Genomic DNA, 66,657 nt, shown 5'->3' on the forward strand with positions numbered 1-66,657 from the left:
TGTCAGTCAGTGTTACCGTGCCCAGCAGCAGGCACGCACATCACAAACGTTTTGTGCCCCTGTGGGGTGTTGCCACTGGCCTGCCTTGTCAAAGGATGCCTTGTCATCCTCACCTGAGGCGATGGCAGACTGATGGAAATAAAGATGGAAGAGTCCAGTTTGGATGCATGATGTAGATCTACTAATACTCAAAAGTACTAGCTTGGTTTTAATAGCGCTTTTCATAAAATGAGGCATCTGGAGATGCTGTTTAGAAGATTGAAGTAGACTTGACTCTCCTTGTTTTGCCACTGTTAAAGTTTTGAGAAAGAAGAACAGCTAGCAATTACAGTAGTCAATGGATAATGCTGCTGGCGAGCACATGGGGAAGTTGTCCCGCTCACCCGGCCAGGGGCTTTGCCCCACGGTAGCTTCCTTGAAATCAAGACTTTGCATACAGTAGTGAGAATTTATAAGGTACAAACCAAGTCTAGTTACACAAATGCGTGATGCAATCAATTTCTGTATTTTTCCTTGATGCCTTTCAAGGTGTATTCATCTTCCACAGATGTCCTGAAACCAAACTTTCAAAATAATAAGCATTAAAAAATCATTTTGTACCATTCATTGTTCAGAGGCAGTTCACTATTTTGTAACAGAAGTGCTGAACAGGGCTACTAGAAAGGCGAATGATGGAGATGTCCTCCACAGATGCTCGATCAGAGCACCAGATGCGGGCCAACATACCCCAACCCTGCTGCTGCTGTTACAAATGTGCTTCAGCTCTGTTAGTGGTGTCTGGAAGGAGCTTGGGATCACTCCGGCACAGGACAAAGTGTTTTGTTACAGCTTTCATACAGAGTGACAGTACTTCAGGTCTTACAGTCAATTTTCAGTTCAATTTCATTAACACAGAGAAGCAAGTTTCTCCACTGCTAAATTATAGATGGCAAAGTTGAAGGTCAAAATCATGCAGCATGCCATTACCATGGGAAAATCTTTAGTGTACTAACTCCCATGCAAAACGGATCATCTGCTGGGCTGACAGCATTGCTGAAGTTCTACCAGTATCCTTCAAAACTACTATTGATCAAAAAAGATCTACCTGCTCAGAGTAATTGTTTTGAGGTGTACCATACTGGTACTTAAAAACCCTCACTCATTAAATACTTGCATTTAGTAGTGATTTTTGTCTGAAACTTACACTTGAACCAAGGTGGGGGAACGAAAAAAAAAGTTGGGAAGTGTACATTACTGGACATCTCACAGATAGCTAAATAATCTAGAGAGTTGATTCTCCAAAAGAAGTTGAAAGATTGAGAGATGCAGACTGATACAGCTGATGTGAACGGTAACACAGGTAAATTAAACTCTGAAATAAGCTCTAAAAATTGTAGAGTTTTTCATTTGCTAGCAGAGAGGCTGAACTGACAAACAGAAGCAGCAAATCATGATATCTCTTGTGAAAATGTATAGCATTAATTAACATTTTTCTGCTAAGTTAAACCAAATAGTACTCAGTGCTAAGACCTGATAAGAATGCCTCAGATGAAGGGTCCCAAGCCTTCACTACAAACCAGTGAGATTCTAGCTGGCATGACTGCAGAGAGAAGCTGCACCTGAGTGCACGCTAAAGGCCTCAAAATCTTAAGAAACAAGCCAACCAACCCACCACCACCTTGAGTCTGGTTAAATGACGACAGCCAAATCTGTCAGAACTTTTGGAAGCCCAACTCAGATGTGAATGCCTAGGATTAGCAATACAACCAATCACAAATTAAAAAGGTGTCAAATAAGAAAATAAATGAATGGTCTGGAAATTAAGGAATTTTGAGGAAAAATACCAGTGAAGTTTTTAAACTGTGCTGATGTCCTAATATTTGAGTTGGAATGAATTCCCCTCGGGGATTCAAAAGTGGAAGAGAAACACTGTTGAGTGTGTCCTGCACTAAATTAGCTGTAACTCGATCAGACACGACAGTATGTTGGCTGTTGATCCTCATACAGTCGAAGTTTACTTGTTCTAAATGATGCCATATCCATGGCATTAAAACTCTACTCCTCAACTTAATTTGCAAGGGAAAAGTAAACAGGATCTTCATAGAAAGTAATTTCTTTGACAAGTACCAGGAAAAAAGTAAACCGAAACTACTTTATCATCCTATGAATAACGCTTTTGATTTATGAACAGGCAACTGCATTGATAATTGAGCTTTCAATTAAAAATATGACAACAAAATACCTAGGGTTAAATATTTTATTTTATAAGCAGCCTTACAGCAGGATCACTAAACATTTTGTGCATCACTCAAATAAGTTACATTCATTCTGAGCTTTCATGCAGTTTTAAAAAAGTTAAATTTCTCAAAAAATAATTTTCAAGTGAGCTGTAATAAACTCTGCATAACCAAGCCAGAATTCTTTCACGTCAAGTAAATATTCCAGTTTTACCTCCTGCTTTGACAGTACAGACCAATTACAAAAGCCCCTCCAAATTTGCACTAATTAAATGGAGACTCACTGAAATTACTGAGACTTGCTGAATACCCTGAATAACACTCCTAACGCTTCACAGCAGAGTTGCAAGAAGTGACATTTTGCCTGAGGAGAATACTGAAGTATCTTAAATGAAAACCTTGTTGCAAAGGGACAGACCACCACTAATGAGCATGCAGAACACAAGGGAGTGACAGCAAACCTCAAATTCACAAGCTTAACCACAACTTTTAAGGGGACACAGCATTTATGCAGTCTTCTACTATTTCAAAAAGGTAGTGATATATATCAGTCCTCCTAGCAATGTCAAGGGCTGTTTCATCCAAGTTGTTTTTCAGGTCTGGTTTCACGTAGCGATTCATCAGCAAGAGTTCAAGGGTTTCTCTACTGTTTTTGTTTCCTGCAGCGATATGCAATGGTGTCAGCAAACCATTTGTCTGGGCGTTGATGTCTGCACCCTGCTGAAGTAAGAATGCGGCCACTTTTGTATTGTTCCACTTACAGGCGCTGTGCAGAGGCGTCCAGCCGTCCACTGTCTGCGCATGAACATCTGCCCCTTGGGAAACCAGTTCATGTGCAATGTCCAAGTGCCCGCTGTAGGCGGCTCGATGGAGAGGAGTGTACTGATCTTCATCACAAGCATTAACTGGAGCCAGCTTTTCGGAAAGGAGCCTCTTCACTGTACTCAGCTGTTTAAAGAAAAAGGTAATTTAATATGAAACTCGGCAAACAAGATGTATGGCTTTTACTGTTCTGAAGTTTTATGGAAAGCAATTTCTGTTAGTCTCGAAAAGGCTTAAGTGCAACAAGGAATTTTAAAATGAAACCAGTTATTGTTACTGGGGTGGGGGGGGTTGTGGGTTTTTTGTTTGTTTGTTTGTTTGTTTTGGGTGGGATTTTTTGTTTTGTTTTTAAAGAGATACAACATGAACATTAGTTGCCATGCCTTAGGAGTACCTTTACCTTACACCTCCCCATTGACTGTGAAGATGTAAGTACCTCCACAGGGCTGTAGATGGAGCTTGTGTGCGTAAGAAAGGCAACTAATGAAAATAAATGTGCACAAGGGTGTAATAAGCTACGTAGCAGGAATCTTGGTCATCTCTCCCTCACTTCCAGGAATAAAAAGTTTGGTGGTTTTTTTCCCATAAAAAGATAGGAAAATAGTCACCCATTATCTGCACATGGAGCTTTTGAGAAAATAAAGTGTCAGAGACACCCTCTCCACCCCAGTTGCCATGAAGAAAGAGCCTGGCATGCTTGCAGTTTATAGAATTTTAAGGAGAGTGCTGTTACTTTAACTTTGAACTACAATCAAAGCTTTTGTTCTGAAAGCTAATGGATCCAGAGATATTTCAGGGTGTGTGGGTTACAAAGGGAGATGTTTTACATACAGTGGCTTGCAAAACTGGATCAAAATAGTTCAGAGATAAAGGAAAGTGTAGGTAAACTTTTGTTTGTGGATGAAACTAGATATCTGCTCAAAATAACATTCTTGTCAGCGATATGTATGAACAGAATAAATGCCTTACCCGATTGTTTTCAGCTGCCCAGAGCAGCAATTTCTCTGGATTTTTTTCCATTTTTTTTTCTTGCATTTCGTACCACTCCTCACTTCTTTCCTGTTCATCATCATCATCATCAGACTGTCCTGACCAGCAGCTCTGAGTTCCTACAGGAATCAAATGCCTGTGCGTCTCCAGCAGTTCGAGTTGGTTAAAATTCTCCGTAAAGTCTTCGAACAGCTCGCTGTCATCATCTTCTTCATCGATTTGTTTGTCTTTATTCATCTTCTGTTAGCATCTGTAAGTAGCAAATATACAACGATATTTGTGATAACTTTTACTGTTATCCCTGCGCTAACTGTCAATAAAAACATCTGACAGATGATGCAGACCTCAGCAACACCACGAACAGCAAAACTCAAGAGCAAACTCAATGTTCCTCCGCTAAACCGGGCTTTGCCAGCTCTCCCCGTTAATATCCGCGCAAGAAACGCACCGCGCTACCCCCGCCTAGAAGCGGCATCGCCTTCAGACCCGCAGAGCGAGGCCGGGCGGGTGCTCCGGCGAGCGCACTCGAGGCGGAGGGCTTGGAGCAGACACGACACCTCCGAGCAGCGTTCCCGCTCCTCCCCGCGGCGCCAGCCCCGCCCAGCGCTCCTCACCGCCCTCCCCTTCCCCTCACGCCCCGAGCGAGGGCCGGGCGGGCCGAGCCAGGCCCGGCCCGGGAGCACCGGCCTCGCTCCCCTCCGCGGGGGCCACGCCAACCCGGGAGGGCCTCAACGCCCACCCCCGCGCCGCCGGCGCCCGGCAGGAGCCCGCCCCGGAGGCTGGGGCCGGCCCCACCCCCGGCACCCCGCTTCCCCGGCCCTGCCTGCGGACGGCCGGCCCCAGCGCACGCCGTCCCTCCGGTCTCCCATCCACGCTCGCCACCCGCCCGGCCCCGCTTAGCTTCGCCCGCCACCCGCCGCACAGAGGACCGCACCTGCTGCCTCCCCCAGCGGCGCGCTCCAGGGGCGGGGCTACCTGCCGGGGCGGGGCCGCCCGCCGGCGGACGCACGCCCACCACCCGCCCGAGGAGCCCTTCCGGCCCGCCGCCGGACGTGACGGCAGCGGTCGCCGGACGTGACGGCAGCGGTCGCCGGGACCGGCCCTGGGCTGACCAACCGCGGCGCCCGCGCGGGAGAGGCGCTGAGCGAGCGCGCGCGCTTTGAGCGGAAATGGAAACGGCGCGCGGTGGCCGGTGGCCGCGCTAGGCCGCGGGGTGAGGGCCGGGCCGGGCCGGGCCGGGCCCCAGGCTCCGGGCGTCAGCTTCTACTCGGCCGCGGGCCCCCGGTGGAGGACTGCGGCCTCCCCCGTCGCCCTCCGTTCTGGGCGGGGCAGCGCCCCGGTGCGCTTCGGGAGGGGGAGCGGGCGGGTTGCCGCCGCCGTTACCCTGCGCCGATGCTGAACCCGATGGCGGTCGTGCTCGTGCCGGGGAGCCGGTGCCGCCGTGCCCATCCGCCCTGCCTCCTGCCCAGACACGTTTTGCGGTCGTTCCCGTCAAGCCGGGCGTTCCTTGCATGCTTGCGGGTGGCCTTGCCGGGGAGGGAGGCGTCGGGAGCAGCGCTCCGTCCCCGGGCGGCCGGTGTGAGCGGGCTGGCGGCGCCCGCGGGGTAGCCATGCGTCTTGTGCAGGAGTAAATGGTTAAACCAAGCACGGATCTTTCCTGCTCTTGAGTTTTTCTGCAAGCGATAATTACCAGTAAAAGCCTGGGTAACTGATGGTTCAGCTCGCTGCGCCCTTCGTTCCACCTGGTTTCTGGTTTTGTCTCTTAGGCTGTACGTAGCATCTGTGAAGACCGAAACTGACTTCCCGACCTTAGGAAGCTGTGCCAGAGCCTTTTTGTGAGGAGTCCTGGCGCGAAGATGAGTACCGCCAGCTCACAGTAAGCTCCTGTGGTCCACAGCTGTATGCGGTTCTCTCATGTCAGATAGCAAGTCTTTTCTATGTTTGGGATGAGTTAAGAAGAACTCGGATCATCATTTGTGTTTTCCCTCGGGTCCTTATGATCATCATACTGCTTTCGTACTAGATTACCAGTGCAAAAAGAGAAGCTGAATGTTTGTTCACCAAGTCTTTTTAAAGGCAGAAAACATACAAAGGATTCTTTAGTTTTTCAGTAGATCCTTCAGAGAGATGGTTGCAGCCCTTTACTAGAGTAGGCTGACTGGGATTAACCAGATCTTCAAACTGGGTGGTTTGGTGAAGTGCTATTTGCAATGAAAGTAGTGAAATGTTTTGGGATTATTACAGGAATGATATTTTCGTAGAGTTTTATAACAAATCTCCTGTGTATTTAATGACTTTGGACAGAACAGCTTACCTTAATGAAGTCTGTGTTGAAATTCTTAAGTATATTGCTCTCTAACACATATTTTCGTGTCTTATTCAGGGATGATGAAGATACTTTTAAAATACTTATTGCTACTGATATTCATCTTGGCTATTTGGAGAAGGATCCAGTGCGTGGAAATGATACGTTTGTAACTTTTAATGAAATTCTGGACCATGCACAAAAAAATGAAGTAAGTACTGCTTTTTGGAAAGTGAAGGAGTGAGACCGTGGAAAATACGTTCCAACCTGCCAGAAGCTATAAAGCTTAGTCCTGGTGCAATCTGTAGTAATATCAAATTAAATAACTAAACTAGCTATCGCAACCAGTTATGCTTCTGTTTTAGCACAAGGAATGCCTATTCCTTTGTGAGAGCTTTCTTATTAAATTATGACCCTGGTTGCATTAACGGTGTTTTCAGATCACCTGCACCAGTTCCAGTGATATTTTGAGACGGTTTGTCACTGCAAGAAGGGAAAATAATTAGGGAGAGTTATGGTAATGAGACAAAGTCTTCAGACAACCCAGAAAGTAGAAAAAAAAATTAGAAACTTTTAAAGTGGTGTTTCTGGTTTTAAGGATTGAATGTTTCTTAGTCAAATTATTTGTAATTTTCATGAAGATTTTTTTTTTCCTTAATGCTTTTTCAAAAGCTAAATATATACAGAAACTACAACTAGTACCTTCTCAAAGTTATGTGGCGATAGCTACTGATTTCTTCCCACTAGGTACCACGGCAGTGAAGAGATAATGTATCTCTTCATGCCTGCCAAAGAAAGTGTTCAGGAGCCACTCTGGAGACCCTTATTAAAACACTTTACTGGTATTTTTTTTCAACACTATCAGTTGTTTTCTCCTATAGCTCTTCACAAATGGGTCTTTTGGGGTTTGGTTTTGTTTTAATGAATAATTTAGTTAATGTTTGTTTCATGAGGAAATGAAATACTGTGTCTGCAACTACCAACTCATTTTACCTAGGAAGTCCAGATATGAGGAGTTATGTGGAACTCCTTAGAAGAAATAATTTAAAGAATTTGCTCAGAAGTCTTTCAAGGTAATACAAAATGTTGTATTAAAATAATAGAGCTTTTTGTTACATACAGGTGGACTTTGTTTTATTAGGTGGGGACCTTTTTCATGAAAACAAACCTTCCAGAAAAACAGTACACTCTTGTTTGGAGTCACTAAGAAACTACTGCATGGGTGATCGTCCTGTTCAGTTTGAAATTTTGAGTGATCAGGCAGTTAATTTTCCTTATGGCAAGTAAGTATGTTCCTGTAAATTATGGTGTAAGATTCGGTTTGCGTATTGGGTGAACGTGTTGTGATTGTTATGATTTTTATCCTCCGTGACTGAAACCTTGAAGTTTTAGGCTGGTTTGTGTGGGACAGTTTACAGGATGACTCCACCTATCATCTTTTATAATCTAACTCTGTAATGGAATGCACACAATTTTTTGAGAAATTTCTGAATGCGTTGTGACGTTTCATACGTTTATGCAATATATAGTTTCTTTCCTGCAAGTACAATGCAAGTAAACTAATTTACGTGAATTGCTGTGGTAAAATCATCAGAGTTCTTTGTGTGTAAAGAAAGGTTGCGCAGCCCAGTCCGCTGTGTCCAACTGTAACATGCTGTACAATTCTCTTCATAGGCTTACTCTAAAAAAAATAGGATCTTTTTGCTACCCTAAATAGCACAGTGGGAAGTGCCATTCCAGTCCATGAGTAAGAATCTTCTTATGCTGTGCAGCTTAAGCTTATTCATAGCCACTTAGTGCTCATTTGTGCTGCTCTCATGATGTATTTGTGATGACGTTAATTTGAAGAGAATATTGGGAATTATCCACAAATTTGCAGATATAGTTTAACTTTTTTTTTCCTCTTCTTGGTTCAGGTTTCCATGGGTGAATTATCAGGATCAAAATCTCAACATTTCTATTCCAATTTTTAGTATTCATGGCAATCATGATGATCCCACAGGGGTAATTATTATCATAATTGTATTATACTATTGTATGACAAAAATAATATTATAGAAATAGAGACTTGTATAGAAATACAGTTCTTGGAGAACAGGCTCGTTTTAGTTAGTTGCTCCACTCTTCATGTAAATATTTTGTGTATCTTTAGGAATTCTGTTAATTAGTGACAAGTGTGACATTAAAAAAGAGAATGCAAAGTAGTTAAGGGATCCATACGCACTATCTTTAAATTCTTAATTTACGTAGATTTCTGTCATGGAAAACAGAATCACTTTTCATGCCAAGAAATGTCAGCCTTTCAGAAAGTTTCTGAAACAAATTCTATCTGTAGAGACTGAAAGCTTTTTTCTTAAAGAAGGGGAATTTCAATACTTTGACTTGTGCATATGCAATTGATATGCATCTTATATTTTCAAGGACGATAATCTAATAATGATGAAATGTTAGTTTAAAAATTGACAACTAAAAGTAAGCAGAAAAGGACATTTAGAAAGCAGCAAAGCGCATGTGTTGAATTAATAATTTTGCATTTTATATCAAATAGTAGTGTATCATGGAGATGAGTGTTTTAACAACAGAAGTTTAACTTTGGACCTACTATGGAGTAGTTAACCAGATAATTTTCTGTAGTAGCTTAAAGACTTTGGTTGTTTGTTTTTTTTGTTTTGTTTTGTTTTTCTGAATGATTTAATGTTTAATTTCATGCTGTTCAAATGAAGCAAGACCTGTAAGGAAAAAGGATGAGTACTAAAAAAAGCTAATATATGTGGCGGGGTTTTTCAACTGCAGAAGTTACTTAAGGAAAGATATTCTCTTTCCCTTTTGAGACTGTTTCACTTAGACTTTAAAGACTAAATGTCATGTTCAAAGTTTTTGTATTTATTTCCTAATATTTTCTACAGGCAGATGCACTGTCTGCGTTGGATATTTTAAGCTGTGCAGGATTGTTGAATCACTTTGGACGTTCAACTTCTGTGGAGAAAATAGATATCAGTCCCATTTTATTGCGTAAGGGTAAAACAAAAATTGCTCTGTATGGCTTGGGTAAGTATTAGTCTGACAGACTGTGGCTAGACTGTTCACGTATTGCTGAAGCTCAATAGGTCTAAATTAAGTTGGAACAAACATATAGTGCTGCAACACACGAAGGTCTAAGTAATGCTAAATTAAAGCATATTGGTTCTGTGACAGTGGCAGGTTTCTCCTCCTGCTGCATTGTCACTGGCTGACAGTTTTTTTCTTTGCTTTTTTTAAATTTTAAAATAAATCCTTCAATAACTTTTATTTCTATACTTTTATTGGTTTTAAATGAACCCTGCTTAAGTTAGCCATAGCTAGTGCCTGTGTATCGAGTAAGGGCAATGACACTTAAATTCTCTCTGTTGTGTATTAAGCTTACTTCCTCCTGTTTAGGTAAAAGTTAAACACTGTACTTTCACGTGCCATTGTGGTTATATTTAAAACCATAAACTGTCTGAGCAGAAACCTAATGTCTGACATGTCTGTCTGAAGTGGTTCATAAGTGACATCTGTCACAGGTAACCTTGGTTTCTTTAAAGAAACTTATGAAGAGTTTCATATTTTAAAGGTGTTCTATGGTGGGTTTTCAACTTCAGTTTGTCCCTTTCTATTTTCTCCTCCATGTTCCCCTCTACCCTCACTTAGAATGGTTATGTTTGACTGCGTTCTGTCTAGAGAAGTTTACTATTAAGATCTTAATTTTTCCCCCTTATTTTATGTCCAGTCATGAGTGCTTAAACACTTAGTTCCAAGCGACATTTATGGCTATAAGTTAAGCCCTAGTTGGCCATGATTTCATGTGTTTAATGAGATACTTTAAAAGCTTAGTAGATGTTCTAAGGGTTAGTAGTGAGGGTTCTAATATCACAATATAAAAGTTTTCAAAAAGCATTTGAATTTTTAATATGCAAAATTGTTACTGGGAAATGCAACAACTTTCTAAAGTATGGGTGTTGCTGCATGAAAATGTTCATGTGGTGTTTCTTTGAGCTTGTGCCAGGATTATATACCCTCTTGACTTCCTCTGATTTAGAGAGCACTTGTTCTTATACAAAATATGTAAACTCCATATGGGATTTTATTGAAATGCATCATGAACCCTGGGTGTGGATGGCTTGGGTTTTTTTTTTCCTTGTTAAAAACATCAAGGAAATAATCAGTGACAAACAGTTCAGAAGTACTGCAGACTTTTTCCTGCTGTGTGGGAAAGCACAGACTTTGCAGAATTCATGGTTTATTTCTTGTTTTGTAGAGAATTTCAAAGTATATTTAAAAACTCCATCTCTACTCAGTAGTATCTGTTTTTAGACTCCACCTTAGAACAAAAATGTACTTCTTACTCTGTCAACAAGAAACAAAACACCTTTTCTCATATTTTTAATTCTGCCCATAGTTAGTTGTTTGGCACAGAAAACTGGCAAGAGGTCTCAAACCAGATGCAGTTAATGAAACTGCTTTTAGCAGTTGTTTAAAGGTAGATTTCATGTTAAAATGTCCTATTTTCAGAAGTCCATCTAGTAAAATAGCCCATTTATACTTTGATCTGTTCAAATTCATAATCATGCCTCAGACTTCTTAGGTCATGAAAATTAAGATCTGATCTTGCCACAAAGTTGTGTTCTTCATGCTCTTTTTAATAGAGTTGCTAATAAAAAAACTATAAAATAAAGAGTTGGTTTACCACACAAAAATGATTTAATGTTTTGTTTTGTCCACACCAGGAGCTATTCCAGATGAGAGGTTGTACCGTATGTTTGTCAATAAACAAGTAACCATGCTGAGACCAAAGGAAGATGGAGATAGTTGGTTTAACTTGTTTGTGATTCATCAAAATAGGTAACAGTATTGAATGAATTATGGCGAATTTTAAACTTATTGTGTTACTTCATTAAACTGCCTTGAAAAGGCTGGGTGATAAAGGAGCTATGCTAGTTGGTGCTTATTGTGAGTAGGCAGTTTCTTAAGATTTTCCCAAATGACCGCATTGTTTTACAGCTCTTCTTACAGAAGAATCATAAAGGAAAGGAGTTGAAATAAATTACTTAGGAATGTTGGGAAATTTCTTCCCAAACTCTTATAGTTAGGGGCAGTGGAGGTTTTGTAGTGTAATATGCATGTAATTAAGTCTTGTCTGCTTGTTAGAGCTGAAAGAGCATTAAACTTCATACTGTATTTTCTATCCTTGTTTGAACCATAATTTGACAAGTATCTTCACTGGCACTGCTATACTTTACAGTTTCTCTTGCATAGAGGATAGCTAGCATGTGTTCTTTCTGCCTACACGCTTCTCCCAGCAGTGCTAGTAGGAACAGGCAGAGTTCTCTTCCAAATCCTTTCTTATAATTTTTCCTGAATAAGAGTGCAATCCTCATGTGCAAGTAATGGTGAGGCAGAAGTAAACAAGTATTGCTCAGATAACCCTGTGTATTGATCTCTGTCCAGTAGGCTGAAGGAGCTCACTCCATCTCCTCTATCTTCTGGAAAGGGATAGGGGGTGGTGTGTCCCATGTCTGTTTAATTCAGTTGGTTTTACCCCACCATTTCAAAAAAAAAAAAAAAAGGCGATGAGGTGCTATAAAAGCATTCATATGGAAAAAAACCTAAAGTCTTGCCAGCCAACTAAGAAGAAAAGGGAGATCCAAATAAAAGGAGGGGAGCAGAAAAGAATGAGCTGTGTAAGTTGCCTTTTTGTTTAACCAAACACTTTGAACAATTGTGTAAGGAATACGTGTGAAGAGTACCTGGTATGAAATGTACGTCAGATATTATTGCTGGAGTTTCTGTATTGCTTTAGATCACACTGATGTTTTTCTCCTCCTTCACTCCCCCCTTGCCCACTCATGACTGTACACATTCTAATTATTTTTCTCTTTTCTTGAACAGGAGCAAACATGGAGCTACCAACTACATTCCAGAGCAGTTTTTAGATGACTTTATTAATCTTGTTGTGTGGGGTCATGAACATGAGTGCAAAATAGCTCCATCCCAAAATGTACAGCAACATTTCTATGTTTCTCAGCCAGGAAGTTCAGTGGTGACATCTCTGTCCCCCGGAGAAGCTGTGAAGAAGTGTGTGATCTTTTCTTTTTGTTCTTGTTTATGTCTTGCCTGATGTCTCTCGTGTGTTGTGTTGAGAAAGGAAAAATACTTCTATTAAGTATGAAAGGACTTGTATTATAGTGTGGATTAGCTTCAGAGTGTGACATAACAAATGAAGTAGATGGAATCAGTGCCTAGAATGACTTTTGCTTTACTTAGGATTAAACCTAACATTTGAAGCAAATGGAATTTACCTAAGAGGAGTTACATCCTGATAAATGGGATTACAAGGAACTGTGTACATGTGCCTATGTATGAAACAAGCACAATCTAAATATAATAGAACTGATGTTTGGCAGGGCCAACCCTGAAGTACAGATTCAAGAACTTCCTATAGCTTTTAAACTTTTGTCCCTGAAAAGTAAACATGAATTTAAAAGAAATCTTTATACCATAGTTCTCTTAAGTTTGTCTTCTGGTAAGTTACCTTTTGCCTTCTAGGCACATTGGTTTGCTGCATGTTAAAGGGAAGAAAATGAAAATGCAGAAGATTGCACTAGAGACAGTGCGAACTTTCCACATGGAGGATATTGTTCTAGCTGATCATCCGGATCTTTTTAATCCCGACAATCCTAACGTAACTCAGGCAATACAAGCATTCTGCATGGAGAAGGTAACTTGTAATGCTAACAGTATATGGATAACAGTGTATGGACAGGGAATGGGATCTGTGACTGGTTTTGAGACTGGAAGATGAGAAATCTTGTGTCTTGCCCCATATTATTTGAGACGGACTTAGGCAGTGTTTCCATAGGAAGCTAATTCCATGACATTCACTGCAGCCTTGGCTTCCAGATTCCTTGACTGGGATGACCTCTTAAAGTAGGCTGGAACTGGTTTATGGGGATCCGTATCATCTTTGTATAAAAACTCCCACCTAAGTGTGGGGCAGTGTTGGATGTGCACTTCGGAACCAGCATAAATATGTGCACCTAAACCCTGAGAACTGGGCTGTGCAGTGTGAAGTGACAGAAGTCACTAAGCAGGTTTATTAATTGCTCTTGGTTCTTAGGTCTGTGTAAGTCTCTTCCTGCTTTTCCCTGGAACTAGAAATTTAGCAAAGGATAATGGCTATAAAGTAAAATAGTGTGACTGATCAGTGATGTAGATACTGCTGGACTACGCTGTACCTACAAAGATAAGCCTTTCATTGTGACTTTTTTTCCTCATTCATTCTTATGGCTTTTGGCTGGATTCTGGTACATGTGTGTGTTCAGGAATGAGAGCACATCCTGTAATTATTTATTTTTATAGCTCCCCCGTGCAGCTGGATGTATTTTAAGTTATACTTGAAGGGTTCAGGCATCTGTAAGAGAACAAACTGGAACTGAATTTCTAATTCTGTTTCACAGGTTGAATTGATGCTGGACAACGCAGAAAGAGAACGCTTGGGAAATCCACGCCAGCCAGAGAAACCTCTCATAAGATTACGAGTAAGAAATGGTTCAGCTTGGATTGCTTTGTTTTGAAAGGTCACTGTGAAAAGTTTCAGAGCAAAGTCCTGCTTCTTGTATAAACACATGATATATAAAATTTCTTACTGTGTACAGGCAAATATAAATTGCGTTCATACCATGATTCTGTTTACCTGTGGTATAACTAGTCTTCTACGGTAAAGGATGAGATTGGTCATAAGTGTACTTCACTGCTGGTCTAATAAGGGCATCAAAAGTGGCTATTCACAGAGAAGTTTTTCTTAAGCCATATTATCCTGTGCTTGTTCCTAACCTAATTTATGGAAACTTTCCTGAAGACCAGTAAATAAAACAAGTTAGGAACAGGTTATGAATCTGGGTTGTTCTTAGCTATTCTGTTAATATTATCATTAACTATTATTATCCATTAACTGTTCTGCATAGTATGGTAAAGCCTTAATTTTAGGTTGACTTATTTTTTTACTTTAATTTTTCCTTTGAAGGGTAACAAACTCATCTTGATTTGTGTGCCTTCTCTATTTCTGTTTGTTTCATTTAAATTTTTCCTTTCTTCTTTTAGGTTGATTATACAGGTGGCTTCGAACCATTCAGTGTCCATCGTTTTAGCCAGAAGTACGTGGATAGGGTGGCTAACCCAAAAGACATCATATACTTTTTCAGGCATCGTGAACAAAAGGAGAAAAATGGTAATTATAAAGGAAGGAATCACTGGCTTGCCTTGGTTTTCATTCTTTGATCCTTCAAAATAAAGGATTATTTTGTTACCCAGCACTTGCGAGGGCTTGGTGTCTACCAATGCGTTATAGGAGGAGTAAAGATGCATAGTCTCATTTAAGTGTGTATATTGCACAAGTATTCCTGTTCTATTTCTGGGTTTGTCTAAAATTCTGATATTCAGCACAGTATCTTCTGACAGTTATTAATAAATAATTCTTTTTTCTTTGGCCTCAAACCTTATTGAGTTGCTTATAGTAATACATATTAGCCCCATACTAGACTCCATGAGTCTATGATAATTACCATGAAAGGCCTTAAACATCTCACTCCTGAGACTTCTAAGAATGAGGTGGTTGTTCTTGGGCACTCTGCAGGAAAAGAGATGGGTGTTGTGCTTTTTACCATTGTTTTTTAATTTTATTGCTGATAGTAATTCATTTGTTTATACCTAAAATAGTAATGGAGGGGATGGGCTTGAGAGGTGTTTGTATATTTAAAAAAAAAAAAAAGGTCCGAATGTACGACAGCATTTTGTTTGCCCTAATTAATCATGTGTATGAGGTGCTCTTGGCTTGTCTGTTCCAGGCATGTCTCTATTCAAGCATTTGTGCAAAACAAATAGCTGTTGCTATTGTAGCATTTCTCACTGTGCCTAGAATTTTTAATAAATGGTTAATAGATGTTGCCCAAATACTGGATTTGTAATAGTTGCTAATGGAGATACAGCTTGCACAAGAACATACTGTGCTAAAGAGCTGTTAATATTTCACATTAGTGCATTGCAAGTACTCCAATTCCATTGGCAGTTTTTACTTACACTGTCAGTTTTATAAAGTTCAAAACATCACATTTCGTGAATAAAAACTGCTTTTAGTGAGGTTTTTTTTAAATTATGCTGTATTGATCTTGTTTCATTTTGCTTTGTTGTTTTTTTTAATAGTTGTGTAATCTTATTAACATTTTCAGAATACAAGATAGCTACCGCATCTGTCACCATGTTTCATCAATAAATTTTAATTTTCCTGCTTAATGTGCATCTCAGCTGCAGGAAGGGAATGTAAAAAGAATACCATGGTTCTTTGCATTTCTTTATTAGATATCCTCTAATACAAGGGAGGTGGCTAATAAAGCAGTCAAAATTTTCAGTACATGTGCACATAATGCTGTAGTTCAGTACAGGTGATGTTGAGACTTCATGAGTTCAGAAGTTGTTATTGCTTTGTCATAGCTGCTATAATATAGCATAGCTGCTATATTTGTTAGCCTCTATAGCAAGGCTAACAAAACAATGTTTTGTGCTTGCATGTGGCAGATGTCTGGAAGCAGCCTGTAGTGACTTTGTATTACTTTGCGTGGTATGTGGTAACTTCAGTTGATTATCCCTTTCATTCTTCTGTCATTCCTATCTTGCTGCCCGAGAATGGGGGGCAGCCTTAATGAGTTATGAACATTTTCTACTGAAAATCAGCCAGCGTGCTTTGGAGGAAAATTTATTCTCTAGTAACAGAGTTACTTATAAAAAAACCCTTGTGCTTTGATGGGTCCTTTGATTTTTTCTTCCATTTGTGATCTTCTATTCAATTATAATAGTTCAATTATAATAGTTCAATTATAATAGTTCAATTATAATAGTTCAATTATAATAGTTCAATTATAATAGTTCAATTATAATAGTTCAATTATAATAGTTCAATTATAATAGTTCAATTATAATAGTTCAATTATAATAACCTTCAGGACATAGTGTTCAATTTATAATTCCAGACATGTGGTAGTTAGAAGAACACTTTGTATCTGCTAGAGGTGGAGGTGTCTTGTACAATTATTGCATCCGTTATGTTTACCTGTGTTTTCAGACAATAAACCCTACAGTTAGAACAAAACACCTTTACATATTAAAGGAACCACAATTCTTAAGAGGCCTATATTAACCTTTTTTCCTATTACCGTCAGTGGGATGATAATAATTAAAAGCTGCAAACGTGGGTGACAGTGCCACTGTGCTTTTCTGTTCTAGACAGTGATCTTAATTTTGGAAAACTGGTTAGCAGACCTGCTTCTGAGGGGATGACACTGAGGGTAGAAGACCTTGTAAAGCAGTATTTTCAGACAGCGGAGAAGGTACCTTTCTACCTTTTATGATTTTTTTTTTTAATGGAATATAATCTTTTTATCTTTTTTTGCTTCCTTAATGGAAGTAGTGTGCCCTGAAAAGAATCTGACATTCACCAAGAAGTGAATTTATTTCCTATATAACTGTATGTGAATTCCTGTATGAAGTATATGTCTTAGGTTAACAAGTAACTGTTGTATATAGGTTGTATAGGGTATGTGAACACATGCTGGTTTGAGAACGTGATAACTCTTCATGTGAACTGGCAGTGTCTGCCCTGTACTAAATGATGTGTCATGTTCTTACAGGAGGAAAATGTGAGGCAGCATGCTCTGAGTGAGAAGCTACCTCAATTTACTATAGGGTCAATGTGAGACTGTACCACTTACTATTACCACCTGACTTGGAGTAACTTGTTACTTCGCAGTATATTTGTGTCCCCAGACACAGTGCAATTCCAGATTATATTTAAAGCAGAGCAGGGAGAAGAAAGAGAGCCCCCTAGTAGTTTGCTTTCTCCCCACCCTTTCATTAAACCTGATTTATTTCCCTTTCCCAACACCAGGGCAATAATGTCTCAGAGGTAAAAAATAATAATCAGTGAGTCAGATGCCCAAATGCTTGATCTAGATGATCAAGCATAACTTTCAGAAGCTACTTCAGAACATGCTTCATAGGAATCCTTGCTCTAATGACTTTCTGAGGTAAAGATCCCCCAAATCATATCATCTTCCCTAACCTCAGACACATGTTAGGTGTCAGTATTAGGATGCCATAAATCGTGCCCTGTAAGGGCTATTTGCCTTCCGAATATGATAGGGAACCCAGGGTGACTAGTTCAGAAGTAGGTGCGTCTTCAAATGTATGCCACCCCTAAATCCCCTGGGGAGGGGTAGCAGTGTCAAAGATAGGGCACTCTATTATTCTGTGAGAAATACATTTTGCTTTTAGTCTCTTTTTGTCCCTTATTCTGCAAAATTGTCCCTGTTACACCATCTTCCGAACTTGTTTGTACATTCTTGTATAAACAGCTCAGTTACTGGTCCCTGCATTTGAGGCCTGCTTCAGCAGCTCAACATGTGTAAAGACTTGAAAGAATGCGTTGATGTTCTGGGAAGGCTTGCAGTAGGGGGATAATACATTTTAAGTTAACACTGGTAATGAAAGAAAGAGGGGGGAAAAAGCGTATTGTGCCCCAGAATGATGATAGAGATCTTAAACATTGTGTTAAGATAGCTTGTGCTTCAGGCTTTGCTGGACACCTGATCTTGTCTGATTAGGGAAACGAGTCCTTGGACCCTGAGGTGGCACAGGGCTGTAGTTGGATGTTCAAAAAATGTTAGACCAAAAATGTCTAACAAGGTCCAGACTGTTCAGTTCCAGTGATGCTGGTAAGCTGTGGCCTGGAATTAAAATCACTATTTGTCTCTTTAGCAAGCTTTTTATTTTTTTTCCTTTGGAAGAAAGCTTAATTGCTGAAAATCAACATGAACGTTCTGCATCATTACAATCAGTCATTCTTTTGAAATGCTTATCTTATTTTTTTGTAAACTTCTTTTATAACAGCTGTAAAATTTATTCCTCTGCGCAGCATTATTTCAGGGAAGGTTTTATGCTTCCGATGCAACCCTCAAAACAGTTCCTAAAGGACACCTGGAAGGATTAAAAATCATTAATAAGCATATATAATGCTTATTACTAAGAAATTATCTGTGCTGTAGTTTACAGACAAAAGAGGCTTCTATTTAAACATTACTGTCCATATGGGGTTTCATTCTCAGAATGTCTCGTCTTACTGTATTGAGAAGGAGGGTAGAGAAGAGAATGGCTGCGAAACACCACCAGTAGCATCTACTACTCTTACTAATTACTGTCCGCAGTAATATCTTAACGTAGAATATCTTGATGAATATCATCTCACTTGATGAACATGTGAGAACTATTGATATTTACAGAATTGCATTTCAGTAGAGTAGACTTCTGCTTAATAGCTCTTTATGCTTCATAATAATAATTTGCCCTGCAGTGTAACTGCCATTTTTTAATGTTAGAATTTTACAGTGAAACTAAGTAATTTAGCATCTGTAATAATTCAGGGCCCGTTTTTAATACCATTTTTAGGTCTCTGCAAGTTGATCTTAACTTTAGTTTAAAAAAGGGAGGGGAACTAGGAAAGAATACAGTTTACCTTCGCTCCTCTCTCAGCAATACATTTCAGACAAATTATTTTAGATACGACTAGCACTGTAGTTTCTTTACTGCTCATGAAACTTTTGTCTTTGACGAGTCTGGAAAATACTCTGTTAAGTAGGTGTAACATGCTGGCAGCAAAAGGGTTGTAACTGTATTATGACGAGTAACATGTTTGCTTATTGCTGTGCTTTTCTCTGAAGTCTTCAATGCACGTTACTGTTTTTGGAACCAACTTAATGTAATATTTATCTGAAACAGCAGGAATATTACTCACTTTCTTTGATGGCAGATGCTTCTTAACAAAATATTTTCCTCAATTCTAAGAAAGTACAGCTTTCACTTCTAACTGAAAGAGGAATGGGAGAAGCAGTGCAGGAGTTTGTGGACAAAGAGGAAAAAGATGCCATAGAAGAATTGGTGAAATTTCAACTGGAAAAAACACAGAGGTTTCTTAAGGAGCGTCGCACTGAAGCAGAGGAATTAAAAATAGATGAGGAGGTAATATTCTGTTAATGTTAATTCCTCAGGAGAGATCAAGACAGATAGTAGAAAAAACAGTGCTAAAACCTGGTTTAATAGATTTGCCTGGGCGTGGAGCATGTGCGACACTCGCCTCTAGTCATTTTCTAGAATTAAGAAATATGGTGTTGGAGTTTCAAATACATAGTTTGAAAGCTTGTATTGAAAATGGAGTTTAGGTATGATTATACTGATTCTCACTTTACTTGCACACGCATGCATAGAAAAGTTCTGTCACTCTAATATACATAGAACTATATATATATCTCTCTACTGTGAGAAAGATGGTAGATATAATCTCTTCTTTGCTTTTTCATATTGGCTTAAGGGAGAGTACAAGAACAGGGCAAGCATAAAGGAAACCTATTCAGGTGCTCTACTAGCTTCTAACTGCTTGCAGCTCAGGGTCTCCCAGAGACAAAACTGGTTTATGTGTATCTAGTAACCCTTAACAGGCTTCTCTTTCAACTTGTTGAGCTTCCACATGAGCCCATGTATGCAGTTGTAATATTCAAGCATTGTATGACAAGTTGTTCTGCAGCTTAACTGTGCACTGTGTAAAGAATAATTTGGTGGGGGGAGGAAGGTTGCACCTACCTGTTTTCTTGCCGATTGCTTTAATTCGTGAGGGGTTGAAAGAGCCCATAAACAATCAGTGCCTGTAGGCTTTCTTTGGATTTTATTTTTTTGTTTCTCTTTTGGACTAATATCTTCTTTCCCTCTCACCCATCATATCTTTTTCTGTACTTGACAAGTTGAGCATTATTAGTTGTACATGTATTGCAACGTTTTTTTCTTCTCAATATTGTTATTTTCTATCTTGCTTCTTCATCTCTACCCCTTATTTTCCAGTTATTCATAGAATCATAGAATGGTTTGGGTTGGAAGGGACCTTAAGATCATCTAGTTCCAACACCCCTGCCATGGGCAGGGACACCTTCCACTAGACCAGGTTGCTCAAAGCCCCTTCAGCCTGGCCTTGAACACTTCCAGGGATGAGGCATCCACAACTGCTCTGGGCAACCTGTTCCAGTGCCTCACCACCCTCATAGTGAAGAATTTCTTCCTTATATCTCATCTAAATCTATCCTCTTCCAGTTTAAAGCCATTACCCCTTGTCCTATCACTACAGGCCCTTGTAAAAAGTCCCTCTCCAGCTTTCTTGGAGGCCCCTTTCAGGTACTGCAAGGCTGCTAGAAGGTCTCCCCGCAGCCTTCTCTTCTCCAGGCTGAACAACCCCAACTCTCTCAGCCTGTCCTCGTAGGAGAGGTGCTCCAGCCCCCTGATCATCTTTGTGTCCCTCCTCTGGACTCGCTCCAACAATGTCCTTCTTATGTTGGGGGCTCCAGAGCTGGACGCAGTACTCCAGGTGGGGTCTCATGAGAGCGGAGTGGAGGGGCAGAATCACCTCCCTCAACCTGCTGGCCACGCTTCTTCTGATGTAGCCCAGGATATGGTTGGCTTTCTGGGCTGCAAGTGCACATTGCCGGGTCATGTTGCGCTTCTCATCAACCAACACCCCCAAGTCCTTCTCCTCAGGGCTGCTCTCAATCCATTCTCCACCCAGCCTGTATTTGTGCTTGGGATTGCCCTGACCCATGTGCAGGACCTTGCACTTGGCCTTGTCGAACTTCATGAGGTTCACACGGGCCCACCTCTGAAGCCTGTCCAGGTCCCTCTGGATGGCATCCCTTCCCTCCAGCGTGTCGGTGGCACCACACAGCTTGGTGTCGTCGGAAAACTTGCTGAGGGTGCACTCAATCCCACTGTCCATGTCGCCGGCAAAGATGTTAAACAGCGCTGGTTCCAGTACCAACCCCTGAGGAACTCCACTTGTCACTGGTCTCCACTTGGACATCGAGCCGTTTACCACAACTGTTTGAGTGCGGCCATCCAGCCAATTCCTTATCCACCGAGTGGTCCGTCCATCAAATCCATGTCTCTCCAATTTAGAGAGAAGGATGTCATGCGGGACAGTGTCAAATGCTTTGCACAAGTCCAGGTAGATGACGTCAGTTGCTCTTCCCTTATCCACCAATGCTGTAACCCCATCGTAGAAGGCCACCAAATCTGTCAGGCACGATTTGCCCTTAGTGAAGCCATGTTGGCTGTCACCAGTCGTCTCCTTATTTTCCATGTGCCTTAGTGTAGTTTCCAGGAGGATCTGCTCCATGATCTTGCCAGCCACACAGGTGAGACTGACTGGCCTGTAGTTCCCCGAGTCTTCCTGTTTTTCCTTTTCAAAAATGGGGGTTATGTTTCCCCTTTTCCAGTCAGTGGGAGCTTCACCAGACTGCCCTGACTTCTCAACTATGATGGATAGTGGCTTAGCAACTTCATCCGCTAGTTTCCTCAAGACTTGCAGATGCATCTCATCAGGTCCCATGGACTTGTGCACCTTCAGGTTCCTTAGATGGTCTTGCACCTGATCTTCTCCTGCAGTGGGTGGTTCTTCATTCTCCCAGTCCCTGCCTTTGCCTTCTGTGACTTGGGTGGTGTGGCTTGAGCACTTGCTGGTGTTCATATTTCATTGTCCCTTATTGTCAAACTGCGTATCCTCTCCTTCTCTTGAACATAGTATCTCCTACTTTTCATCATGTCCCAAGTTTTTTTCTCCCCAGTGATGTAGCTCCAGTTATTAATAGAATGTGAGTTTCTTAAACTGTAGGACAGTATGAAAAGGCCCTAAACAAACTGTTCAGTTGTTCTTGCACTCTTCTTCACCTCTCACGTGAGCTTGACTTAATAATTCAGTGATCAAGACTTCTCATTTACTGTGTTTTGATTATTGTATGAACTGAACTGTTATTTTGATGGGAATTCTTTTTTTATTCAGGTGCGAAAATTCAGGGAGAGTAGAAAAAAGAATACCGAAGAAGAGGATGAGGAAGTTCGTGAGGTAACTCCTTTGAATTTTGATCATAGGCTGAAGAATGGAATGGTGACTTCTGCATATGAATGAAGTCACTTAGCAATATTTCAACATTGTCCTTGCCAAAAAGTGCCTGTCTGCCTAGGGAAGATTAGTAAATCTTTTTAAAATCTTCCTTGGTATAATACGTGCCTAAGCTACTGCTCGATTTGGCTTTTGAGATCTCTTTTCTTGTGCAAATTTGTGAACCTGAATGTTCAGTTGTTCTTGCTTTGAACTGAGGTTAGACCAGGCAGGTGACCTTCAGAGATCTGTCAGCTTAAACTATTGGTGATCCCATCAGCAGTGGACATGTGGATGGGCTGTATTGAGTGATGTTACTGGAACAAATTGGTATTATTGGTAAAACTTTAGGTACTCTTGTCCTCATCAGCGATCTTAGATCTTAGAGTCTTAGATCTCCCAGAGATCCATATCTAGATTGCATAAGTCTTTCCAAAGATAATTGCCAACCACTGACAGCATTGGTGCCCCTTTGTCTTTGCAAGCTATGTGGGACTGGAATGAAATTTTGAGTAAAAGGCCACCTGGGGTGAGATTCAGTTCTCCTAATCTGAGATACCTTCACGCGAACTAGTTGTCTTAAGCACCCACTGTTATCAATGAAGTTCAAGTCAATGGAGCCCAGAGGGTGCTTCCTCTGAGCAGATGTACATAGCTGACATAGGATGACCTGAACTGTTCACCAAACTCCACTGACAATGTACCATATTAACTAGCTCCATTCTGTTATCAGAGCTTCGCTAACTACCTTATATGCACACAACTAAATTAAATAGACGAAATACTGTCCCTGCTTTTTGACAGACTTCCTTGCCTTCCATAACACTGTGGATTTGAGTCTTCTAAGCCTCGGTGGTTTAGAACTATATATCACAACTAGGGTTTAACACTGGTGCATTTCATCGTTTAAGATTCTTTTTCCTATAGCACTTATTGTTCCACTTCAGGCAATGACCAGGGCTAGAGCCCACAGATCTGAGGATACAGTTCTTGTCGCAGCCTCCAGTGATGAAGAACTCATGGATACGGGGATGAAAGGCACTGGTGATTCAGATGATGGCCTTCCTGCAACACTGAGCCGAGGAAGGGGTCGGGCAAGAGGTAGGGCAAGAGGACAGAATTCAACAGCAAGAGGTTCATCTCGAAGGGGAAGAGGTAAGAAAAACTTCACATTCTTTGTACTGCAGTTACTGACTTCTTTTTTTTTTAAAAGGCGACTCTCTTCTGATGCTTCAATCAAGTGGAAATTTGTTGCTTAAGGACTCCTACTGGAAGAAAAATTCTTGACAAATATTTTTGGTATCATATTACATACAGTTGACTGCCTTACAAGGCTTAAGTTGTGACTTTTTCACAAGGTGATTAGAAGAAAAATACCTTGCTTCCCAGCTATGGAAACATAGTAGATTCTTAAAAGATGCATTATTGGGAAGGTCTGTGCAATGAAGTGCATGGATAAACCTTTGTTACTGCTAAAGGTAATGCATTTGATCAGTTTAGAGAGGAGGTACAGATTGTCTCTATCTGTACCTATCTCTGTCTGTACTCTATCTATAGTAATGCAATTTACAAGAGACTTCATTGTTTCTAGTGACTGAGAAAATGGGGAGTGTTTCCTAAGCACAATGAATTAAATAGCTCCTTGGCTATGTGTGATTGTGCACTTTACAGTGATAGCGGTACTTTCATTATGTATGTACTTCCATTATATATATACTTCCATTATATATAAATATGTATGTAAGTAAAAACAGAAAAGATGGGGTCTTGGAGTAATATACTCCTTTGCGCTGTCTCAGTAATATGCCCAAAGGTCTAAGAGCAGGATGAGTTGAAACAAAGGTGGTCATCTTAGGACTGATTTGGTTAGTGCTTTAAACTAGTTCTATGAGCATGTGCTCCAACACCGTTGTGATCCCATCAGAGCAGGGGCATGTGTGTTAACAGGCTGTGTCTGTGGAGCTTTGAACACTTGACCCAGAGCAGTTCTGCATGTAAGGAGGGCTTTGATTCAAGGAAGAAAGTGAAGGAGTAAAGAGGAATAGACTTTAAGTGACTTCCCACTCAGTAATGATAGACTAAAGGGGAAAAAAAAATAACCACTGAACAGATTTGCATATTGTTTATTATCCCTACAGGAAGCACTAGCCAAGAGTCAGCTACTAGCAGCAGAACCTACAAGCCTGTATCTGTGCCTGCCAAGAATATGTCTGTCATGGATGGTAGGCCTTCAATCTGTCCATTACTCTAATCTGCTCTCTCAAATTGTAATGAAGGTGTTTATTTAATGACGAAGTGCCTTAATTGCCTTTATTAGTCCACTTCAGCTGTGAGAGATTGTTTTGGTTCTAATGGAACAGAATAACTAACAGTGATGAGAGAAAGAAAAATGGAGGGGGAAAAAAAGAATAGTGATGTTCTGCTGTCATGGGATAAAATGAAATGCGTCAGGAACTTCTGATTAGAACTGGAAATAGAGAACATCTTACTGTATGCAGTTTCTTAAGGAATAAGCATAGAAGGAATGTGGCTTAATAGCATCTATTTTATGCAGAATATTCCTCAGTGGATAAAAAGTTTAAACTTGACTGATGTTTACAAATTAGTAAGCTTTAATGCAAATCCATTTAGTCTTACATTGTAGCAAGTTTTGGAAATGCTAGTTTTTACTAAGGAAGAGAAACTTATCTGCAATTTAAGCCGCATATGTGAGAGGAGCCCTTCCTTTAGACAGAGGACAGGCTCTGAGGAAACAGCGTAGGTAATCAGAGTATTAAAGAAAAAATACTGCTCACAAATCCATACATGAATCCCACACAAAATACCCAAAGGTAGAGCAAGTTTTAAATTAATGAGCAAATTACCTAAATTTTAAATTGGTCAGCAAGTGACCTAAAATACTGCAGAGAAATCAGTTTTAGCAGATGTGTTGATGTCTAAACTGTAAGACATACGGGAATATAAATTATAGTAGTATTTTTCTCTTCCTTTTAACCAAAGTTACTGAAGGTTTTTCAGCCAGCCTGGGAAGCACCTGCTGCTGCACAGAGGGTTAGATTCCTGGTTTGTTAGACTCTAGCAAAGGCTTAATTTATGTTTTGGTATGGGGGGTTTTGCTTGTTTGTTTTATAGGGTATTTTGCAGAGGAAATGCATGCTAAACAGGTCTTAAATAAAAAGAATGATATGATGTTGTTTGCATTTTATTGCGTGAGTACTTTAAAAATATTACATTTGTTTTATTCTAGCCTTTAGGTCTTTGAAACCAGAGCCCTGCTTTAATTCATCTAAATCTTACTCTGAGGTAAGAAGCATCTTGCATGAGTGAAGTTGCTCTGCCTTTTGCTGTCTTCTGATTTGAAAAATAAATATATGGTCAAAATGGTAGCCTAAATCAGCAGATGTTCCCAAGCTATCAGTTCCAGCAGTAAGTTTCTGCATGTTGATTTGTAGACCTTTTGTACCCTTTTTTAGTATGGGGTTTGTCTGAGTAAAACAAAGACCATGTTTTATTTATGACTATAGTCTAAGATATAGAGTGTGTATACATGAGTATTTTTGGGCTTTCTGCAAGATCCAAAGATCTGAAGAGCAAAACTTGTGCTGTATTTGCACGTGGTACAGTTCTAGCCTGGAGCCCTGTCAGGTGTGTATTATAACTAAGTAGGTATATATCTGGAAAAAAACCCAAAGGTTCTATGTGATAGTGCTGTAGTATTATGCACTATATCTCTGTAAGAATAAATTCTGTGAAAAAGCTTTATAATTTTTTTTTTCCAGGATATTATAGGTGATGACTCCGATCTAGAAGACATTTCTATTGTTCCTTCCAAAGTAAATCAAAGGTCGGTATGTTTACTTCATGAATGCTGCCATGACTGCCTTATTTCTGACTGGCAGTCAGCACAGTCCAGGGATCTGATCCACTGCCTGAAAAAACAGATTTTTAAGGAAGTCATGACACTACTTAGAGAATTTATATAAATTTTTACCTATTAATATGGATGATCTTTCTGTAACAATAAATTGGTCTACTGATTGAGATAAGCTAGGTCAGAGCTTTAGAATTAGCACGTTAGTTTGAGAATTTGAATCATTCTACTTACTGTTACTTCTTTTCATTCTTAATCTCTGTAGTGGTGGTCCAAATCTAAGTTGAAAGGAAAGTTATTGGAATGTCTGGTAGCTGAGAACATGCTGATGCCCTTTTTTTTCTTTGTACGTTTCAAGGTTGTCAGCTACATCTTCACTTGGTAAAAGAGGTTCACAAAGCCAAACATCTAAAGGAGTTGATTTTGAGTCAGACGAGGTATGGTATATAGTGGTCTCTTTTTCTATTTCATGTAAGTTTCTATAGCTTACTGTTTTACAGGTATTTGAATAAAGCATTTCAGAGTAAAATTGAATTTTTTTTTTATTTTTTTTTTCACTAACAGGGCTAGATTATTGCCACAGCTTTAATTAGAATATATAGGTAATCATCAAAAATAAGGCTAGAAGGGAGCTCAGGAAAATATCCAGTCCTTTTTCCCTTTAATTCTTAATCAGTTAATTGTCATTCCTGAAATGAGTGGAATTGGTTATTTTGCCTGGGGAAGAAAGTAATTGTAATCTCTTGTAGTGCTTGGCTATGCCCTTTCATTTGTTTATGTATTTTATTCTTGTAAAAAGGAAGAATTTTCTTTTTTTGCATTTAAAAATGGCTGTTTTCCAGGGCACTTTATTGTTTTATTGTTGCAAATTATGTAAATACACTTTAAAAAAAATTAAAACACTCTCTTCAAGTTTAAGATGTCTGTTCTTGCGGTATATATTTGAACTGCTAGGAAATGTTTTCTTCCATAATTAAACAAGTAGAGCTTTATTCACGGTTTTGCACTGAATAGAATACATATTATACTGTCAAGCACTGTGCAGTTTGTTTTCACAGACTAGCAGACTGTCATGTATGGTCAGGATCCTAGCCATAACAATGTCAGATGTTGGCCACTTCAGAGAAAATGTTACATTCTTGTCCCTTCTCTCCACTATGCTATCTCTTCTTCTTGTACCTGAAATACAAAACTACACGTTCGCTTGAACATGCAAAAAGAAACAGTATTTTTTTTATTCATGCAAATCTCAGTAAGTTATGATGTGTGGTATGTATATGGACATAACTTCATTGAGGTATGTGCTGCTCATAATGATAACATTTTCCTAGGTAACACCTGAAATACAGTTTGTTCCTCATTTCAAAGTAGCTGTTCTGATCATATTGACGTAAACTCAGTTTCTGTTCTCTGCACATTCGTGGTCTGGACTTTTAAATCAATGGATAATCTCTTTCATATCAAAACCAACAAAAACAGGTCTGTCAGAAAACATGGAATAATGTGACCAGGCTTTCTAGTTTAATCTAAAGGTGACTTTACTTTTTATGACTCAGAATGCATGCTAGTTCTAGTAATGCCTATCTGTTTACAAATTGCAGGATGAACCTGATCCATTCAAAAGCACTGCAACATTAAGAAGAACTAAGTGATTTCTGGCTCACTATGCAAGGGAGGCTGTGAAAGTTAGTGAAGAAAATGGAAAGCAGTTTGCAAGGCATTCTATATATAACATTTCTCTGTAAATGATGGCTTGCCTTCAATTTTCACTTCTATGAAATGTTTTTGGTTTGGGTATTTTTTGTCAGTGGCACCAAATTTGGTATAATTTGAGTGTTGCGTTGCTTGATGTATTAGACTAGAGTGTCTAATATTCTGAAGTACTGCCTGAAACTGCAAGTTCTTTCTAAAACTTCTAAAAGCCTGTTTTCTTTCTGGGATGATAATGTAAATAACAGTCATATCTTTTATAGAAAACTCCCATCTCTTGGGCTTGAATTCTGCAGAGGAGTAAATTTATAGTAGTATGCAAGTATGGATATGGATATGGACACGGACCCGGTCAGCATAACGAAACTTGTATTTACTTGCAGTTTTCTAGTAATTGCAGTTCTAGTAACTGAGTAATAGTTTGACCCAAAAATACAGTTTTTAATATTGAAGTCGGAAAACGTTCTAATACTTTCAACTTTACTAGGAGAACAAACCCCACTATTGCACTGTTATTAAATGTCATAGTATACAGGAATGAATTCTGCTCTGTAATTCAAGAAGTGCCAAAGACTTCAGATTGAATTGTGTTGTCAGCTTTTACCCTGTAAATAAGATGTAAGGGCTAGAACCTTACAGCTTCACAAGGAATGCTGCCTGAAGAATAAAGCAATTGAGCCAGTAATGGGCAGGACATTGCCTCTTACCTTTTTCTTAGTTGACATTTTTCAGGTATCTGTTTCCTCAGCCCACTGCTTCAGTAACCCTCCTAAAATGTCATCACTATTTTCCAAATATTCTCCAAATGAGGCTTTTAAAATACAGTATTTTATTCACAGTGGGGGAACTACTCCTTCTTTTGAAGGAGCCAAGACCTAGACCTATTCTTCCTTCCCTCTTTCCACCTCTGTACACCCCACTCCCCAAAAAGTGCTGTTCTAAAGCTATGGCCATTAGAGCTAATCAAAGAAAAGGCCACAAGAGTTCATCAGCTAATGCCCCGGCATGTCAGAGGAGCATTAAATACGTTGAGTAGCTGCAGCCATGCCTTTGCATTTTTACTTTCTCCTTCAAAGAGATGGGATGGGGCAGTTGTTTCTTTGGCTCTCACTGAACATGACTGTTGTTACTTTGCCTGCGCATATGCTGTAGCAGGGAACCTAAATGAGCTTTGAGCTTCCTGAAGGCTTCCATAAAAATGATCAAGTCCTGCAAATTTCTAGTGTAGAGCTTAGTAGCAACTTACAAAGCAGTGCCATCACTTAAGGGATCAGCAAATGGGTAGTCTGGCTCTTTCCTTTCATTAAAGGCTGTCAAAGCTATAATATTACCTATGCAATTAAAAAGCTGCTGTAAATACCCTTCAAGATGAGGGATTGGGTTTTTTTTTTTTAAATAAACTATTTCTGTTAAGTAAATTGTGAATGTCAGTTGTATGGACTACATTGACTATGAAGGACTGAAATTTTTAAAACACTTTGCTGCTTTATGTTGCTCTCTGCATGTATTGGGTCTTACTGGGGTGGACTTAGGCAGCCCATGCAGTGCTGTGCTCTGCATTTGTAGCTGGAGGGGTGTTGATACCACACCGATGCTTTGGCTACTGCGGAGCAATGCTCCACAGCATCAAGGCTCTCTCTCCAACCCCCCCCAAAGGCCAGTAGGCTGGGGCTGGGCAAGAGGTGGGGAGGAGACACAGCCAGGACAGCTGACCCCGACTGACCACAGAGATACTCCATACCATATGATGTTGTGCTCAGCAATAAAAGCTGAAGGAAAGGAGGGGGGGATGACTATGTTTGTTATTAAGGCATTTGTCTTCAAAGCAACCCCTACATGTACTGAGGTGGCTGGACATCACCTGCTGTTGGGACATAAAGAATAAATCTTTTTTTTTTATGCTTTGCTTTCACACACGACCTTTGCTTTTTCCCATTAAACTGCCTTTATCTTGATCCATGAGTTTTGCATCTAATTTTCTCCCCCTGTCCTGCTAAGGATGGGGAGTGAGCAGCTTGGTGAGCACCTGGCAACACCCCAAGGTCAGCCCGCCACACCAAATTAAACCTATTTTGTTATAAAGGCTTAAATTGTCCAGTTTATTGTTTCACTAAGGTCTTAAAGGGGACTCTGTCTTCTAATGTTGCGGGCACATCCTAGGCAAAGATTGTAGCAAAGGATATAGGATTAATAAATCGTATCAAAGGTTCTCTCTACCTTTTTTGCAATTTTTTTTCAGTCAACTGTTGAATTCACAGTGGCTTTGTTCATAGTGTTAAACGGCAGCAGTTCTTGAACTGTCTTGCGTAGAAGATAAAGATGGCATCCTTCACTTCAGGGGAAAAATGTAACCTGGTGTGTGTAGAAAGACTCTACAATACTTATCCTAATCACTAATGTGATTTGTTATACAGGGGCGTAAGATGCTCAGAAAATCAACGTTATTTCTCGGAGATCACACTGGATAGTTTTTGAAAAGTCACTTCTCACTCCTGTAACTTCCAATCCACCTGCCCCAGGAAAGCTCAAAAATTCAGCAGCAAAGGCACGGAAGTGAAAGAAAGATTGTTCCCAGGGAAAGGGGGGGGGGGGGATGGAGGGATGCACACTCTGCTGTGTATTTAAAAAGAAAAAAAGGGATTATTCCTGGTTTTGAATGCTTCCAAACTGCATCTTTTAGTGTGTCTGGGTGATTGTTTTTATATTCCTCTTGTAACCTTTTTTTTCACCAGGCCTGTTTTCTAATTTATTATAATTTTGTTGAGTGCTATTGCACAGATGTTCTTGATGACTTTTTTGATTACCTGAATTCACGAGCTGTATAGCTTCATTTCAAACATTTTCTAAATACTTTTCACTTTATGAATTACATCATTTCACAGATACCTTTTACAAAACCAAGATGCAGCATACCAAATCCTGACATTCCTGTGCAGCTGCTTCCTTTGCTGTCAGTGGGTGCCGGGGATGGCGGAGCAAGGGTGAAGGCAGCAGGAGCAGGTACCAAGCTGACAAATCGACTACAGCCTGTTCTCTGGTAGCAGCCACACGCAGGTGAACTGTTTAGGCTGTTCATACTGGGGCATGTTTAAATACAAACTAAACCAGAAGGGTGATGTGAGGCCGAGAAGGGCACACGGGCGACACGGGAGCGACGTGACCCAGGGAGCTTCCACCGGGCTTTTTCCGTGACCCTTTGTGGGTCTTTCAGGTGGGCCTGCCTGGTGTGTGGCGGGACTGCCTCCTTTGGATCACGGGACGCTGTGTCCAGCTTGGAGGAGGGTGGGCTTGGGTTGTGTGGGAGGACATTCCCATCCTCTCCCCAGCAGCCTGGCCGAGGAGGTGAGGAGAAGGCCTCCTGCTCTCCTGGAAGCACCTGGTCTTCAAAGGCAACTGCGGCTCTGGCTGCACATGCAAGGGTACCCTGCTAGAAATGGAGAACTAGATCAAGGGGAGTAAATAGACAAAACTAATCATTTTTCCTGGAATACGGATTATAGCGCAGGGCAGCAGGATCTGATAGATGCGGAAGAGTAAGAGCTGGGGTTTGACTGTCAGAAGACAGAATACCCTTATGCTTCAGCCAGCAGCACTGAAAAGGAGGGGGCCTTGGGAGCTGCTGGAGCAGCCCAGCGAGAAGGGGGACATACGCCACCAACCACTCTGTTCTCATCCCAAACCCACACCAGAATGCTGCCCTGTCCCTCTTTCTGCCATTTCCCTGGGCCTTTTTGTTACATTGTGGGACTCTCTGTGTTTTCCTGACAGCATCAGATCGGGGGCATCCTCGCTGGCCGAGCAGTTCTGAGCTGGACGCAGATTTCTTTCTTCTCTCTGAATGGTCACAGGAGACTGCCACCTTAGCAGCTCCAGCAGGTTTGCTGGAAAGCTTCCTCTGAGACAGGCAAACTGCCAAAAGAGCTCAAATTGGACAATTTTGTGGAAGAAATAGATGCTGGCAGCCGTTTGCAGAGGAGCGCTGTGGGCTGGCCACGCCGCCGGTCCTGCTGCGTTCAACTCCTGAGCAGCAGTGAGGAGAAAGCAGCTGGAGTGGTTCCCGGGGGGAGTGCCAAGCATCTTCTGGGAGTGTTATTTTCACCAGTGAGTGACCAGCTTATAATATAAGCTTTTCAGATAATGGTCTTTTAACTGATGGTTAAATAAAGCCTTTAAGCCTTTTATGTACAAAACCTGCTCTGGCTGGGGTTAGTTGACACCACCCAAGCAGCTCTGTCCCCAGCAGCACCTTACATGTGCCCTCATGGAGGGGCACGTCTTTCTGTGCTGTGTAGGATTTGTGGCTCTTGGTTTCCTGATACTGATTTTAGATTTCCTACTGTGTTTTTGCAGGGAAGGCACGGGGAACACCCATGCTGCCGTCTCGTCAGTGCTTGGGTCCAGTGTACGGCTGCCTGTTGCTTTGGATACTGGACTCACTGGGCTGGGACGTCCCTTCCCATCCTTTGTCCCATATAATCACCTCTTTGTAACTACCTTTGTATTTCTACAAACCCTAGAAAGCACAGTTTCACATCAAACTTCTTATTCCCTTGACCAAGAGGAAATCCCTGCCAAGGGAAAGCTTAAGTATTTCTCTGTCTCTCTGAGGGGAAAAAAGGTCTTTGGAAAAATACTGTAAGTACAGTAAGGCGGCTTGTTAGTCACAGTTCATCTGTTACCCCTCTATTCTATGCCAGCTAGTAAGTGTCATGCTGTGAAATAGGCTGAAACTTGCCTCTCAGATCTTTAAAACTGAGCTTAAATTTGAACTGTGTCCTGGAAGAGAGCAGAGCTGCCACACATGCTGCAGTTTATAAACAGCACAGAATTTGCATGAGCTGGGCTGCTGTAGAGAAAAAGGATGCTGACAACTGGAGAGATTGATTTGCTTTTCTCACAGATGTGCTTATCTTGGAGTAGCGCCCAGGGGAGCGCGACTGCGTGGAAAAGCAGCACGTCAGAGCAGAAATAATGTCATGCAGCCCAATGGCTGCAGAAGATCCCGGCTCGGAGCTCGTCTGGGGGTATAAAGCTGGCCGAAGGAGCAAAAGTAGCGGCGAGCCGAGTGGGAGAGAAGCAGGCTGCGGGAGGCAGGAGCATCCACCCGCTCCTGCTGCTTGCGTGCTGTGTTTGCAGCCCCCGAGCGCGGCTGGGCTGAGCGAGGGGAGGACGGCTCTGCCGGCACACGGCCTGAGCTCTGCTCTCTCGCAAATAAGCTATTTCCAAATTGGAGGAGCAGAGCGACGTTTCAGAGATGTTGTCCTGTTTTGTCTGGCTCTCCCTCCCTGACTTAGTTAACGCCTTTGCCGCCCCAGGCAAGCTGCCCCTCAACGGGAGCCTGGAGAAGACTTCTGTAATCCCGAACATCTCGGGTTTCTTTTCCTGGGATAACGACAGCCTGGCTGACTGGCAGAGCTTTGTGGGCAGGAGCCAGTATGGAGCAGAGTCGCAGAGTGTCACAGTGAAAGCCCTGCTCATCGCGGCGTACTCCTTCATCATTGTCTTCTCCCTCTTCGGCAACATCCTGGTCTGTCACGTTGTCATCAAGACCAAGCGCATGCACTCCGCCACCAGCTTGTTCATTGTGAACCTGGCTGTAGCCGATATCATGATCACACTTCTCAACACGCCTTTTACACTGGTAAGACTGGGGCAGAGATGCCATAAAGGCATTGCAGTTACTTCGGTGGCCTATGCTTCTTTACGCTGCTATAAGCAGTGCATGAATGTCCTGCAGATACCTGTCCAGTCCAAATTACCGCGATTGGAGTTAAGTTCAGAAAACTCCACATCTTTTTCTTCTCTAATTCCTGTTATCTAGTTGAAGATCTGAAATTATCCATTTGTTAAAAGTGGCCCTGATAGCACTTGAACAATAATAACCTCACAGTGATTACTTAGTACTGTGTAGTATCTGGTCTTTTTTTTCCTTCCCTTCTCTGAAGTATTTCCAAGGTAAGACTATGAACCTCTTGAAAAAAAGATTAATGCTCACCATCATTTTACAAGCTGTGTTGAAAAGCGGTAGTTTGCTTTGAAGTAAGATAAGGCATACAGGTCAGCCCTATCCTGTAAGGAGGGCTTAAAAGGGAAAAAGAAATGTATTGACTCAGTAGTTAGACTACAGAAGGACACGCTGTGAATAAAACAGAACAAACATCTTTGGTACTGCTCTGCTGTGTTGTCCTGGAGGATATTGCTGTGCCACTGAGCAGCACTAACCTACCTCTTCAGGGTTCAGAAGCCAGAAAATTATACAATTACACAAAGAACCCGCTATTTTAAAAATATCTTTTACATAGCACAAGAAATTACATGCCAGAGGTGTCTCAGATATCTATAAGCATGTGGAGGTGTGGGGGGGCTGCACAAAACTAACAGTATTCTGGTTTTAGGCTCGTTTTGTGAACAGTACTTGGATATTCGGGAAGGGGATGTGCCATGTCAGTAGGTTTGCACAGTACTGCTCCCTCCACGTCTCTGCCTTGACCCTCACTGCCATTGCTGTGGACAGGCACCAGGTAAGAGCTCTCTGAAGCAGACAGCCAGAAAGCTTGGGAGAGCATAATTAAAATGAGAAAGGATGATCCCATGTCTTTTCCTTCTCAGCTCCCAGATTAATGTAAGATGCATGAGGAGCTGACAGGGTAGGGGAGCAGTTCTTGCTGTCAGATGGAAAGAATAGTTTCAAGCCGGCAGCAAGGTGGGAGACTGGAGATGTCCATCGTCTTGCGATTGCTTCCAACTGGGGAACGGGAGCTTTGCTTCTGTGGGTAATCCAGTAGCTCTCAAACAAGGAGAAAGTCCAAGATCCTGATAGGAATTAATGTGGGCAACCCTCTGCTGGGATGGTTTGTCTGGCCCACGGAGGAACAGCGTCATGGATGCAAGGACATCCTGGTTAGCTTCCACAGCTCTGTCTCCCTTTGCTCTGGGATGTCTCACCCCTTGTTACCCTGAACACTGGAGAGCTGACTGTACCATACTGGTGTTTGTCACAAGCAGAGCTGTGGCTTCCTGTTGATAATGGGCTCAAAACTGGGGACAGTCAGGCATTATCAGTTTGGAGTCACCCAACAACTACACAAAACAGAGCAGTACAGTTGACATTTTCTGCTAGCAAACTTCTGAGTTTCCAGAAAATCCACTGGCTGTCAGAAGCATCCCCAGGGAGGTCTAGTTAAATCACAAACCCATGGGTCTTTGGGTCACCGATACTGAAGAGTCTAAGACTATTTTCTTCTTTTTTTTTTTTTTTTTTTTTGCTATTAAGTAAATTGAACCTGGAAATGAACATGTGTGGAAGACCCGCTGGTACCCAGTTCTCCCCACCTAGACGCAAATACTGAAAGGAGAGGGTAGGACTGGGATCTGGCTTTACCCATTCCCATGGTGGAAAAATTCAGGCTTTCATGTACAGCTTAGAGTCAATGGGAGCTGGGTGAAGACAGTACTGCTTGCATGCTAAATTTCCACTTTAAGTAATAGATTTAAGGCTGGAAGATTATATGAAAAAATGAGAGAACTATTTCGTGAAATGGCATAAGCCTGAATATTGGTTTATTTCACACAGGTTATAATGCACCCTCTGAAACCTCGCATATCTACTGCAAAAGGTGTTATCTACATCTCTGTAATCTGGATCATGGCAACTTGTTTTTCCCTACCACACGCTATTTACCAAAAACTCTTTACCTTTGAATACAGGTAAGGATATGCTTTGCTTTCCTCCACAGTCTCCCTGGAGGCCAAACTCTCAGTGGCCATACTTTTACATCTTCTACTGAAAGCCCTGAACATATGTTGAGGTCAGCCAAATATGGATCTAGTCTATAATTTTCATCAGATTCCTTTTGCAGTGGCTGATATTCTGTTCTTGTTTCTATTTCTAGTTATTTTATCTTTATTGTGTCACACTAATCACATGAAATAGGCTAAGAAGTTAGAGGATCTGGCCTGGACCCTCTACTTCTATATGCTGGCATTTTATATGATGTACCACTCTCACCTGCTTGGGCAGACCAGGGATGGGGAAAACAGCCCTGGGATAGTGACAGAGTCTGCCTCAGCTGCTTGTTCTGTAAAGTGCTGTCATGAGCCTTGATATTTAGAAAGTGCCTTAATGAGGGAAAGGTCCTTCATATGTGCAGAGACTGTGTTTCTGTTTGCCAAAGGACAAAGAATAAGACCCTGCTTCTGTGCAGCTGGAAATTTTGTAATCGATGACATTCATAAAATTATCGTAAGGTCATGAGAGCCCATGAGAAATTATCACCAAATTGCTCACAGGCTGCTCCATGGCTCAAGTACTTGGGCAGCAGAGCTCCACTTAACTGTGACACATGTGCATAAATGAAGAGTCTGCCTTCAGGTTTTATGGCAGGAGCCCTCTCCCTCCTGCCCCGTTGTTCCTGATGTACTTCTCCCGCAGCGCCCGGCTGTATGCACTCTCACCCCCTGTCCGGTATCTCCCTTTGCAGTGAGGAAGTTACCCGGTGCCTGTGTCTGCCAGATTTCCCCGAGCCTGCTGACCTCTTTTGGATGTACCTCGACTTAACAACCTTCATTTTGCTCTATGTCCTGCCCCTTCTGATCATCTCTGCTGCCTACGTGACAGTGGCCAAGAAACTCTGGCTGCGCAATGTCATCGGGGAAGTCACCACTGAGCAGTACTTTGCCCTTCGCAAAAAGAATAAGAAGACCATAAAGATGCTGATGCTTGTTGTCATCCTCTTCGCAGTCTGCTGGTTCCCCCTGAATTGCTACGTCGTCCTCCTCTCCAGCCAGACCATCCACACCAACAATGCCCTGTACTTCGCCTTTCACTGGTTCGCAATGAGCAGCACCTGCTACAACCCCTTCATCTACTGCTGGCTCAATGACAGCTTCCGATCAGAACTGAAGGCTTTGCTCAACGTGTGCAGAAAACCTCCCGGACCTGCAGAACAGAGGCTTCCCTCCACGGTCCCATCCTACCGATTGGCCTGGCCGGAAAACGGCAACTTCAAGAGGTTGCAGGTCTCCCGTGCCCTTCCATCAGCCTCCAACATCCAGTCAGGAAAGACAGACATCTCTGCAGTTGAGCCAATAGTAGCTGTGAGCTAAACGGTGGCCCTGGGAAATCTATAAGGACCACACATAGATTTGGCTAGAGCTAAAATGGTGGGAAGGTGTGGAGCTCTGGCTCACTTGGGGACTGTGCAACTACATGTGACAAAACCAAGAAGGAGGTTCTGCAGGAGGCAGCATGAAAGAGCTGGATGTTTGATGCAGGCTGATGATAATGGCGTGGAGCCCCTAAAGGGGAGAAAGCAAACTCTTCCCAGGAAGGAACTCTCTTTGGATCAGCTTGCAGGACGAGATTCTCTGCATGTATGTCGCTGTTAACCACATGACTAAGCCTTTTTACCACTGGGGCAGTGTGTGTGTTTTGCTGGTATTCCAGCACTGAAGCAACAATCGAATCACATCAGGCCTCCCTCCCTCTTTTCTAAGTCTCTTAGTAGCAACATGGAAATGGTCAAGATGTAGACCTTTAGGTTGCTGGCTTAGATCCAGCACAACTGGGTAGGAAGGCATCCCTTCTGAACTGGGGCCTGACAGGTCAAGATCTGTTCAGAGTGAATATTTCACAAATCCATTTCTTCGTGGAAATACCCTCAGAGAGGCGGAGGGTAAAATGGGCATTGACAAATACAGCAGTCTCTTATATCACGGGCACTTTTTCTAAGGTAGAGTTGAAGAAAAATGGATGCCTATTCTTTGCATAAGTCGATGGCAAACACCAACCTGTTAGCTCAGCATCTGTTGACAGTGCTAAATCACACAGAGTTTTTTCTTTCCTAAGATAAAGTCATGAATATTCAGAGAGCTTTTCTTCAAATAGAGAACTAAACCCCCAAAAGCTACTTTGGAGAATGTTGGACATACCATCCACAGTTGGAGAATGGGTAATTAAACACTACTCTGAGTTTGAACTACGACCTTTTGATCAGTGCATCTCTGCATTATTGTCAAGTGGCAGCTAAAGGATGCTACAGTTTGACTTTTTAATTTGCCTTTGAATGTTGTTCTCTTATCCTATAAAGCACCTGGGTACTTCTCAGGTCAGGTATTTCATCCCAACTAAGATGTTAGCTCTCTGGAATCAGTTCATAAATGAACTGCTGTGAGAGAACAGATGATATCTGTGACAGCAAGTAATAAAAGTGGAACATTTCACTGCAAGATATCCTCTGGTGATTGCACAGTTTTGGTGCATTTAAAGATGAGTGAGATGTGTCCTTCTTGGGGTGGCTAAGAAAATTGATGTGACTGCAGCTGTCTGGAGTAGTTTGAGGAACTTAATGTTCTTAACAGAAGAAAATCTCATAGAATCATAGAATGGTTTGGGTTGGAAGGGACCTTAAGATCATCTAGTTCCAACCCCCCTGCCATGGGCAAGGACACCTTCCACTAGACCAGGTTGCTCAAAGCCCCTTCAGCCTGGCCTTGAACGCTTCCAGGGATGGGGCATCCACAACTGCTCTGGGCAATCTGTTCCAGTGCCTCACCACCCTCATAGTGAAGAATTTCTTCCTTATATCTAATCTAAATCTACCCTCTTCCAGTTTAAAGCCATTACCCCTTGTCCTATCACTACAGGCCCTTGTAAAAAGTCCCTCTCCAGCTTTCTTGGAGGCCCCTTTCAGGTACTGCAAGGCTGCTAGAAGGTCTCCCCGCAGCCTTCTCTTCTCCAGGCTGAACAACCCCAACTCTCTCAGCCTGTCCTCGTAGGAGAGGTGCTCCAGCCCCCTGATCATCTTTGTGTCCCTCCTCTGGACTCGCTCCAGCAATGTCCTTTTTATGTTGGGGGCTCCAGAGCTGGACGCAGTACTCCAGGTCGGGTCTCATGAGAGCAGAGTGGAGGGGCAGAATCACCTCCCTCAACCTGCTGGCCACGCTTCTTCTGATGCAGCCCAGGATATGGTTGGCTTTCTGGGCTGCAAGTGCACATTGCCGGGTCATGTTGCGCTTCTCATCAACCAACACCCCCAAGTCCTTCTCCTCAGGGCTGCTCTCAATCCATTCTCCACCCAGCCTGTATTTGTGCTTGGGATTGCCCTGACCCATGTGCAGGACCTTGCTCTTGGCCTTGTCGAACTTCATGAGGTTCACACGGGCCCACCTCTGAAGCCTGTCCAGGTCCCTCTGGATGGCATCCCTTCCCTCCAGCGTGTCGGTGGCACCACACAGCTTGGTGTCGTCGGCAAACTTGCTGAGGGTGCACTCAACCCCACTGTCCATGTCGCCGGCAAAGATGTTAAACAGCGCTGGTCCCAGTACCAACCCCTGAGGAACTCCACTCGTCACTGGTCTCCACTTGGACATCGAGCCGTTGACCACAACTGTTTGAGTGCGGCCATCCAGCCAATTCCTTATCCACCGAGTGGTCCATCCATCAAATCCATGTCTCTCCAATTTAGAGAGAAGGATGTCATGCAGGACGGTGTCAAATGCTTTGCACAAGTCCAGGTAGATGACGTCAGTTGCTTTTCCCTTATCCACCAATGCTGTAACCCCATCATAGAAGGCCACCAAATCTGTCAGGCACGATTTGCCCTTAGTGAAGCCATGTTGGCTGTCACCAGTCGTCTCCTTATTTTCCATGTGCCTTAGCATAGTTTCCAGGAGGATCTGCTCCATGATCTTGCCAGCCACACAGGTGAGACTGACTGGCCTGTAGTTCCCCGAGTCTTCCTGTTTTTCCTTTTCAAAAATGGGGGTTATGTTTCCCCTTTTCCAGTCAGTGGGAGCTTCACCAGACTGCCCTGACTTCTCAACTATGATGGATAGTGGCTTAGCAACTTCATCCACCAGTTCCCTCAGGACCCACAGATGCATCTCATCAGGTCCCATGGACTTGTGCAACTTCAGGTTCCTAAGATGGTCTTGCACCTGATCTTCTCCTGCAGTGGGTGGTTCTTCATTCTCCCAGTCCCTGTCTTTGCCTTCTGTGACTTGGGCAGTGTGGCTTGAGCACTTGCCGGTTAAGACTGAGGCAAAAAAGTCATTGAGTACCTCAGCCTTCTCCATATCCCGGGTAAATAGCTCTCCCGTTTCCTTCCAGAAAGGGCCCACATTTTCCCTAGTCTTCCTTTTATCACCAACGTACCTATAGGAGCTTTTCTTGTTGCCCTTGATGTCCCTGGCCAGATTTAATTCTATCAGGGCTTTAGCTTTCCTAACCTGATCCCTGGCTGCTTGGACAATTTCTCTGTATTCCTCCCAGGCTAATTGTCCTTGCTTCCACCCTCTGTAGGCTTCCTTTTTGTGTTTGAGTTTTTCCAGGAGCTCCTTGTTCACCCATGCAGGCCTCCTGGCATTTTTGCCTGACTTCCTCTTTGTTGGGATGCATCGCTCCTGAGCTTGGAGGAGGTGATCCTTGAATATTAGCCAGCTTTCTTGGGCCCCTCTTCCATCCAGGGCTTTATCCTGTGGTACTCTATCAAGCAGATCCCTGAAGAGGCCGAAGTCTGCTCTCCTGAAGTCCAGGGTAGTGAGCTTGCTGTGCATCCTCCTTGGTGCCCTCAGGATCTTGAGCTCCACCATTTCATGGTCACTGCAGCCAAGGCTGCCCTTGAGCTTCTCAGTCTCCACCAGTCCCTCCTTGCTGGTGAGAACAAAGTTCAGCATAGCACCTTTCCTTGTTGGTGCTCTATCACCTGGAGAAGGAAGTTATCAATCACCAATGTATTCCAGGAACCTGCTGGATTGCTTATGCCCTGCTGTGTTGTCCCTCCAACAGATATCGGGGTGGCTGAAGTGCCTCATGAGGACCAGGGCTTGTGAATATGAGGCTGTTCCCATCTGTCTATAGAGGACCACATGTGCTTGGTCTTCCTGGTTGTGTGGCCTGTAGCAGACCCCCACTATAATGTCACCTGTCCCTGCCCTCCCTTTAATGCTGACCCATAAGCTCTCGGTTGGCTCCTCATCCGTCCCCAGGCGGAGCTCCATGCACCCCAGCTGGTCACTGACACAGAGGGATACACCCCCTCCTCGTCTCCCCTGCCTGTCCTTCCTGAAGAGCCTGTGGAACTCGGCCAGTGGAATGCCCTTCCTTCGACGAGGTGCCGTCCCGTGCGAACTGCCGCGCCATGCCCTGTTTGCCCGTCCTGGTCGCGTGGCTCCCTGGGGCTGCCTTTTGTGGGGGTGTGGGTGGCCGCCGTTACTCCTGGCCCTGCCCACGCCTGGTCAGCCGCTCTCGTGAGAGCTGCCGGCTCCTGGCAGGTCTCTGCGCTCCCCTGGGGTTTCCCGGGCTCAGGAAACCCCCCTGTACCCCGCGATCCCCTGCTCCGCTGTGGAACACGCCTGCACCGGAGCTGATCGCCTCTGCTATCAAATCTGATTTTGAATAACGAAAAAAAGAGGCATTCAAAAAACTGTACCTTGTATTGCACAGGAAAGCAATAGCCCTCCCTGTGCTGTGGAAATTAGCTTGAACGTCACACCAGGGTGCCCCATTCCACATTCAGCTTGCAGCAGCCAGCAGTGAAGCGAGAAAAAACTTCTTTTTATAAATGACTATAAATGGAAAAAAGGAGAGAGAAACTGTTTTTCCCAATGTCCTGTAATAAACTTACATTTCTGAAATTATTTTAAGTCTTGTGCAGGTCTTTCACAGTTGAGTATTTAAAGAGACTGGAATGCCTACCACTCCTTGCCGCTAGCCTGTCCTTTCACGAGGTGTTAATCAGTCTCTCACTTTGAGTCCAGTGCTATTTCACCGCTCTTTATCAAGACCCCACGAGTCGGAGTACTTCGTATCACTGATAGGCAGAATCAAACCTTTCCTCCTGCCTGCTTTGATCCCTTAAGCCAAGTCCCATTTCCTCCCTTAACATTTGCAACGCGTCAGCCCTGAAGTGGTCAGGCCGTTGGACTAGATGATCATTGTAGGTCCCTTCCAACTGAAATATTCTGTTCTGTTCTGTTCTGTTCTATTCTATTCCATCCCATCCCATCCCATCCCATCCCATCCCATCCCATCCCATCTCATCCCATCCCATCTCATCCCATCCCATCCCATTCTATTCTATTCTATTCTATTCTATTCTATTCTATTCTATTCTATTCTATCCCATCCCATCCCATCCCATCCCATTCTATTCTATTCTATTCTATTCTATTCTATTCTATTCTATTCTATTCTATTCTATTCTATTCTATTCCATCCCATCCCATCCCATCCCATCCCATCCCATTCCATCCCATCCCATCCCATCCCATTCTATTCAGCTGGACATCCCAAACGTGCAGAGACCATGAACCACGCTCCCCAGTCCAGTGACAGCAGATCCCAACTCTTTACCAGCAAATAAACCTTTGGGAATGCTGAGTACCTAAAAATCGAACACTATGGACTTAAAAGAGGAAAGCAGTGATGGGTATTTTTAGAACTGCAGTAACCTTGGACATACTCTGAACTGCTGGAAATCAGACTCATTCCCTGATTTCAGTTTGTCAAGATCTGACCTGTATGTTCAGTAGAATAAGTTTTAAATTACCATGCCAAACCACATGAGGAAATCAGGGACCTCAGCCCATTTCTGCTCTACAAGAGAAAGAGGTATGGCAGCGTTGGAGAACCCTCTTCATGAGAGTCTGGGAAGTTAGCTCATCCCTTCCAGTGTCCATTCAGTGGACAGTATCCTTTCATTTTTCCCTTTACCTCTTCCTTTTTGGTAATTATGCAGCTCCGATTTAATTTCAGAGTCCCTCATAACCCCCTGTAGTCATCCTTATAACTTTTTAACTATTTAAACTTTTCTCACAGGTACTAAAATGTTTCCCCAGGAGAGGAAAAATGTGTGTGTACACATATATGCAAGGGATAAAGCAACAAATTAGCTGCCACATTTGGTTCCTTTGGTCAAAAGAAAAATGATCTGTGTTTACGTGTGGTTTCTAGCAGCAAGTGTTCACCCACTGGTAGCAAAGAGAAGGGAGAAGAGCAGTGAGGAGGAAGCTGAGAGGGGAGGGAGCATGTGATGGCAGCAGGAGGAAGAAGAGACTCAGAGACAGGACAGAAGGGAAGGGGGTGGTGTGAGGAAAGGAGATACAGGGAGCCCATGCCATCTTCTTCCTACCTTAATTTTGTCACATATTTTGTAAATGTTGAACAAACCCGTTTTGATGGGTACACATTTGTTATTTTGTATTCATTAATAAGAATCTTCCTTTACTTGGATTTCTGGAATGGCTTTACTCAGCTTAAGCTAGTACTGAACAGAAGAGCTTCCCTGTCTGAGGTAAAAGGAGGAGAGTGAGAGGAGATCAAGAGACCCTTCCCCAAAGCATCCTTTCTTCACTTAGGGAAATAAATTATCAGGGCTATGGTTGGGTTTACCTATAGAGTCACCTGGCTTGAGGAATGGAAAATGTTGTCTACTTGTTTGGGTTTTTTAAAAGTCTGCCCTTAGGGAAATGCAATATTTCAAACCATCTTACAGTATGCAATATTTTGCAGGATTCTTTCTCTGTTTGGTCACGAACGACTTGAGAGAGGAAGTCTGCCTGGAAGTCTACTTCTGAAAGTTAGATTTTGCTAGTAGCTTGACCTTCCGCTCTGATCCTTCAAAGCGTCTCCACTCCTGTGCATGGACACATGCCACTCGTGGCTTCTGCTAGACCAACACTACCGTGGCTCTGTCCTGTCAGCGTCGCCTGCCGGCTGGGGAGAGCTGAGTGAGCACGGGGCTGCGCGGCTCTCCTCAGAAAACTAAAGAAAGGCATTTTCAACATGATTCTGCTGTTGTCAGTCTTATTAAGGAGAAGAGGGGAAAAAATTATTTTGCATTTTGGATTAATCTTTTTATGCTTTAATGCTTTATTTTTTTCTGTCACATCTCTTCTTTTTTTTCTTTTTTCCAGTGAGTCTGTAGCTTAAAAGACTCATGCACAAATACTTACTTCAGTTGTGATTATTCTGTTTGTTGTCTGACGATGACTCAGTTGAGTTAGATGTCCAAAGTTTATTTCTTTCCCATAAATCATTGCTTTCAGAGTGTTTTCAGAGTGTTTTCAGAGTTTTGTCTGAATGGTGTCTTGGATTTGGGATACTCATCATCATCAAACACAGGCAGGAGTTTACACTCTGCACATCCCCCAGGCACAAGACTGATCAGATGCCAAAGGGCCTAAAACTGTGAGGGCACAAAGTCTCTCAGCTTCCCTGCCAGAGAAGGACATGCTGCCATGACAGCTCTTGCCTCAGCTGTCATCCCATCATTCTGGGCACTCCTGGGAAATCACGGTGACTGGTGTATGGACCTTGGTCCTACTGGCCTTGCTGGATGTACTGGGTGCTCCATCTGAGGGAGCTTTTGGTGTGAGAGAGGTTGCAGGTTAATGGTCGATTGGAGCTGATGGACAGACTGGCAGCAGAGGTGATGCTTTGCCTACCCAACACTTTAATACAGCTTTGCCAAGCCAGAACCATTTGGACCGAGCCATATTTTACATCAGAGGTCTTTTTTTCCCTTTCAGTGAATGTGGTGCAGTTGTTTTCAAGCACATACATATGTTATAATGGATCCTGCAGCTAGATCCTTGAATTTAGCTTTGTCTGGGACCAGGGGCTCATGGTCTGAGCTCACTAAGATGTTCTTTCTGAAGCTGAAGGTAACATCCTAAGATTCACCACCTTTGGGTGCAGTTATCACCCTTCAAACAGCTACATATGTAGAACCTTGCTGTAGCTCCAGGAGACAAAATCCTCAAACGCCCAGTCAAATGCTCCAGGTGGGTCTGAGCAGCGCTCCTGCAGTTACAGCTCTGGATCCTGCACCCCTGCACCGGGTGGAAAACCTTTCTCCTTCAGGCTCTGCCTAATCCTGGATCTGGGCACAGAGAGGGTGTAAGAAGTGATGAAGCTGTTTGATTTAATTACAGAGAACAGGAGGGATGGACCTGGTAAAAAGAAAAGAAGAGGCAGATTGGACAGTGAGCCTTAACAGCCTGTCCAGGAATGAACTAGTGGCCAGTGGCCAGCAGAGGTACACATTTTAGCAGAATAGGACAGGAATGTACAAGGGAAGGACATGGTTAAAGCACTAGAAATGGTGCCCTTGAAAACTGTACATAATACACTGTGCTACAATGTACTTAATGTGGTACAGGGCAATTTCTGATGAGCATTTCCTAATTAGCTATTTTTCATTTTCCTCATATCTGATTTGGGATTCTGGACAAACATTTTGCATTTACCAGTGCTGCTGAAATCAGTGGGTTTGTGCCCTGAGCACACAAAGTGCAGTATGACGCAAACTATTCCAAAAACATCACGTCCTGGGCAATTTAAATTGGGCATCCAGGCTCCATGGGTGTTTTTTTCATTCTACCCCAGGTCTGCGCAGACCAGAGGGTTCTTTTAAAATGTGAATACACCGTTGGTGTGTAAACTGCATTCAGATGCCACCTCGGGGAGTGTGACAGGATGGTCTGAGTGATGATAAAATGAGATACGTGTACAGGGTGGAGATTACCTTCTTTTATTTTCCCTTCTGTGTGTGTTTGCCTGCTGCAGCTAGACTTTTTGCTGCCTTTTGAATTTTGGTCTTGTGCAGCGTTTTGAAACAGGCGGTTTAGTAGCTAGCCTTAGAAAAACAGATCTGCAAGAACACGCCTGTGGGGGACTTTGGCGTGAGAGGGGACTGGTTGCTCTGGAGCATGGCAAGGATCATGCTGTCGGGAGGCTTTTCTTTCCCCTCTGGGAATATAATGAATCAAAGCTAAATGTGAAGTGTTATGGAAAGGGGAGGTCATTTTGTTTTATCTGACTTTCTAAGCAAGTCAACTGTCCCCACTCCCACCCTCATACACACATCCTCCGAAGCACCGAGACCTCTGTGTGTGCCGGGTGGCCTGGCCAGGCTGACTCCTGTGTGACACAGAGCTCAAGGGATGCTGGCTACTGACTCCTCGTTATGTCTTTTGGGTTCCTTTTGTTGACAACAATGAACTAGATTTTGAACAAGTGTTTTATGCTCTTTAAGAGTAAAAAATTATTATTGTTATCTTTTCCCTCAAAATCTTGCCTGTTTCTGCTTCCATAAATCTTAGGCAAGGCCTGCTGGTTTTTTCCCTCCTTTTCAGCGTCTTTATAGATACAGACTGTCCTCCTGTTGGGCTGGAGGAAGAGCACAGGTGATGTGCTGTGACCTTGTGGCCATCCTCCTGTCATCACACCACAGGTCTTCTGCTCACAGCTTTACCAGAGCATAGCTCTCTGGCCCTGGGGTAGTGTGTCCCCAGAGCTCACCAGTTTGACTGCTATCAGTCATGTCTGTGGTTATCAGTGTAGCTCATTCTTTTAAACCTGGCTCAGTTGTTTCCTCTGGAGCTTTCACACACGTGCCTCTGGGAGCAGACTGCGAACACGGCAGAGCGGTGTCTACTGGGTAACAAAGAGTACGCAAAGCACTGAACAGCTGCCCATTGCAGGAGATCCACATAGCCTGAGCACAGGAGTTTCGTGGAAAAATGAATTGCATTTAGAGAATGCATCATCTGGCATATGAATATGTGACCTTAATTGAGTTCCCTTGGGTAAAGTTAATGCTGCCATCTCCAAAACCTTGAGTGGTTGGTTCTGCAACTTTCATGATTTAAAGAGTGCTGTGTTTTTTCTATCCAAAAGTGAAATTATTTGTATTGACAACACTGTTTTCTTATTTTTCTATTTCCTTGAAAAATATCATAACAGGCCTATGAAAATTAACTTACAAGTTCTATGAATTAATGAATGTTAATTCTCTGTTTCTAGCAATGTTCTTGGTGTTTTCTCCATGTAGAATTATGCAGAGACCTTGAAAGGGAACAAAGACGATGCCAGGCTGTATTTGGCAACTTGTGCTATTCTGAATAGCACTCAGGGGAAAACAAATCCTGGAAGCCTTTCTTGGCACTTGCTGATGTCAGATGAGGTTTTTAGCTTCCAGCTTTCATTCTCTCCCTCTTTCCCTCCCTCCCTGCCCTGAGGCTCTTTTCCCTAGGCCTGTGGTCCATGGCATGACTGCTGGTATGGTGACACATTCTAGCATCAGTGCTGTGAAGATAAAATGTAGCCTCAGTCCAGGGCTTTGCAGCTTTGCAAGTCAAGCCTTTTCTAAGCATTTAAGCTAAATTGTCACTTTTGCAAATGAATTTGGCGGCTTCTTTTTCATGTCCTTTGTGAAGAGCTGTCTTTCACTATTTTTTCTTTTGAGAAGACTTTTCTTACTTCTCCCCACTCCCTTCTACAAAAATCAGAGTTCTTCCAACTTTCCCTTGCAGATGCCATTTTCTAAGCCTCTAAGCCTTCTAAGCTTAATCATTATGAAAAATCACTAAATTGCCTGTAAATCAGTTGCTTCTAGTTTGGTTTTGACTGATGAAATATAAACTCCATCTGGGATTCCCCTGTAAAAACAGGATAGGGAGGGAAGGAAGGGAAAGGGACTTGCTTGCTGACACTACTCTTTCCTATGAAGCCCAGAGGCACCAGCTGATGCCAGTGCAGAGCATCCAGTGGCCACTCAGTGCTGGCCTCTCATGTGTCATTTCCAGTCTGTCATAAAAGCTTATCTAGTCATGATGGAGACTGAAAGTACAATGTGTAGAACAGATCTATAACTTTGCTAGCTGAAATGCTGCAGTTGTCCCCAGATGCAAGATGGACAGAACCACAAGTCTGTTCCCTGCAGCCCCGCAACCCCTTGCCCTGTGTCTGGCCTGAGGGGAGGAAGGGGGCAATGACTCACCAAGACCTGTGAATGGCTGGTTTTGTCTGAGAAGCCCTTGGTGCTGGTGCAGCTACTGGATTAGCCACGCGTTGCCCTTTTGCTGGGTTTTGCTGCATGCACCGCTGCTGTCTGGTGCGTTTGGCTTTCCTGGGCTGGAAATAAAACCAGTTCATCTCCCTGAAGACAACCTGCCTGGGGTGTAGATACAGTAAGTGTGAGACTGTAGAGACAGGACAAGACAACTGGAGAAGATTTATTATTGAGAATAATATATAATTTATTATTATTATTTCTATAATAATTTATCTCTATGACACTCTATTCGCTTGGCACCTAGCATTTATACCTTCTCTAGTATACCCCATGCTGGGGTCCAACCACGGTCGCCTGCAGCTGCACTGTTTGGAAGGCAGGTGCGAGCAGGGCAACGACCATGTGTCAGAGCTTGGCCGTGAGGCAGCCTTGGCAGAGCAGCAGCAGAGGTCGCAGCATCTGTGACCCACTGCAAACCATGGGTCACAGATGTGAAGCACACTAGCCCAGGGAGCTTGCGTAGCTGATAAATCTGGACATACGAATGGAAAGGAGGGAAGTCCCAGCCCTGCCTGGTGTAAAATGACTATTTGGCACAGGAGGTATAACATGGTGTGGTGAAGAAGTAGATGGAGCAGAAGCAGCCTCCTGGATGTCAGCTGGGTTGTGGCTGTGGTGATAGAGATGCACAGGCACTTCTGATGTGGGTAGCTGCTTTAGCACATGGCTTGATAGGTGTGGATTTACTGTGTGCAGATGTCTAGGTGTACTCCTGTGGAGCTGCTGCGAAGGGATCGTTCTGCTCCGCAGAAGTAGCTCCTACCACAGGCTGAACATCTGAGCTTCTTCTCAGGCAGCCTTCCTCCAAATCTTGGTCCAGTGAAAATGCAGCTGTGTTTTTTACACCAGCACTTCACTTACAGATTCTTAGCAGGTAGGGAAAATCTCTCTTTAAAAAGGCGTTATAGTAGAAGAGTAGCTAAAAAATGCAAAGGAGAGGAGTTAGTTGCCATCATTTCAAGACTGAGAAAGGCAGAGATACAATAAGTAAGCATTTGAAACAGAAAAGACAAACATGGATATTAAAAAGAACTCTCAGGGGCATTTTAAACCCAAAGTTTAGGCTGAATAAAATGTTCGATACAGTTCTGTTAAGTAATAACCACCCTTGCGTTTTTGACACTTGGGAGCAGAGAAGTGTAGGATTTTCAAAAGCATAAAAACTTATATAGAAACCCAAATGCCACTAATTTGCATCCACTTCAGCATGGAATGAACAAGTAGGTAGTAATATGATACTGACATGTATCTTCTCAGCATTCAGCAGATGCCACAGGAATTGGTATTGGGACCAATACTATTTAATATCTTCATCAATGACATAGACAGTGGGATTGAGTGCACCCTCAGCAAGTTTGGAGATGACACCAAGCTGAGTGGTGTGGTTGATTCACCAGAGGGACAGGATGCCATCCAGAGGGACCTGGACAGGCTTGAGGAGTAGGCCCAAGTGAACCTCATGAAGTTCAACAAGGCCAAGTGCAAGGTCTGTTAAAGGAGAAGCTGCTGCCCGAGCACTCACACACCATTCAGGGAGTCACACACTCACCACCCGAGACTTTAACTGCTAGGACCAGAGTCCCTTCGCAGTGGGCAGCTCCACGGAGCTGACGGGTGCCCCTTTTCGACTCCTTGCTCACACACACACTCACTCTCGTGTGCTTTCTCTCCCCTCTGGCTCGACCCGAGGTTTCCCGAAGCAGTGTCTCCGATACGACGTACGCCAGACAAATTTATTGGTACGGCGGTGAAAACAGCTCGAGCTGGGTGCCTCTGGAGAGGGACCCAGAATAAAGAAATCCCTGGGTAATTATACCCTTACAATCTAAATTTCCCTCCCCTCAGGAGACAGTTCGGACCAATAGTAGTATTTGGGTCTGGGGTCTTCCCGTTCTTCATTGGGTCCTTTCCTTGTCTCTAGGCGGGCCGGTTCTTCTCTTATCTCTAAGATCGCAGCTTCTGCTAAGGTTGAAGCCTCCTTATCTCTCTGGTTTGCACCGGTTTCGGGGGCCTTCCTTCATGTAGCCTTCCTTCATGTACTTCAAGTAAAAGTTCAGTGCACGGTTGGTGGATCTAGGTGAAAGTTCTTGTGGCCCAAGACTTCAGCAAGCCTTGATACTAATGCTAAAGTGACTACTACAACAGGTCCTGCACCTGGGTTGGGGCGACCCCCAGCATCAATACAGGCTGGGGGATGAAGGGATGGAGAGGAGCCCTGCCAAGAAGGACTTGGGGGTACTGGTGGATGTAAAATTGGACATGAGCCGGCAACGTGCACTCGCAGTCCGGAAAGCCAACTGTATCCTGGGCTGCATCACAAGCAGCGTGGCCAGCAGGTCGAGGGAGGTGATTCTGCCCCTCCACTCTGCTCTGGTGAGACCCCCCCTGCAGTACTGCGTCCAGCTCTGGAGCCCTCAGCAGAGGAAAGACAGGGACCTGTTGGAGTGGGTCCAGAGGAGGCCACAAAAATGATCGAAGGGCTGGAGCCCCTCTCCTGTAAGGAAAGGCTGAGAGAGTTGGGGTTGTTCCTGGGGATGAGAAGGCTCCAGGAAGACTTTATTGTGGCCTTTCAATACTTAAAGAAGAGGGCTTATAAGAAACACCGAGAGATACTTATTACCAGGGCCTGTAGTGACAGGACAAAGGGCAATGGGTTTAAAATGAAAGAGGGTTGATTTAGATTGGATATAAGGAAGACAATTTTTTACACTGAGGGTGGTGAAACACTGGAACAGGTTGCCCAGAGAAGTTGTAGATGCCCCGTCATTGGAAGTGTTCAAGGTCATGCTGGATGGGGCTTTGAGCAACCTGATCTAGTGGAAGATGTCTCTGCCCATAGCAGGGGGGTTGGAACTAGATGATCTTTAAAGGTCCTTTCCAACCCAAACCATTTTATGGTTCTATGATTCTACTTTCTGCACGCATTTTTCCTGAAAAGTGATGCCCGAAACAGAACATTTCAGGTACTCCCTGCCCCGTCTCAAGTGGAACAGGAGAGCCATCTCCCGTGCCTTACACCTGGCATTCCTCCTGTCGTAGTCCAGAGTGATGGGGGGATTTGGATGGGGGAGTTGGGGGCTTTTATTGCAAAAGCACCACAGATAATTTGGTGAGTTTCAATCTCCTCCTAATGCCTAGCTGACTATTCCCCATTTAATTTCTCCCTCCTAAGTGTAGTTGTTATTTTGCCTTTGTCCTTATTTAATTTCACCTACGTGATTTCTGGACACTTCTCAAATAACTTGTGCTGAGTACTCCATCATCCACTTCAGTACTGAACAGAGCAAGCCTGCAGGGCCCCGCTCACAGTGTCTTCCCAATTAAATCCTTGAATTCAAACCTTCTCCAGACTCTTAATCGTAGTATTTAATGTGCACTAGCAATAGTCTCATGGGAAGCAGGCCAGTTCTGTGTCAGTCTCAAAGTCTTTAGCAGTAGAGCATGAGCTGCCACTGCCATCAGACATTGTGGTGCTCAGCAGGAAAAATCCACAACTTTCTTTATTCCACTACATGGGGTTTTTTTGTGACTGAGAAATTTCTGTTGCAGCCAAAAAAATGGCAAGGGCCAGCTCCTTAGCTGAGATAAATGGCGGGTTTTTTTCTTCACACATGCTTTGCTATGCCTGCCATAATTAGCAGTAAGCCAAGTTAGAGACTGTCTCATTCAAAGGAAAGCAACAAATAGCTCAAGCATTGTACCTGCATCCATTAGAGGAGTATTTCATAGAGTACAGGCAAAACTAACAGCGCATAGCAGTCAAAGCCTCTTGCTATAATACGTAAAAGGAATCCAAGACTCCTTGAAGCATGCTAAGATCATCACCCAAGGAAAAGATGACAGATTTCTCCTGCACAGAAGAAATGAACCTCAGCTTTGGTTGGCATTGCCTCTGACTGCAGGGCAGCCTACCCCTTCTCCTGTCAGCATGGGATGAATATGTTCTCTTCTCTGTTGATGGAGATGAGAAGAGGGCTGCTAAAATATAGTAATTTCCTGGAACTTCAGGAATGCCATTGTCTCACAGGCATTTTCCAGGGGTATTGGGCACAATCTCCAAACTATCTCTACTTCCACTGCTCTTATGGGGAAAAATACTGGGAGATTCCAGAGATTTCAAAATCACAGTTTTCTGATAAGTATAAACCTCCTCCTAATTTCCTTAATTAATGTATTTAACTAGCCATTACTAGCAAATACAAATGAGATTTTTATCTCTGGAGCTCAAAGCACTTAACAAAGGTTGATAGCATTGTCTGCATTTTGGTACCACAAAGAGAGAGCAGTTACTCACCTCTATAATTCAATTACTGACAGTCAAACATTTGCATATTGAATGTGAAACTTCAAGATGTTTTTTGATGTATTTTGGGTAGACCACGATTAAAACAGTCTGACTATGTCCTGCATAGAAGTCATTAATGGATCACAGTGTGATGTCCTAACATCTTTGCCAGCTACGGATTTGTCTGCTCTGTGAAAGCAGAGACTCCCCATTGCTCCAAGATGCAGGCTACATTTGTGCAGTGAAGCTACTGAGCTGGGAGCTCATGCTGAGCTCAGCAACAGTTGGGTGAAGCTATATAGCTCTTGGACGTGAGCAGATGCCATCTGTACAGTGCCGAGCCATGACCCATGTGTGGACTTACCAGATGAGTTTCAGCTCTGTTTTCTGTACTTGTGTGCTGCAAGCACAGCCGTCACAGGGCCATGGGCAGGTATTCCCACTAAAATTAGATGTTCATGGACTTAAAGAAGCAACTAACAGCTACTATAAAGTGTCAGGTAGTGGAAAAGTGTTTCAAGAGCTTCAGGGATGCCTTACCCCTCTAAACAGACTGAACTAGAAACTGTATGTGGACACACAGACAGAGCTTTAGAATAGCAGTTTCCCAGGAGACTGAGAATAACTATTATTCACGCTTGCCTTATTCATAAACCTCTTGAGAGCTGGTGAGAGAGCGTAGCCAGCTCTGCTGCTGACGCAGTCTGCCAGCCTTGTGGCAAAGCCGCCAGGCTGTGACAGTCTGCACCCACATGGTATAACAGCTCTCAGAGGCTTGGCTGAGAGAGCTCGTACCTTCCCGCAGCCTCTGTGTCCGGTACGTCATGACTGGGTACCTTGCTCTCTTATTTCCTGATTTTCCTTATACCACCGAAGGGGGATGAGGATGGGATTCTCCCTGCTCCTTCCCGCGGACAGCACGGTGGGCTGGGGAGCAGGTTTGGGCTGGCATTAGAGAAACAGAAACAAGGAAATTCTTTGGCCGAAATTTTCTTCTTCTGGGAACCGTGTCCCCCACAGCCTGTCCTCTGGTTTGCAGTCTTGAAGGGATTTCTGTGAGCCACTGTGAGTCACAGTGGGGTCAAACCTCCCACCTCTTGCCTTAGGCTCAAAGCCTTTTAATGATACTTAGAGAGGCAGGGATTAATCTGGTCATCACTGCAATGTCCTGACCAGAAGAAAAATTGCCTTTATCTACAAAACAAAGGCATGGAGATTTCCACTTCCTTCAGATCAGACTCTCAGCCACATCTTAGGCGTACCTTTTCTCTGCAGGCTTTATCTGGCAGGCAGGGCTTTTTAGGACGAGACAGATGTGCCTATCCAACTAAATAACTGAAGGTCTACAAATTATTCCTGGCTCTAAGGTGTCAACTCACTTGTTTCCACAGTCTATAGGGCTAGCTCCATCTAGAGCAGACCAGTGATGGTACACAGCCCTCGACTCTGACCCCTAGGGTCACAGGGGTATGGGGATATTAAGACATAATTACATTTTTTTGTATGCTTTTCAGTTTAAAGCACTATAATGTGACGGGTTTTCCAGAGGCCACCAGAATAGTTTTTAATAATATGAAGCTAAGGACATGTATCGGGTGTCCTAAAAGCATGCCATCAGAGTCTCTGAAGGTGCAAATCTTGATGGGATATGTTGGAGGGACGTGTAGGGTGGTGGGAACCAGATTGGTATGGTCTCATCCCTACTGCCTTTTGGGAGCTGCTCTTGAAGTGAACCGTTCCCCGAGGCTTGCCCAGAATTTGTCTTGGAGAAAACCCGAGACAAGGCTCAGGAATGAGCTAATGTTTGAACAATGAGGACAGCAGGGACCAAAACCTTCAGCTGGGTCCCTGGCACTCCTGTTCGGCAGTGCAAACACATTCCTAGATGTCAAAAAGACAAGTAGCCCTCGGGTCTGTTTCTCATCCTGCAGCTCAGACTCCTGGCACAGAGGCGTTGTTCTGACCTGTGCAGCATCACGTAATTCTCTCATCCCAACTTAGCACAAGTAAGAGGGAAAAAGCAAACAAAAACCCCAATTCTTTTGTTGCTGGTTGAGAGATTTCACTTCCTTTGATTTAGATACATGAAGTTTTTAAGTGTGCAAGAGCTAAAGCAATTTAAAAAGTAGCACAAACACAGCGAGCCCAGGCTATTTTCATCCCCAGACTGGTTACCCATTGAAATGCCTTCAAAGGCACCTACCACTTTCCCTGGACTATGTGGGGAAGCAAGGCTCTGACTGTAGAGGACTAATTCAGCAGACACCTGAGTTGGGTGGGAGTTTGTTCATAGGCAAGGAATTTCGTTTACATGAAGGTGTTTGGTTAATCTCTATGATATAAAGAGTTTGTAAACAGGCACGGCAACTCGCATCAAAAAACCTGAAGAAACAAAAGAGAGGATGCAAATTTTACTACCTAAAAAAAATAAATCAAGTGTTATAATGTGAGTTCTGTGTCACAATCCTTCAGGGGAGGGTTGATAACATGAAAATGTTTTGAAGCAAATGAATGTGTGAATATTTAATGATATAAAGCCATAATAGATTTATTCTTTTCATTACATTGTGTCACTTCAGAAATACACTTTTTTAGTATTTAATAGAGTAATTACTTTTTAAAATTATAGTAGTAATTTAGTATATTCAGTCAAATATTCTATTATGAGGAAAAACCAGCCAAATTCCAATCTAATGCTCTGATAACTTCTCTCTCAGCCACCCAGTTGGCTGCGATGTGATTGCCTTACAATTGCAACGATGTCCAGAAGATCTCTGCTTCCTCAAGCTATCTAGTATCATCTTCGCTATTATGTTCCTCTAGAACATTAGTTCCTCAAAGAGTGCACTTTGTTTCCCAAATTCTGCCTCACCCCTAAACCTGCTCAGTTCTTTCCCAAAGACCATCTCCCTCTAGAGGAAATCTGAGAGAAATAACTAACTTTTGGACAGCTTTACCACCAGCAATTGCATTTCCAGATGTTATAGTCTTGGTACCTCATCGTTGTACCAGCTAGATCAAATAACTACGGGCTGCACACTTGCCAAACCAGATAATCTCCTGAGAGGTGACTACGTGTTAGTCACTTCACAGGGCAACGATAAAACAATAAGGAAACCATTTGTGTGCAAGGATAACGACCCTCAGAACATTTCAAGAAATCCCTTAGGAATTAATAATTTCCCCTTAGGAAATTAATTATTTCCCCTTAGGAAATAATAGTTAAACAAATGCCAGGATTTTACTTGCCGTGTGAAAACCATGATGTTGCAGATGTTCCTGGAGGAACCACAGACCGAGTTTCAGGTTTCACCACATTACCTTAAGCAGTATTTGCCCTTAGAGCAGACCAACGCTCCCCAGAAGCATCCAGCTGCAGGAAGGAAAGCAAATGTGAAGGGTATTGTTTTGAATGGTCTGCACCCAGCCCTTTTCTTTCTTTCCAGCGAGTTTCTCCACTTTGGAGAGCCTCAGCACCATGACTTCCAGGGCAACTATTCTGCAGGAGAACCAGCCTGCGTGGGAAGGGGTCTGCTCAGCGCCGCTAGCACATACGCAGTGCCCTGCCTCCTCTGGACCCACAGCCTTGTGTTGTGCAGCTGGTAGCGAGTGTCTTAACTCTTCACAATACGTGGATTAAACCCCAAACTGAGAAGCTGGAGAAAGGAGATGCGGGTAGCATAAAACACAGTGGAAATAAAATCAGTAAAATGTTAGTCTTACTGACTTCATAACTTTTTTATTTGTTTTTCTGTGCATCTGTGCCTATGTCTGCAGCATATCATAGCCCATGCTGGCTGGTTGATCTCCTGCTGCCTACAGAGCAAAATAAGCAAATAGGATATTCCTCAAAAGACAATAATGAACCTGCAGTCATGTTTCTCCAGACTGGTCAGCCTTGGAGCTCTCTGGACTTGTTTCAGAGGAAAATCACATAAAAGAAAAAGTCACCTTTCACCTTCTATTTCCTGTTTTTACACGGCTGAAAAAATGTCTTAGCTACTCAAATATGTGGAATTTTAAAAACAGAGGGATTTTTTAATTCACTTATGAAACATATACTAAAACTGCCTGGGTTTATAACAATGCTGATGTATGTTGAGAATAACCTCATGGATTAAAACTGTTGGAAAATTTCCATACAGGAACTTATATCTCAGCTTAAAATTCAAATATGTTTTGGGCAACTGTAGCCTGCTTGAAATCGCATGCTCTGTTACAGTTCCCCATTACTTTAACACAAGGTTAGAAAAATGAACATTTCTCTCATTATGTTTCTCTGGAGTCAATATTTCGCTGATACTGATGGAAAGTCAATGTTATGCAACATGATAATAAACACAGCATTTAAAAGAACAGTAATATTACAAGGTGAAACTACCACTTCACTCTTGATTTTGCTTCCCATTGTGTACATGAATGACACAACTTTCAGTTATGGGATTACATGTTAGTTTTTCATGATGCCCTGCCTTATCTGGTTTACAGGTTCAAAAGCAGTTATTTAATACTTTCTTTCTCCTCTCTATTGATTATGGGTAGGTATCCTTTTCAAACCCTGCTCTGAACAGGGAATTAATTTCTTCAGAGCACTTTCTTCAGAGCGGTTTTTTGTAGCACTCAATGACATGGAAGAAACATGTGCATATTCTGACACTTAATATGTTTTTATAATGCCCCCATTTGATGAAGTGGTGTTATCACCCCTATTTTATAAAACAGGAACTGAGACAGAGAGAGAAAAGAGCAAACACATCTTGTATTCAGGATGCCTGGAACTGAGAGTCTGAGAGCAACATGGTCAAAAACATGCACAGAAACAAGTAAAAATTCTTTTGTGTGTCATTTTATTGATGCCTGGATATGTTCTCAGAAAGACTGGAAACATTGATTCATTATAATCACCTCTTCTAATCCATCTATCTGACTACAATGGTAGGATGATGTCCTTCATATGTAGTTAACAAACAGGGCAAAAATGGGAAGTTTTTGCCTATGTATTTGAATGTTTGGTAACAGCAGAGAAATGATGAGACTTAGGACTCTCCCAGTATTTGGAAAGGGTCACATCTTTTCGATCTTCTTCTTCTGCAAGCGTTGTCTTCTCCCAAGTTTTGGCTTCTCATTCCAAGCCAGTTCTCCATTCCTCCAACTCTTTATTGCAATCATTTTGCCCTAATCCAGCAAAGGCTGTTTTTTCCCCATAGAATTTCCTCATCTGCTTCCCCAACCTTCCTGTGCACAAAAAAAGTATAATCTTTTTAAAAGGCTTAAAAGCACAGCCCTTGCACAAAGCCCATTCCTGAGTCTATACCAAATTTCATCTTCAAAGTAATGGGGAGAACAATTTGAGCTTTTCAAATAGAAATGTGCCAGAATACCTCCCAAGCCTCCTTTATTGTTCTCCAAATGGTTGTCATCTCCCTGCAGAGGTTGCTTATCAGCAGCTTAATAACATTAACCTCAAGGGGCATGAGAACAGTCCAGGTATCTTGTCTTCTTTGAATTAAAAAAGCCCTGTTTTGGGGTGGGGTTTTTTTGCAAAATACAAAATGCCTTGAAAGGTTTCTCTCTAGTATTAAGAGCTGCTGGTGGCTCCCAGATCCCCCTGTAACTCTTCCTCAGTGGAGCTTCCTCCTTAACGAAAAGGCTGTACCCTGCACAGTTCTTGAGGATGTGCAGATGTGCCTAAGACAGGGACAAGCAGGCTCAAGGTTTCTGCAGTGAACAAGTCCTTCTTGAAGGGCACTCAAGGCCTATGTAGGGGGAAGGAATTTCAGTTGCTCCTAAATGACAGACAATTGCATTACATTCCCTTTCTTTTTTTACCTGCCTGTAAACTGTCAGTCCCTCCCCTGCTGCACCAAATGTCCCAGCTGGCCTCTCCTCTAGAGAGGGCTTGTTAGTTGAACCTTCTTGGAAGAGAATACCACAGAACCACAAATGGGGCAAATTAACTGGCAATTTAATGAGTACTGAATGAGTACTTTGAACCTTCACCGAAGGGTCAAAGTGGTGACAGCTAAACAGCTCAGGGAATATTTGTAACTGGCGGGTCTCTCAGGAGCGATGAGACTTGTCTCACTGCTACCTCAGACATGGAGATGAAGAGCTGAAGTCAAGCAGTCACCGATGGCTAGTTCCACCTGACCTGTCGCCTCAGGCTTTCTCCTGTTTGTTGTTTTCTTTCATCGTTCTTTTTAGGTTGTAGTGGAAGAATTAAGATGAGCTTCTAGTGACCCCCTGCTGTCTCTGGACTACTGTCACTTCAAATATGTCATCTGTGAGCTGCAAGGTCATGTGAAGCCCCCAAAGGAAATCTCTGAGGAGTTTGTCTTCATTGCCTTCAGCAAACTTGCTACCAGCAATGGTCCAGCAACCTCCACCTCTCGCTTTGCTGTTACATTCTCCGAGAACCAGGAGAAGGTACTCTTCCCTGCCCCCTGAGGTGCTCAGTGCTGAATCAAAGGGCTATGAGATCATGGCTGCCTCATCATTCACTGCTCTGAACAGTCTTGACAACATAGAGACAATGTCTGAAGCCTGGGAGGCCGCTGTGGTCTGGAAGGACATCAGTGGCCATCTACCACTCAGCCTCCTGCAACAAGCCTTGGAGGAGGAGAAGGTGTAGTGGGGAGGAAGAGGAGGAGGAAAGAAACAGCTCGGCATTTCAATGAAGGTATTTCAGGACATTCCATACCTTATCCTTGAATTCAAAACTGATCCGTGATTGAACCCTAAGGAGCATGCTGCTGTAGCTCAGGACAACTACATTGGTTGCTAATGCCAGATAGCCTCCCTGGCACATATTTTTTACATTATCTTTGCCCCCCATCTTTTGATGCAGTTCTAAAGACATAAATATTTCATTCAGAGTGTGGGAACAATGCTCCTTCCCTCGAATGAAGGAAGCCCAGTTTTGTGGCAGTTCACTGTCTGATCTGTGAAGAGGAAGTGGTGAGAACTGCTGATGTTGTGTGCCTTTGGCAGCAGCTCTGAGATGTCAGAGCTCATCTGTCTTTGTATGTAGTAAAGGTGTGTGAGGAGACATGCTTTAGCAGGAAGCAGTTTGTCTAAAGAAGTACCTAAAGCTGGAAAACTGTTGCTGCTGCTATGGGAGTATCAAAACCCTGTGGGCTGGTAGACAGTGTGCCTGCATTCCAGCTTTTCATCCCTCCCATGAGCCTGTGAGCCCAGGCAGGGCCTGGGAAATTCATGCTGAGATGCAGCTCAATCCCAGGGTATGAAAGCAGGGAGATATTCTCTCTCCCCTAGAGAAAGACCTTTCCTCCTGAGGAAGGAGGGAAATCTCTCTCTTCAGGAACTTGTCTCTAGAGGATGCTGTGTATGAAAGAGGAACTTCAGTCTGAGCAAAAGAACTTGTCCCTTTCTTCTCTGTGGCTCAAACAGACCTTTATGGCTGTGGCAGTTGTGATGGACCTCCTTCAAAAGCAATGAAGTGTTTGACCAGCTCTCCTGGGTCTTGGGTCAACACGAGGAGGTCCAACACACTTCTCAAATGACCAAGATGAGGTGCTCCCCTGGATGCCCTGTGGCTATGTGGGTCTCTGTGTCAGCAGATACCAAAGACCTGTGGGAGCTCCTGCAAAAGCTGTTGGCCTGAAGAGACCTAGATGCATGCATACAGGTGGAGGGGAAATTTAAGGCTTTCTGTGTTTTTCAGGCAACAGAAGAGAAAAGCATGGAGGCGTGAGACAGTGCTGAGGTTCACTGAAGCCTGATTTCCTAAGAAAGTGAGACTTCCACCCACTCCCTCTGGTTTTCTGGGTGAGTGAGCTCTCTTCCAAACAGAGACTGTGGGTAACAATATGGCAACACTGGCAAAAATGCTGGAGGAGCTGAAGGAGTTCATTGGATCCACTTTCAAAGACATCAGCCGGTACACTGAGATTTTCTTTGATGCTGTGAGTGAACAGTATGACCTAACCCCTCTTTCAATGATCTTTGTAAAGTTCATCTGAGAGGTGTGTTATAAGCAGGTGCAGATGAGGACATTTTGGGTTCAGAGAAGATATTTCTTCTATGGAAAAGACCAAAGAGAATATGGCAAGACCTGGGGTGATCTCTCCTGATCCCCAGTCTCAGACAGGTACTCATCATTGGATTCCACCTGAAGAGTGCTGAAGAAAGCCAAGACACTAAGGAAGGAGTCAGCTCACTACACTGTAGGTTACTACATCTGTGCTGCTGCCTCCTGTATTTTTTCATAGGCAATGGGAACGAAGAGAAGGGACTTTGTTGTTTTGATATTACATTCCTGAGCTCCTCAAAGCAGACTGTGGGGTTTGTTTTCTAGCAAAATGAGGATTAGCTTTCTAAAATCTGCAACAGTAGCCTCAGGCTACTTTTGGTGCTCTGGCTATGTTTTTTATCCTGTCCAAGCTTCAGAGTGGGGCTTGACTGAGAAAAGCCTGCGAAAGAACTGCAGAGGGAAGGAAAATCCCTGTTCTTTTTATTATAAAACACTTGAGAGGTGTTTGAATACTGCAGTGAGCAATGGGAGTCCTGTTCTGTACTGTCTAAAACCTGCTCCCTTGCCCAGCCTGGGGGTGTGGGGACGAAGAGCTGTTCTCTGCAGGGAAACAGTCCCAGCCATGCTGAAGGAAAGACTTACTGGAATGACTGTCCTCTCTCAGATGCTCCTCCTGAGCCACATGGAGAGCGCGGTATGAGTCTGAGGGGACAGATGTAGGACCTGGGAAGGGCTCAGACAGGCATGGGACCTGGGAGCGAGCCAGGAACAGGGTACATAACTCTGGAGGTAGGCACTTTCACCACCCAAGTCTCTATTCAGCAGGTTACTTGTCAATACTTGCCAAGTACTACAAGGGCTGTTTTTCTGAACTGGCAAGTCCTGCTGTATATCAATCCTCATAAAAGGGCACGGTCAGAATTGGCAGTAAAAGATTTTCCTAGTTTTTGTAACCAAAGAAATGAAATTAAACTTTTGGAAACACCTTGAAGTACAAGATAGGAGGTCTCTGTTCTTTTGCAACACTCTTCCAGACCTCCCAGCTTTGCAGCCTGCAGGACAGAAAGCCACAAAATGCAAATTGTCCCTAATAGACAGCTAGATTTTCTTTTGCACCACTCTAAGGTGCGTTGTACAAAGTGGTGCTCAAAGAAAAGATTTCTGGAAAATTTTACTCCAATGAGACAGCTCTGATTCTGCCCCCCCGCTTCCACGACACAGACTTATCTCTGCCTTTACTGAACTGGCCCACTGACCTGGCCGCTGGAACAGAATCTGTCATTTGTCTTTGAGCATTATTTTATTCACCCAGTAGCTCCACTTCTTTCTGTGGATCAGGGATTTTTTTGCAAACGTAGATGTGCAAGAAGCCAGTGTGCTAGGCTGTGTGCAGTGCTGCTCCATGAGCTGTTGGATGCAATATGGACATGTTGCAAAAGGGTGATAAAGGACTGAATACACCAGCACGTTAATCAAATCCCATGATAATTTTCCTGTGGAGCTTGTAATTTCCTCACCTAGTATCTTCTGAAAGGTGGAAGTTGTCTGGGTTCACATAAGCATTGCAAGGGTACATCAGAGCACTGTGAACTGTTGAATTGCTCAGTCCTCAAGAACAGCCAAGTTCATAAGCAGCAACAAGGACCAATTTAACTTCTGCAGCACAGAATCACAGAAAAGTATCTTAAAAATGCGGCCTTTCTTTTTAGCATACAGAAAGACCAAATAAGCAGGAGTAATGGCGTTTTCCCTTCCCCTGAAATAAAACACAGGAGTTTTAATTAGTTTTGACTGTACTCCCTTAGTCAACTACAGTACTGTACTAAAAACATTGCAGATCCCAGGAGCAGACACCCAGAGACCCAACTCTTCTCTTAGTTAAACTTACTCCTAGAGGCCAGTCACTTTAACTCTTCTTCCTCCATCAAGAAAAGAGAGGATCATGTTACTGGGGTAGCCTTTGGAAAGTACCTTAAAATCCAGTGAGAACAAGTATTGCATAGCTGCTATGAGAGGCAGATAAGGTCTTTACAGATGCATATAAAAAGAAGAAAAGAAGCAATACTGGTCTGAAAAGACACAACATGTGTGGGAAGCACTTTCTAGGGCTGTGTTTAGCAATATGTACTGCATATGTTTCTGTGCCTCTCCACCCACTGATTTTATTTAGATCGTTCTCTGAAGAGGTGAGTTCTTCATCTACTCCTCTGCCTATGTCTGCTGCATACTAATGAAACACTGCCTGTTAAGTCTGAAAAGTCATACAATTCCTTAATCTCCCTCCTCTTTAACTCTCAAGCACACAGGAGTTATTACTACCTACAATTCTCCCCAAAGTGTGGCAGCAACTCTGGCCTAACATACGTAGTACGTAGACTACAGAATCACATCCACAAAATGCTAGTAAAGAAACAAAATAAAAATAAAGGATTTGGGTTTAGCAGCCTGTGATTTGGGTATCTAGTAGTTAGTACAAGCTCATGCCTCAGTCAGGAACATAGTCATAACTGCCCTTGAACCCTGCCACACTTGGACACAAGTCACTACTTCCTAAGTCCCATCCCTATGTCACCAAGTAACCTGTATTCTCTGTAATGAACTGCTTTTTCAATATGAATTTCTTTCTGAGGGGATCTGAAGACTGCAAAGATTTGAAAAAAAACCCAAAACTAAAAATACTAAACATTCAAATGCTTTTCTATGTCTAAATCCTAAATTTCTGTTGGTTCACATTCAGCCTTAGACATGTCTGGCTGTGCTCTTTTGTAGCTTCTGTGACCGTAAGCATACTGTGTGTGTTTTGAGGAGCCCTGAAGAGTTAATAAATTAAAACAAAACTACTGGTGAAACAGAGTCCCTTCTCCAATTAGTAATGAAATCCACATTGTCTGTTTTTGGAGAAGGCTGGCATTGCAATGTGAGCATTCACAGGACTTCAAGCTACAAGAGCACTGAAAGGCTCTGATTTCTGACCATATTTCCCTGCTGGTTGGAATGAAGTACAAACTTTTTTTCTTTTCAGCTTTAATTTAACAGTATTTGGGAACAGGTGGATTTTCCCTAAAATTAGGTTAAAATATTTAGTAACCTTACTGCAGAAATACTGACTTTGAATTCTTAGAAATTTCTGCTGACAGAGTTCCACCAGGGAATTATAATTAAACCTCCACGAAGAAATAACGCAGTCCATTTTTCAGCTGGGAACATCTGAGCTAGCATATCAGTGTTGATTGGGCTTAGTAAAGGTGTAAGAGACTCTTGTTGGTGGAAAGTATCTGCAGGTATCTGAGTAGTGTGTTCTGGGACACTAAAGCATGAGGAAAGGTCGCCTCAGCTACTTTTCTTGGTGCTACTGATTTGAATGGGTAGAAACTGGAGTTGAGTAGTTTTAGTTCAGGCCACCAAGGTGTTAACTGGTAGTCTGAAAACACCAAAGGAGATAATTCTTTGCACGACTTTTAATCAAGCTGTGGAGTTCCTTGCTGTTACAAATTATGGGTGTTGAAAATTTTCATGGGTTCCAAAAGCAGCTAGAGAAATTTCTGGAAGTAAAATCTACCAGCAATTATCATAAATAAAGGTTTCATAATAGCCTCAATTTCAGGAAGTCCTTAGTGGTGACACTATTCTGGGAAAGCATGGCTATATGCTTGGCCATTAGCTACTACTGCTTGACCTATACCTACTATTGTCTCCTAGGTAGCTACTGTTGACCACTCTGAAGGACAAGATACCAGGATAGATGGATTTTCATCCTGACTGTCCTTACGATGTCTTCTGTAAGGCCTGTTTGCTGGAACATGGGCTGTAAGAACTGTGGTTGGTAAAAATGCTCATGTGAGACTCCTCTGGAAGTAGTTCCTATCTGAGGGTCCCATTGTGTCTGGAAATGGCTCAGTTAAGGGCATGTTGCTCTGCAAGACTGTGCTGGGTCCATGGGAAAAAGGGTCTTCAGTTGTGAATGAGAGGCGCCATGGGAGTGTTGTTGGCCTTGATTTTAATGCAGTTCCTGCATTATTTAGTTCCTGCTGGCTGCGCTTCTGGAAATAAATAGCATCTTCACATTTTATTCTGTATTAGGCCATTTGATAGACCAGGGCTTTTGCTAATTGCACACATCTAGGGCATCCTTCCTGCCACCACAAAAGGTCTGTCTTCTCTTCCTGAGTGTTGTCCTTCCTAGGGCACTTCCATAACTTCAGCTGTCACCCTTCTGATTTCTGCCAGGATTTTGCCTTCTTCATCACTTAGGTGACCCTACCCCATTACCCCCTGAGGCAAGAAGTCTTCTGAGCTGGCCACTGACCAAATGGGTTACATAAAATCATCAGACAAATCATTTTAAAAAATTTTTTCACAAGCCAAGAAGTGGTTGTAGTGGGTTCATCTAGCAGGCCCCTTCTGTAGTGTTTCTTGGTACTTAGCAGGAAGCTATGCTGTTTTGTTTCCTCATCTTCTTGGTGCCACCAGAAAAAAACCCAAACCCTAGACTTTTTCAAACCTCCAAGTACAAAGAGTACTCTTGAATAAGAGTCTAATTCTTTGTCTCACTTCATAGACGGTGTGAGGGTTACCTCGTACTCCTCCTAGTATGTTGTTTAACTCTTATTCCAGGAGTAAATGCCAGGCACCTCAATACAAGCCTTAGGGGAGCAAGATAGTCTTAAGCACAGCACAGGCATTGGGAGTACTTACTATTGAGTTGTTTCATTTGCTCTTACCCTGCAACAATCCAGCTCTTGGAGCAATGTCACAGCAGCATGAAAACACCTGTGTAGGGATGACAACCACTCATTGAGGTGAATATAGTCTAAACTTCATTAAAAGCAGAATTACAGACTTCCTTAAGGCAGACATAATACTACACCTACCTTTTAAAATACAATAATTGCTTCGATTCACAGGTTAGAAACAAAGCTGTTCCTGTGAGCCTTTGAAAGCAAGTCTACAGTACAAGCCTAGGTGCAGAAAAAAACCCTGAAATGCAGGTCGACATAATCCTTTCAGTGTATGTAAAGTCCAAACTATCCCTAATTTCCTTCAGTACATTATAATATACTGCATTTCCATGATAACACTTCTGCTTCACTTCACACATGATATCACTTCCGTTCAGTGGAGACATCTGCTTTTTATGCACAGTGCATAGAGATTTCTTTAACATCATTATTAGAAGAATATATGACATACAGTTCCTTTGGATCAAGGTAAATTATAATTAATAAAATCCCTTACAACAAGTTGGACAATTCAGATTTTGATGCCTGTGGAGTTTGATGTAGGTTGGGCAGGAAAGCAATCACATCACTGAAAGTTCAAGAGTTGTACACAATGTGAGTTGAGAGCAGTTAGCATGGGATAAAGCATCTGCACAAGACTTCTCCAATCCTTTCCTTAGTCCCTTCCCACCATTTTGGGCCACACAGCCAGCTTACGTAGTCACCAAAAAAGGCCAGTTCAACATTTCTGAGCAGGTATTAACATGCTGCATTCACTTCCTTGGGACACACGCACAAAGCTCGATAGAGGAGTTAGAGGCTGGTGCTCCAGCTCAGTATCCTCCTGTGTCCACACGGCACAGCCTCCCTGCACTCCTCCGCACATCTCCATGCTTCTGCTGGTGCCCTCATCCACACCCAGCCCATGGGCAAGGTGGTGGTGCTGAGCTACACCACTCCTGGCTTCACAGCTGTCCCTTCCACAGCGGGTGGCTGTGTGTGGCTTCGATGCCATTTTCCCTTCAGGCGCTCTAAAAATCAAACCAGTACCCAGCATCATAAAATCACCTTACATTTATTAATGGGAACTCAGTGAAGAAGAATAATGAACAATGAGCTTCCTGTGGCATGTGCACACCGCTGAGGAAGTCTAGCTGATACAACTATGATAAGGTTAGATAACTAATTAGTCCGTAGGGCACAACAGTATAATTTTGTTTATTCATATCAGCAACATGACACTCATTATTGAAAAATAAAGATTTACACCAAGTGGCTTCCTTCTTACAAAGTTTTAACTCAGCCAGACAGAAGCCACCACAGACAGCAGACAATGGTGGTGGTGGAGGTGGGGGTTAAATCCCTCTTACCACCTCCATCTTCAGAAAACCACTCATGACCTGATTTCTATCCGCATGTTCACAAAGTGCAGCCAGGACATCCTTTGCTCGTAGGCTCATGAAATGGGGCTCTAGGCTTGGGCCCTAAATTTGTCATCAAAACTCCTACTAAAATACTGCCCACTGCTCCCAGTAAGAGAAACAAAACATGGACCTAAAATACACTCTTTATTCTGAAAGTGACTGACAGCATCCAGACGAGGAAAAGCAGGGGGGTACAGCTGCTTTTAGAGACACACCATCTTCTACTAGAATAAACGTTTTTTACTCTCTCTCTGTGTAATGCAGTTTATAGAACAAGTTTTAAATCTCACAAGGTAGCTAAGAGCCATTGAACGGTGTTATAAGGCGAAGAGCATGCAGAGGAGCTAGTTGTGGCTCTCCTGCATTTGGAGGACTATTAATACCCAAGTCATGGAGAGAGAAGGCCAGACAAAGGATGGCACAGACCA

General features: G+C 43.1%; 3 protein-coding genes across 7 annotated transcripts; 2 read left to right on the forward strand and 1 right to left on the reverse strand.

Annotated features, from left to right (window-relative positions):
* Positions 1 to 2,228: 2,228 nt before the first annotated feature.
* Positions 2,229 to 5,099, reverse strand: ANKRD49 (ankyrin repeat domain 49). 3 transcript variants are annotated; one of them, XM_072850704.1, is made up of 3 exons: positions 4,963 to 5,099; positions 4,008 to 4,278; positions 2,229 to 3,164 (listed from the first exon to the last, which is right to left on the reverse strand). In XM_072850704.1, the coding sequence occupies exons 2-3, from the start codon at positions 4,263 to 4,265 to the stop codon at positions 2,706 to 2,708; spliced, it is 717 nt and encodes a 238-aa protein (XP_072706805.1). In that variant the 5' UTR covers positions 4,266 to 4,278; positions 4,963 to 5,099; the 3' UTR covers positions 2,229 to 2,705. The 3 variants fall into 3 exon arrangements, with proteins under 3 accessions (XP_072706805.1, XP_072706806.1, XP_072706808.1); XM_072850705.1 differs by lacking the exon at positions 4,963 to 5,099 and adding an exon at positions 4,373 to 4,617; XM_072850707.1 differs by lacking the exon at positions 4,963 to 5,099 and adding an exon at positions 4,477 to 4,615.
* A 2-nt stretch (positions 5,100 to 5,101) lies between these two features.
* Positions 5,102 to 29,622, forward strand: MRE11 (MRE11 homolog, double strand break repair nuclease). Of its 2 annotated transcripts, XM_072850702.1 has the most exons (20): positions 5,102 to 5,241; positions 5,795 to 5,904; positions 6,412 to 6,544; positions 7,456 to 7,616; positions 8,250 to 8,337; positions 9,240 to 9,381; positions 11,079 to 11,193; positions 12,241 to 12,426; positions 12,898 to 13,069; positions 13,809 to 13,889; positions 14,452 to 14,578; positions 16,627 to 16,730; positions 19,240 to 19,413; positions 22,271 to 22,333; positions 23,317 to 23,524; positions 24,508 to 24,591; positions 25,617 to 25,672; positions 26,149 to 26,213; positions 26,599 to 26,677; positions 27,842 to 29,622. In XM_072850702.1, exons 2-20 carry the CDS (start codon positions 5,885 to 5,887, stop codon positions 27,890 to 27,892), a joined length of 2,109 nt encoding a protein of 702 aa, XP_072706803.1. In that variant the 5' UTR covers positions 5,102 to 5,241; positions 5,795 to 5,884; the 3' UTR covers positions 27,893 to 29,622. The 2 variants fall into 2 exon arrangements, with proteins under 2 accessions (XP_072706803.1, XP_072706804.1); XM_072850703.1 differs by lacking the exons at positions 5,102 to 5,241; positions 5,795 to 5,904 and having other exon boundaries at positions 7,475 to 7,616; positions 27,842 to 29,621.
* Positions 29,623 to 30,593: 971 nt separating this feature from the next.
* Positions 30,594 to 43,971, forward strand: GPR83 (G protein-coupled receptor 83). 2 transcript variants are annotated; one of them, XR_012040486.1, is made up of 7 exons: positions 30,594 to 30,950; positions 31,719 to 32,051; positions 32,301 to 33,591; positions 34,346 to 34,471; positions 35,524 to 35,657; positions 36,431 to 37,322; positions 43,462 to 43,971. XR_012040486.1 is itself a non-coding variant. In XM_072850708.1 (6 exons), exons 3-6 carry the CDS (start codon positions 33,205 to 33,207, stop codon positions 37,053 to 37,055), a joined length of 1,272 nt encoding a protein of 423 aa, XP_072706809.1. In that variant the 5' UTR covers positions 30,594 to 30,950; positions 31,719 to 32,051; positions 32,301 to 33,204; the 3' UTR covers positions 37,056 to 41,530. The 2 variants fall into 2 exon arrangements, 1 of the variants encoding a protein (XP_072706809.1); XM_072850708.1 differs by lacking the exon at positions 43,462 to 43,971 and having other exon boundaries at positions 36,431 to 41,530.
* The last annotated feature ends 22,686 nt before the right edge of the window (positions 43,972 to 66,657 follow it).

The sequence above is a fragment of the Ciconia boyciana genome, chromosome 1, assembly GCF_034638445.1.
Source record: "Ciconia boyciana chromosome 1, ASM3463844v1, whole genome shotgun sequence".
NCBI lineage: Eukaryota > Metazoa > Chordata > Aves > Ciconiiformes > Ciconiidae > Ciconia > Ciconia boyciana.

Excerpts from the sequence above, each read along its gene's own strand:
- GPR83 (XM_072850708.1), top strand. The coding sequence starts at position 33,205 with ATGTTGTCCTGTTTTGTCTGGCTCTCCCTCCCTGACTTAGTTAACGCC. Across the intron at positions 33,592-34,345 it reads TCAACACGCCTTTTACACTG|GCTCGTTTTGTGAACAGTAC; the intron begins GTAAGACTGGGG and ends TTCTGGTTTTAG. Across the intron at positions 35,658-36,430 it reads CTCTTTACCTTTGAATACAG|TGAGGAAGTTACCCGGTGCC; the intron begins GTAAGGATATGC and ends CTCCCTTTGCAG.
- ANKRD49 (XM_072850704.1), bottom strand. The coding sequence starts at position 4,265 with ATGAATAAAGACAAACAAATCGATGAAGAAGATGATGACAGCGAGCTG. Across the intron at positions 3,165-4,007 it reads GGGCAGCTGAAAACAATCGG|CTGAGTACAGTGAAGAGGCT; the intron begins GTAAGGCATTTA and ends TTCTTTAAACAG.
- MRE11 (XM_072850702.1), top strand. The coding sequence starts at position 5,885 with ATGAGTACCGCCAGCTCACA. Across the intron at positions 9,382-11,078 it reads AATTGCTCTGTATGGCTTGG|GAGCTATTCCAGATGAGAGG; the intron begins GTAAGTATTAGT and ends TGTCCACACCAG. Across the intron at positions 19,414-22,270 it reads AATTAAAAATAGATGAGGAG|GTGCGAAAATTCAGGGAGAG; the intron begins GTAATATTCTGT and ends TTTTTTATTCAG.